Raw genomic sequence first — 52,262 nt, forward strand, 5'->3', positions numbered from 1 at the left:
TGTTTTCTGCAGATGCTCCATACTTAGATAAATCATTAGGCTGAATATGCCTCAAAGAAAACAAATAAACCACCATATTCTGTTTTTAGTTTCATGCATTTTCCCCCCATTTTTTCAACATTTCCATTCATCTTACCTCTACCTCGTAGTGTGCTTCCCCCACTGAGAGCTACCTTTATTAGCATGGAGTGTCTCGAGGTGACTCCACAGTTGGAAGTATCTGATTGATTATTAATTACATACAGGCGAAGCTTTCTGATGTGTTTGATACTCATGGGATTTGTTTTGATGAAGCACTGTAGTCTGTTTGACATGACTTCTGACACATAATTCATTCATTATCATGTGAAACAATGACTTCTCATACAGGCTCAGTGGGATTGTCCTCTGGGTAAAGAGTTTATTCTTTTTTTCTCATATCTTCTTCACTGCTGTTGCTCTCCTGTCAGTGAAGGCGCCTGCAGGCCTGAGTCCTTTGACGTTTCTAACAGAAAGCAGCAGATTGGCTCCTGCTGTGATGTTGGTTTGTACACACATCATCAAACGCACCAACTTCCTCTGCCTTTCCACCGGCGCTCCCAGCCGGTTGTGCCTGACTCCACCTGCAGGAGGCTCACTGACTTCCTGTCTGACAGGAGGCAGCACACGAGGCCGGGGGGACATCTCCGACTCCATCAGCACCACTTCCTGCTGCGTCCGTTCCCTTCTGCTCTACTCCCTGAACTCCAACAGCCCACCTCCAGTCCGTCAAGCTTCTGAAGTTTGTGGATGACACCACCCTCAGTGGGCTCATCTCTGATGGGGACGAGTCCACCTTCAGGTGGGAGACGGACCCTCTGGTGACCTGGTATTGAGCTCAGTGCTCTGAAGACAGTGGAGATGGGGGTGGACTTCAATCAAGATCTCAAAATCAGTCACAATGGCGTCATTGTTAAACCTGGTTACTAGATTTTTGGCCACTTGGGGGCAGCAGAAACAAGCTGTGAACGGAAGAGCAACATATCATCAACTCTTATCTCTACATTCAGCCGTCACAGAGCAACACCGTCATTCATTCAGTCGTGTTTGTCAGCATCTGATGTGTGCAGATAAACTATATCTAAACTTTATAATCCTTAAACATCCTCAAACGGCCTTTTTTTCGTCAAAATTATTCACCTTATTGTCATTTAAGAAGAAAAACAGCACACTGCCCATTTAAGAAGCTGAAACTACGAATGATGAATTATCAGAACACATTTTAAGTGTTTTTCATAATTGACAAATCAACTGAATGATTAATTGACTGATGACAAATTAATGTGATGAGAGAGGCCAGAAGATGTGAATGAATGAAGACACCACAACAGTCCGGCTTTAAGCAATTCATTATTTATATATAATATATACTTCAAGGTTTCTGAAGGAATTAGTAATGAACAATGATATGCTGGTTACATTATGATTGAAGCCCTTTTTAGAAGCTTTTAAAAAGTAAAATGATCAAAAAAACTAAGAAAAAAAAACACCAAAAATTAAACCATCAAACAGCAACAGAGAGAGAATATTAAAATCCATGAGACAGGAAGTGAGCGGCTCGCACAACAAAACCAAAACACGCCCATTTCTCCTTCAGCCGTCCAAACGTGTCCCCTCATTATCCGTCTCCTCGCCAAATCTCAGGATCTGCAGCTTTTCTTCTCTAAGTGTAGTCGAGTCCCACCGGTCTGTGGTCGAGGTCCACTCACAAGCTTTTTCTGGAGCTTTCAACAGGCAGGACTTCACCTGAGACACAGCTCTACAAAAGGCTCGTGACCGGACTTTGAATGAAACCATTTCCCACATCTGTCGTCTCAGGGTGATCCTCATCAGCCCACTGAGCCACAACTCAGCACCAGCAGAAGGTCGAAGCCACAGCGTGGATCTGGGTGTTATTACAGTTTTTAGCTGCTGTGAGGCTGCAGTCACACAGGTGAGCACAGCGGCTCAAGGCGGCACCTGGAGAAGAGACCAGCCTGAAAGAATAACTGGAAAGAGAAGAGCTGCACTGGGCTCAATGGGCTGATGGCGACACACTCTGGAGTTACTCTGTAAATCTTACTGGGAAACATGGACGAGCTCCAGTTTGCGACCTGTGAGTTCAGCACATGACGGGTGGAACTGGGTATTGCTCAACAGCAGTAGCAGTGGAAACAGCAGTAGTGGTTTAAGTAGCTATACTTCAGTGTAGAAGTACTTAGCATTAAAAGTACTCGCTGATGCATTCATGTGTTCATCACTGTGATGTCACAGCTGGTGAAGATGGAGCTAATTCTGTGTCGCCTGAGAATTTACCCCCCAGGGATCAACAAGTCTTATTTTAACTGATGACAATAAATCATCATCATTGATTATTGATGAAATCTGCAAAGTAACAAGTAATTAAAGTGATCTGCTAATTATAAGAGGAATTAAATGTAGTGCAGCAATACTTGCCTCTGAGATGTAGTGAAGTCCAAAGTGACATAAAATGGAAATACTGAAGAACCTAAAAGTGTACTGAAGCACTCGAGTAAATGGACTTAATCACTTTCCACCACAGATGCTCAGTGTATTTCTGGAACTTCCATTTATCTCATAATGTCACACAGAGAAAGAGCTGAGCAGCATGACGAGGCTGCTGACACCAAACCGTCTGCTTTGAATGAATTCATGAACCTGCAGCATCTTTTCACCCGTTCATGTTGGAAGCACCTGGGTGCAAACACCTGCAAACACCTCGTGGTCAGGTGACTATTTTAAAGAGCTGATGGGGATCGACTGAATGCAGCAGAGGATTCAGAAGTTCAGGGGAGGAAAACGTGTTCAAAAAGACGTCTGAGGAGAGATTAGAGTGCGTACCTGTTTGTTTGTGACAGGACTGAGCTCCAAATGTCTGGATTCAACAAAGAGTCAAATGTTCAGCTGCAGAAACACCTGATTCCGACCTCGCAATGCTCTCCCTGTCTGAAGTCTTTGTCCTGCACATGCGTGTGTGTAAAAAGCTGATTGGAAACTCAGTTAACTGAATATGTCCTCAGGACTCAGGCTTCTGCTTTAACACGTTATTTAACTGGAGAAAGTTGACTAATCTGTTACTGAGCACATGCAGACCCACTGAATCTGTCAACAGGAGGAGGTCAACGCTGCTAATCTGCTGAAGAGTCTTTAACTGCGACAAAATACAGAAAATCCAGATGTGGTCGGCTGGTGGACATCGTCAGAGTCTGCTGCATTCAGGAATCAACACGTGGCTGTGACTGCTGCGTGGAGACAGACTTCCACCTTTAATGGTGGTGAGAGTGGAAAAGCTGCAGATGCTGCTGAGATGTGACTGACAGGAGGAGGAGGAGGCGGAGGAGGAGCACAGGGGGACCTGAAACAGCGTCATTTCAGAACTGATCAGAACTGTACAACTAGAACAAATAAACCCAAAACACATCTGTACAAATGTACAAAAATCAACAGGATTAAAACATGAAGATTCATTTTAAAACTAACAGTATGAAGCAAAAAGTCAACCTGGATCAAAGTCAATGTGCCAACTTTGTTAAGTGCAATCCACAGCAAACCTGAGGCCGGACTCTGTGCTTCAGGGTGAGACGGCGGACTCGTCTCCTCCATCGGCAGCTCGGCCGCAGCGAGTATAAAGGACAGCTGGTTAGTGATCATCAAGGTGTTCGTTTCTCCAATCACTGCGTTGCTCTTATTGAAGCAACATAAACATTAACAGCAACGTAAATCTTTAAAATCCAAAAGACATAAAAAGAAAATGATCCCTTTTGTCTCCCCGCTCTGCTGCTTCGAGCTGCAGTTCAGACGAGGAGTTCTTACTGCGTCAGAAATACACAGACCGTGTACAAAGACAACGCTCTGACCGTTCAGTCAACGTGTAGACGAACGTCTGGAGACGCTGTCCCAGTGGACAGACGTCACTCACGGACGTCCAGCTGTTCATCTTCTGCAGCAACGACAGACTGTTTTCCCTGTTTGACCTCAGCTGAAGTTCTCCTCATCACTGTCTGTACTACAGCGCTGAGTTTCATCCCAACATCTGCTCATCAAGCAAACTGAAGACAAGTGAAAGACGAGCTAAGCGGGTCCCTCATGAAACCCACCCAGACTTGGTCCAACAAATCCAACGCCAGCAGCTTCACAGCAGCCATGTTCGCAGTTCACCCTCCATCTGCCTCAAACGAGACAGCGTCCTCCTGTCCATGAGGACACGCCGCATGATCGCAGCTGAGCGGCTGCTGGGTCCAGGCGGTCTGCGGAGGCGGCGTTTCACTTGTGCTTTTCACTTTCAGATATTTACATCACTGCAGCCGTCAACGCCACCTCAACACAGAACATTACTGTATTATAACAGAAGCTCAACGGTTTTCTGTTGTGAGCAGCAAACTGAGATTTTAATGCAACGTTGCATTGTGGGATTTTTAGCAGATAGTACTTTTTGGGGACCGCGTACACATCAGGAATCCACACGTGATGCATAATGCTTGTATGTGGTGAACAGAGTGATTTCAGAGGTGCATCACATCTTCATCTGACACCTGATGAGTGCATCACACCTGTGCTGCTCAGAGAGCAAATATGACAAAGAGCTGCTTCTGTGAGACGCGTCGGTCCTCAGCGAATCACAATGATGCACGTTGGGACTCTGCTGGTGTGAACTGCCCGTTACAAACTGACCCCAAACATGCAGCAGAACAGCAGGACCCCTTCTGACCCGATCAGACAGAACATGATTTGGACCAGGACTGACAATCCAGATCCGAGCCCTGGGCCTGGTCTAAGAGGATAAGAATAACACACAAATACAAAGACTAAATTAATCATTTGCTAATTGATTAAAAGGTTCTGGCTCCCTAAGCGGACCATGCCAACCTAAACGAGTGCTGACGGACACCTTTGTGACACCTGAAGAGAACAGTCAGGTGTTCTTCCTGTCTGAGAGCGAGCTGAGTCGCTGCCGTCTGCATGAAACTCTTCACGGCACAAACTGATGACATGAACGTCTGTGCGAGTCACTGAACCTGAACGCTGCGTCTCAGCGACAGCCACTTCACCCTATTTCCCCCAAGCAGCCTTTCACTTCCTGGTTCAGAGCCTGATCAGGGTTTAGGTCACTGACACGTCACATGATCAGAAAACTGTGCTTTTCATTGGAAAGTTCTGGTTCTGAAAAAGGAAGGAAGGTGGGAAGGACGGCCGTGTTAGCTTGTGTTGGCAGAGACTGGGAGAGAAAGTTTACGCAACTCCACCAGGCGGGAGGAGCAGAGTTCAGAAAGGGTGCGTTTGTTTAGTGACACGACGTGGCCCTCGGGCCTCAGAGCAGCACAGGGAGGGGTCAGGAAGACAACACGCTGGTTTCCTGATTATTTCTGTTCAGAAACCATAAACCACCTGAACCACCGGGCAAGTTACGACTCTGAATCCAGACAAGATCATGTGACTACAGACGAAAACACAGGCTAACCTCACACTTCCTGATCATTGCGTTTCATCTCATTCACTGCAGCGTTAGAGAACCTGTAGCCAGACAGACCATCTGAGCATTACATGACTTCTACGTCATCTTCCTGATCACAGTCATTAAATCACATCTCTCCGGTCAGACAAACCCACAGTTTTGTGGAAAAGCTTCCACCTTCTTCCTTCAGGCCTCTTCCACTGCAGGAACTCAACGACTGTTCTAACGAGCAGCTGTTTGTTTTCCACTTTTATAGCTGAATCGAGCTCACCTGACGTGCAGGTCTGCGCGGCGCACGGTTGACATGCATGCATCGGCTGTGACGTAGGTTTACATATGTATCCGTGGAGGAGCGTAACTCCATCTTAGTCTGTCCTCCCTCCTCCTTCCTTCCATCACCTCCTCCAGAAACAAGCAGCTCTGACAGTACGAAGCAGAGCAGGAGCAGCTGGATCTGGTCCATTCTGTCCTCCTCCTGCAGCAGGTGGGGCCCTTTATTAATCTAACGATACTGACGTACATTTAGATGTGAAACATCTATGTTAGGCCATTTTTCTTCAATTGTCCCTTGTCCCAACTGCACCCGCTCACCAAACGCTGCATTGAAACGATGACACTTGTCGTCTTTTTAAAGACGTCCATCCAGAACGTTCGGGTATGTAAAACACAGGATCCAGGCTCAGGTTACAGGAAGCTCCTGGTTACGGGTCGTTCAGTTCAAGCAGTGGAATAAAGGCCTCTCAGCTCAATCTGCAGACCGATGCCTGGCTTTTTAACAACTCAAACATATCCTGACCCAGAGTCAGCGTCTGATGGCCGGTTCAGGTGTCTTTCAGGTGGTAGAGAACAGACTTCTCAGAAAAAGTCCAAATTGAACTCTTCCTGTCTGTCGGCAGGTTGGTAATCTCCCTGCTCTTCTGTTTACAGCACAGACGCACTAAACCACACAACAACTCCATCCTACGTAATGTGTTTCAGAGTCAACCGACCATGGAGTCCCTGTTTTTTGGCAGCCGGGGTTCATTAACAAATAACCTCTTTCATACTGACGGCTGAACTCAGCTTTCTGCAAGGCACTACGTGACGGTAAAGGCAAAAGGTAGAGTTAATTTTGAAGCCGCTCAGAAAGTGGACTCACAAAAGTGTGTTAGCAGAGACAAACACTCACTGTGAGACAAGCTTCAGCTGATTTGTCAAAAGCAACTATATTAGGTCAACTAGAAAAGCTCTGGGTTTAGCGAAAAATCTACATTTTGTTATTTATAAAAGGGATCTTTGCTTCAACTCGACATTTCACTGAAAAAATTTACAAATCAGGGCAGAAAAATACCAAACTGCTATTACAAAAAAGCCCTTTTTGGTGTGATACCTGTAGGACAGAAGAGATAAAGGTTAGAGCCCAAACATTTGCTTTTCCCTGCAGACATTACAAGCAATCGCCTTGTGTAGTTCACGGACAAACGATTAAAAGAAGTGACACAAAGACGGCAGAAAAAGAAGCGTCTTAGCTGAAATTAACCGGGGAGGAGGGCAGAGTCGAGAGGGTGTTTCTCATTAGCACCATTGTGTTCTGTAGTGACTAACTGCAGCCTAATTAAGAGTTAAGAGAGAAGAGGCGGACTGAGAGGACGCCATGAAGAGTCTTTTTCCCAGAGTTCTTCCAGTCGCCCAGTTAATTCCACATGTTGAATCACTGTGTTCGGGAAAAGGTTAATCCCTGCTGGAATCGGAGGAAGAATGAAATATTTTGGTTTGAGACTGGAACTCCAAAGTGAATTAATCCTCAGAGGTGGAATTGGTCTCACGGTGGAGCGCGATTCGATCATCTGGGAAGAAAAGAAGCGCTTCCTCCTCGACGTGGGGACGAGACGCCGTCGGGAGGACGGTTCGTTCCTCAGTCACTGCTGTCGTCTTCATCGTCATCATCCGACAGGTTGTTGCTGTTGAACTTTGACCCCGGCCGGCTGATGGAGTCTGAGCGCGGCGCGAGGCTTCCTGACGTCAGCTGCACGAAGCAGTACTCGCACACGCGAACGGGTTTGGACGACTGGCTGGGCAGGAGGTACTTCTTCTCTGAGCACGGCCCGCAAACCACAAAGCCGCACTTCCTGCAGTGGTGGCGGCGGCTGACCGGCGTGAACTTCACCTTCTGGCAGCGCATGCACACCGTCGCCTCTGAGTCGGGCACCCAGACGGCGGCGTGCTCGCCCGTCGGGGCCTTGCCGCTCTTCTGCAGCAAGTCCTCCACGCACTTCCCTATGTGGCTCATCCACTCGGACTTCTCGTTGGCGGTGGCGGCGTAGACCGCGAAGGACTTGGTGGGCGTCTTGATGAGCCAGCCGTTGCGCAGGTCGCCTTCGTCTGGCACCGTGTCGATGGTGACGCTCTCCAGCGGGATGATGTGCTGCTTGTTGTACTTCTTCTTCTGGATGACGATGTTGCCGTAGACCAGGATGTCGTTGAAGAGGAAGAACTGGCGCGCCTTGGGCTTCTTGCGGCAGAGTTTGGTGAGGACGCCCTCGCCGATCAGCACGCGGCCGGGGATGGCCAGCGGCTGGCCCGCAGCGCCAAAGCAGCCCTCCACCACCGCGATCCTCTTGGAGTTGGCCTCGCTGTTCGCTAGCCGGTCCACCATCTTCACCTCACCTGGAGAGACACGAAGAGAGGAAAGTTTGAGCGTTTTGAGGTTCAACATCTCTTTATAGGTTCAAACTGTTAAACCACTTTTTCTCTTTGGAAACTGGAACTTTATTGTGGACCATTAACAATACTGTGGAAACTAGCAACAAAAACAACCCAATATTTACTTAAATAACAAAGAACATGAACTGAGTCCTTCCATTTTGACAGATTCACGGTGAGTCAGTGCCACGAAAAACTCTGATGTCCAGTCAGATGCAGACGACACTGTTCTGTTATGTCCACAGTAACATGAACTGTTGCCTGCTGAGTATCGCCTGTTTTTCTTTTCTTTCATATTAAACATCTGTTCTCTTTACATGGTGTGTTTTTATCCAAGTAAATCTTGCTAACCTTAAATTCACTCCATGTACGCCATGTGTACTGCCCTGCCTCGACTCTGCGCCCGCCCAGTTTGAGACCCGCTGTCTCAAACTATAATTCATACGTTTCATGTTTTCACTGTTTTTTCCCCCTTTTTCAACCTTGGGTTCAAATGGTGAAGGCAACGAGGTGGGTAGACAGCTTTAGAGGCGTATTAGGGTCTGCAAAAGCCTTAAATAAGAAAATATTTATGCACCAGTGATGCATTTTGCATGGTTTCAATTCTCCAGAAATCATTAAGAAGGCCATTAATTAACCAGGATGCTGAGCAAGCAGTCAGAAATATGAAATGACTCCCGGGGTCACAGTGTTTCCAATTACAGCTCAAAACCTTTCCATGTCCCTACCAATGTGCCCTTCATCATAACATACTGTGCTCCTTAATAATAAATCCAAACACAAAGTGCAGTTTTTCAAAAATGAACCACATCCCTGCTCATTGTGCTGCACCTACAATGGGAATACAAAAAATCAACCAGTAAAAAACATTATCTTGGTCAGACAGTCTGTATTTGTTCCTCTACCGGAGTCACTCATGAAGCCACTATTCCTCTTTCTCAGTTAGAGCTGCGGCATCCTCTTTAAAGTCCAGCCATGACAGTCGCATCAATCTTCTCATCCAACAATATTCTCTAACTGATTGACTCTTTGCTCTATAAAGTGTTGGGAAATGCTCTCCTTCAGCAGCTGCTCTGACAGCTTGGACTTACTCTACAACACTAATGTTGATTCAGCATAATACTGTATTTCAGTGACAGTAGGGGGTTTTCTCAGAGTCCGGCGCAGAGCTCACGCCACATGAAACACACGAGGGTGACGTTACATCACTGCGCGTGTTTTCGTCGTAAATCAAGGTTTCAGTTTCAATGACTCCACTTCTGACGGCTGGTGGAGAGAATTTAACGATGAGACCGAAGAGCAAACAGCAGCAGGTTTCTCTGCTCTGCTGTGACCCTGAAGGCAGCACAGCAGAGCCCGCCTTCAGCTTTTCTTACAATCAAACCGAGGAGGTCGAAGGTCACTGATGACAGAGATAGAAGGGTGCTGGAGCTCTCCGGCGAGCCCAGAGGGTTGAGTGCAGAGTTATGACCTCAGAAAGATGCTCACATGCAGGATGGCGTACAGGATGGTAGAACATACACATAATCCCATAAGAGCAAACACAAGCAGCATCAATACACACAGCCCATCAAGCGACGGTTCATCCGTTCATCCATCCATTCTCATTGTCAGTCATCTGATATGAACAATAAATTAAGTTAAATTAAATTAATCAAGACACTTCAACAAAAACTCCTTTTTAAAAGCTGCTGTGGGTTAATTTTCTGCCAAGCAGCTAATCAATTTCCTAATCATGTCACTGACACAATAAACTACAAAAACAGGCTCATGCAGGTCCATCAAACCTCAGTAAGTGTACACAGATCAGATTTGCTGTTTCTTCTAACGTTCATGACAGGATGTGACTTGTTTACCAGTTTTATTTGTGGGTGGACCACACTTGAACAGAACTAAACTAAGTGTAACGCACAGACAACAACGCGTAGGTCTGATTGCTCCGTTGGTTTCTTAAGCTAGAAACAATGCTAATGAGACAGCACAAGCCCCTGCAGCCTGGGCCGGGCTCCCCAGTGATCTGCACACTAATAACCCAGCGAGCTGCTGCTGAAAGCCCTGGAGACGACGGAGGGGCTGCTGACATGTCAGCCCTGTTAGCGAGGGCTCGTTGCCCACCGCTGAAGCTACTGGCCAACCGGCTCCCACTGGCAGAGAGAGACGGACGCAAGGAGCAAAGGCTCTGCAGAGAGAGCGGCATAAATACAGGCTGGAGGCTCCAAACCCAGTAATCAAAATGAGACAGAGTGGGAAGAAACAGAAAATATAAGAGGCAAAAGGACGAGCTTTCTATGTTCTGCTGTGGCAAATGTTCCAGCAAAGACGGAAAGAGAAGAACTGAGAGCTGAGGGCAAAAGCAGTCATCACAGTACATACATTTAATGTATAAGACCAAAAAAATCATAAAATTCATCATTCTGCCAACCAACAGTCCAAAACCAGAAGATATAAAACTTAAAATAAGAGGAGATAAAGGCAGCTTGGCTATCTATAACAAAATCAGCACTGCGCTCTTGCAGTGATATTGCAGATTTTCCTTAAGTTCTCCTAAAAATGTCAGCTGCATTCTTACTTTCTTGGGTGGTGCCACGGTGTCTTTTTAAAGCTCACACTGGTTTATGGTCCTCTGAGCCACCATTCGTTGCATGTGGACTATGAGCAAGCGCTTGAAGCTACACATTATCATTTCCCTTCTGCAGATCGCCACGCTTTACTGAAACAGAGGAATGACGGCATGCCAGAGGGACGAGCAGAGGAAGGCCGTGCGATTTACCCGCCTCGCTAACAGTAAATCAAGGGTTTACACAAATACAGGACGGTCATAACGAGTCTACTTCAAAGTTCACAATACTTCAAGCTAAAATCTGTAATGTGTCCAATCAATCTGTAAGACAAAGTGTGATGAAAGATTAAAAACGTCTCATTTATGGTGGCTGGAAATGGTGCAGATATTTTTCTATCGAGGAAAGTTTTACCAGCCACGCCTGAATGTGCCAATAGGGGCAGTATCTTTAATCATTTTAAGATACTTCCCATTACTAATCTTGATGATAAGCTCACAGATAAATGAGGTGTTACCTGTCAAAGCGGCCGGTAGCAGAGACAAACTTCACAGCCAGAAGTAATTATTCATTAGTATTGTGTTGGCAGTTGGTGTCAATGTCCCACCTTGGGGACTGGCTGGGTTGTGGGGCAGATGGAGAGTGCCGGACGGGGCTCTTTATGCTGGCATCGCCCTCTGTGGAGACAACCTTTACCAGCTGCTGCGTCATCTGAGACAACAGGCGCATCAATCATCCAGCTGTGGCCTCGCGGACCGACAGATGCAGCCTAAACTGAGCCAGGTCACAGCAAAATGTTTCACGCATCACCCAACAAACTGGTCTTGCAAAGACTGTCAGGGTTAGCGGGTGACTCTGCATGAACAGAAAGCGTACTTTACGGATGTGTTATTCCTAATAATTCAGGGAAAGTTTCCAGGAAAGAACTATGTAATTTAGTACTGTTATGGAGCAAATAGAAAAACATTGCACCAGTCGAACATTTCTATTTTACCTGCTTTTAATCTCGAATGTTTGCAGGGAATTATGAAGAAATTATTAGGAATTTTCACAGCTGTAAAAAAAACTATTACTATTACTATTAACTATTACTTTCTTTATCAATTATTCTGTCTGTTATGTTTTTGGATTAATCAAGTATTGGTTTAGCCAATAAAATGGAATAAATACCCAAAGATATTCATTTCACAACGAAAATGAAAAGCAAGTCCTCCAATAAAAAAAGCTGTAATCAAAGAATATTATCACTTCTGCTCGATTTGGACGATTCATCAAGTCTAAAAATTACTGTTGAGTCATTTTCTACCAATTAACTGCCCGATTAAACGGCTGATCATAAAAACGGAAGCGTGTGTTCTCTAAGACGTTTCTGCTGGGCTGAAATGTCCCTCCTGTAACTGCTCTCAGTGTGTGCACTGATTTGAAAGCACCGTCTCATGGATGAGCACTTTCATGCTGCAGGTATTCATCTGCTTTTATCCACCAAAATGTGCCACAACACCACCCTGCCTCCTTCACACACAGATAATAAGAAGGTGCAGCAAGCAAATCAGAGAGAAGGGCAGAAACTGAGGGGCTGTTTCTGTACGGGGGTAGTTTCGGTGATGCTCGGCCGAGCTTGTTGTGCTGAATGCCAATGCGCTCTGGCCGACTGGCTGTGCTACCTTGGGTTACAGGGACAGCGGTGGCTTTGGATAAGCCCAATGATTAATTCATTAGGAGCACTGCCCTCTCTCTCAGCTTACAAGGTCCGGTCATTTACTGCCAGGACTGAATGAGATTAAACCCTCTCCAAAAAACAGGAAAAAACGGTGGAAGTACAGCACTCTGCTCCCCATCTCCAACAGATGGGACAAAGACTTCACACAACAGAGGGTGTAAAGCACAAGACAGGTCACAGCCATCGTCCTTCTGAGGAAGGTCAGACCTAACTGAGATCAGTCTCCATGGTCGAGAGGAGGTCACATGGCTCAGCTTCTACCAATTGCCACCGCGTCCTTCCTCAGCATCACAAGAGTACAAACCTTTCCCCACACTGGAAAGGGTTTATGGTTGTGCATGAAGTGGTTACGCTTTGGAGGCTATGAACCAACAGTGGCTGCCATAGCTGAAAAATGAAAGTACACTTAAGGACTGTAGAGGCGACAGAGATACGCCACCGTGAGACCACAAGAACTGATCACTCAACTACAAGTCCATGATGACTGAGAGTGAAGACAACATGGAGGTTGAGAAAAGACTATCGTAACCTTCACTCTCTTTAACAGTGACAGAACATCAAAGTGGTAATTGCACAGCAGTAATCTCCTTTCAGTAATGAGACGAGGAGCGATAGAAGTTACCTGGATGGACCTCCAGGTGTGCAATCATGCCTTTATATCACAAATCAAATCAAAGGATGTAAACACAATTATTGTGCAGAATATAATTAAAGCATAATACAGGCTGATGATGAACAATACACAGTTACTGTTCATTACCAACGAGGAGTTAACTGGTGATAAAAAAGTATTTAAGTATAAACCCATCTTAACTTCCTTCTCATGATTTTTTTTTCAGTTGCCATGAAAAGGTTTTGCATGACGAATCTTGCAGACACCCTGAAATTACGCAGCGAACCAGCACTCTCATCTTGGCATCAAAAAGCAGAAGCGCTACAGACCTATTTAACCCAGAGAAAAACCTGTCAAGTTAAGAACAAGGAGGACAGTTCAAGCCACCAAATCCGAGTTTACAAAAGATGACTGAGAGATCTGTGAAAGGACGTTCGTGAAACAGCTACTGGCCCATAAACATAAAGAGGACGCTGGTTTTCAGCTTTTCACCGAGATCTACACTCAAACCTCCAGCGGTACCACAATGGGAAGCCTTGGAGGGAGGGGAAGCGATGAGTCAGACGCTAAAGGGAGAGAGTGATGATGACAAAGAGGAGTGTAGAGAGAAAGAAAGAGTTTCTGTAGGCTGTAAACAGCGGCCGCAAAAAACAAGGCCACCCATTTATCCTGAGGGGGTAATGTGAGGGCAGATGCTGGATGAGGCGGTGTCATTGTCATGCCTCTTCTGTTGGTATGTTTCTGAGTTTAAGCGGCAGGATGCAGGCTACGGAGCCTTTGAAAAGCAATGAAAGCTGTTCTCAAACTGATCCATACAAAACAAATGACCACAGAAGGATTTCCTCTCAGGTTAAGACCTATTAGAGGGCCCCCTTTGTAACTCTGGCTCTAAGCCTGGTCTGCACCAACTGCACATGCAGTATTTTGTTCTGTTCTGTCACTGCGGCCCCTTGAAAAACTGAAAGCCTACCTAAACCACACATGCATAAATTAAGAAGCACAGCACGGACGCGATTCGAGCAGACCCTGGGATAATTTGACCCCATGCAAACTGTGGTCAACCCGAACGGACCCTGAGAGCACACAAACATCTGCAGCAGCAGGTCAATTAAAAAACACTGCTGCTGTCATAACAAGCAGCAATATTAATGATGATGTCCAGAGAACAAAAGGACACAGAAACTAATCCATGAATAATTTATTTATGTGCTTCAAAGACTCATTTACAGACATAATTTAAAGTCTTATTTTCACCTCCTGCACCAACAGTAAAACACTCTGTGGCCGCTGGATGACAGAGAGACAGAAGACTATAATTATCTGTGAAACCCAGAGGGTTTGAGGACAATTCAGAACCAGAATCTGAATAGTTTATTGATCCCTGTGAGGACACTGGTAACAGTATTCAATAGCTGAATTCATGGCAGAGAGTGCGTCAGTAACTCTGCTGTCACTGCAGTAACTCACGCCAAAACAGAGGATGCCATCGGGTCTGAAGCAGCCTTCAGACCAGGTTCAGATACCAGATGTTCACTTTTGCACACCAAGACACAGGCCCCATTCACACCTGGTGCTAAACTGCACTCTCAGTATCTCCACTGTGCCTGCATTGTTGGATCTTAATATGCAAATTAGCTGGTCAGGTGACTGATTTCTCAACACGGCATGGTGACATCATGTGTGGAGCTATTTCTGAATTAGCAGGAACTCTCTGTGACCTCAGCACATTTTAATTTCTTCAGAATGAGCCAGCCAGCGGTTATGCAGACATGCAGTCATAAATCAAAGTATCTGACACCCATCGATGGTGTTAGATGACGCTTCAGGAGATCAAAGTTAGTACTATTCATTCTGTGGGCAGCACGGATGTCTGTACCAAATTTGTTCCAAACCCTCCAGGAAGGTTTTTCCATGGGTCCAGGTTAGCCCGCTTCAGCTGTGCCAAGCCAGTGTAAGCCATGATGGCGTGTTTCCACTACAGCCTCACAGCAGGGCATCGCCACCCAGTGCTGCTGTGGTCCGGCCTGGCAGCAGGGCTGACCAGACCAGACCCCTGCCAGTCTCCTCCCCAGTCTGCTGCTTCACAATCGAAGGATTCCCCCGATGGACCAACAGGATGCTTTTATTATGAAGAAGTTACAGGAAATGCAATGTGTTTGTTGCCAAGTTAGCGGAGCTTCATCAGTGGTGCTACTCTTCAGGTTTAATCAACCAAGAGGTGGACTGACAGACCGGCAACTCTGAAGCAAAACTCGTAGCGTGGCTCAAACAGGTTTTCCCAGAGTTGCTGTTTGGGTGTAAAAGAGGAAGCAATATTCCACTGTGAGGGCAAAAACTTTCTGTTTTGTGATTCACGATGAAGCACCAGCACCTGATCAAGTATCTCTGGATATTCACACCCAACCTGACTGACATGAAACAGGACAGTCCTCGACAACACAGTGAACCTCCTCTGAGAAGTCCTTATTGGCTTGTGGTTGACCTGAATATGCCGCCTTGCTGCAATGTGTCAACAACATCCTGTCAGTACACGAGGATTACACAGCCACCGTGCGAGTATGAACACAGATAACAGGACTGGAGGTTAATCTGTTGTGAGAGGTGACGGTATGAAAGCTGAACCACTGGTGCCACCTATTAACTGACCTGTAACAGTGTTTTGAAAAGCAGATTTTGTGTTAAACTGAAAAGAAGACGTTTTCTGCATTGATGTGCTACTGATAGGATTACCAGCACTACATTTAGTGTTGATCACAATATGTGCAGCCAAGCACTGAGTGTGTCAGTAACAACAGTTCTTATCGTCACATTGACTTACACTGCTTTCATTGCATTGGCTAACCATTCTTCCTATAGCCCAGAATACTGAATTTCATTTCCCAGTATCTGGCTGGTGGCTGGTGGTAATTTCCCACTCTTCATGGGAAAATGACGCATAGCCTTACCACTAAAATCTTTAATTAAACAACATGTAATATGACTACTTTGTGTGTCACAACTATAACCTGAGGGAAAGGTTCAATTAGAGGATCTTAAGCTTCAAGTAGGTCTGGGAACTTCTGAGTAACTCGAGACAAGAACTCCCTGCTGAGGTCAGGCAGACATGAGCCATGACATGACAACAACGTACTGTACATGTAGTTGTACCAACCAGCGATGCTTCAGGGGACAACTGAACTGCTTGAAGCCAAAACTTCCACTTTCTGTAGCTGCTAATCCTTTTTCAAGCTTTTCCCAGCCTGCACTGGATTCTAGCTGGATTGGACTTTGGACAGACTGCCAGTCTTTCAACAATGAGCATTTTCCATTTAAATATTACATATGCTTTCCAGAGCCCATGTGGGGTAAACAGTGCGTCCAGTCGTTGTTCTAAAGGTTTTCTTTTATGAAGTTACTGCAGGCATCACTTGTTCGTGCTCCCTCCTTATATTTGGTATCAAAAAGTAAAAAAAAAAAAGGATCAAAAAGTCAAAGGTTTGCTGTACATTCTGTAGACACTGACTCCCAGATGAAGTCTACTTTCAGTCCTAGAATACACTGCAACTGACTGAATCAAGTGGGACAAAGCTGCTGAAAATGTGACAAAACTACAAACAATTTACTGCCAACTTATAAGTCAACGGGGGAGGGTGTTTGAGACTAATAAGAGTTTGGATATTAGCATTACATGAATTTTAACTAGAGCTATAGGTCGCACATCATGGACGTTCCCTGCAAAATAAGTATAACTTTGCTGTTATTGACCTCCTTAAAGTTCATCTCTGGTGTAAATAAGATGCTTCCCACCTGCAGCGAGGACAGATCCTGTTATATCTGAGAACGACAAAACTTTCCGGACACATGAACTTATTGTGACGAAGGTCACAGCTCCACACTTTCTCAGGCTGTCCTCACACGCACAGGAACAGTGAAAACAGTTTCCTCAGCTCGTTACAACCACCTCCAATCATATTAACACTCGGCTCTGGAGAGCTCACAGGGCGGAAAGAAAATCAAAGGTGCTTAAATAGATTAAAAACCACAGTGATCTGGGGCCAGGGTTATAATCAGAGTAATAACAGACCAAACCCGGTGATAAATGACACTTCAGCTATACTCAGACATTAATTTCTGCCAAACAGTCCACGCTCTCTCTTATTCTGAAATGTCAGGCCTGTAAGTTAATATGAGCTGTAAAAAGGGGATAATTACCTGAGTTATGCTACCTTAACAGCCTCACAAAGACTACATTATTTCTCCCAAATGAAAACTGCTCAAATTAAAACAAATGTTCCATCAGACATATTTGCAAAGATCAACACACAATAAAAATTCTTGGAGAGCAAGAGCACAGAGTCATTAATTATACGACCTGACAAAGCCTCGAAAAGAGAACTGACCTAAACACTCATCTCCAGCGTCTGCTCCCTCCTGACCTCAGCTGTCTTCAAACACACCTCCGACCAACACTCCCTCCCTTCTATGTTATCCAGCAGCAGTCTCAGGGTTCTGTTTTGTTGAGATGATAGTTTAGAGCTTGTGCAGGAACTCATTCAGTCCCAATTTCACTTCTGTCCTCGCTGTCAGCAGCCGGGATGCTTTAATCATCACTTAAACAAGTTTGAACAGATGAAGTGTAAGAGCCAAGCAATCAAGCTTACTGATCAGTCAAGTACAGGTTCAAACAGGCAGAGGATTCCCGAGAAGATGATCGGGTGTAATCAATTAAATGCCAAAACAGCAACAGTAACCAAGGAGCATCACAGAGATAAGTCTTTCTAAATTTACCGTCACTTTGAAGTTTCATCCAGTGCTTCCTGTACATAGATTACTCTAAGGAAGCCGGGCCAAGCGTATTAACTACAGGTGTTAAGATTAACTGATACAACACCTGATGCAAGTGTCAGAGATCAATATATATATAAATTCTGTGTGAAATTCGAGGGGGTCGTCGATGGACACGCTGAAAATGTTTAACACACTGTCGCAGTAACATGACGGTGCAGCACCTGCCTCTCAGGTTAGGACAGAGTAAGTCTCTTTTCTTCTGGAGGGTTTTCATGGCCGTCACCCCAGAAATGAAGGTGTACACGAGGCTACTGATGATGACACGTTTGCTTTAGATAATGAGAATAGCAAAGCTAGCTCCGATGACATGAGCTCTGAATCGGGCAGCGATGACAGAGTGAGATTTCCACAGTACTCAAAAAACATGATGGTTTCAAGCAATAAGTGTTTGCACAATTATTATTATTATCACTTAGAATGACGTTTAAAGGAATGAAAACAGATGGTTAATGTCGCTAAATATTACATCCTGACAGACATGAAACTTGATATAAATGTGAAATTCTTTTTAAAAACACTAATATGGTAGAATTCAATACCATAGATAAGCAAATGCTATGACCATCAATTTTCATACTACAGTATACTGTGAAACCAGACCAGCAGTATACTGGTTTCACATATCTCTACTTAGGACTGATGAGGGAGCCGCATGTTGTTACCTCAACTGCCTCCACCTCACTGCTATGAATGTACATGTAGATTTCCTCACCAAATTTCCAACCAGAGAAGCCAGAAGATCTCACGGACGGCACACTTCCCTGGAAAACCTCTGCCTTCAGCTGTTGTGGCTGTGGAAAAGCAAAGAGGTGCCACAACTTCCAAAAACCGTCAGAGCACCTTTAAGATATCAGCACATAAAGCCTTTAAGAGGTTACACAGCACCTCACAGCATCTACCCGTGCAGCTGACATACACCTCATCAACATTCAGCTACCCGTCAGCGGTGATGGTCATACCGCCAACATGACAAGAACTGTGCTTTATCAGTTTGTGAGGTGGAGACTGATGAGTGACAATAACATGACGCATGTTGAAAATAGCCTCACTAGTCATCTCCTTTTCAGTAACACTCATCCAGCGAAGCCATCTCCACTGAAAACACCTGCTCTCCATCTCCATCCTCCAACTCGGATAAATGATTTTATGTAACCCTGAGTGTCCTTTCCATTTCAATACGTGGGTGGATCGCACCGCCTTAACAACCACTAAACCTAAAGCATCAATGCGTTGTTTTAATTCACACGATCCAAACTGCATGTTTTCTCCAACCTGCCGAGGATCCTTGTCACAAATATGTTGAAATATGTCGATTTCAGTCAACAAGTCTACCCACATTAGCCATTAACCAAGACTCTCACACTTAAAGCAGAGCGCCAAACATCATGTAGCGTCCTCTGAATAATGAAACCTAGCAGCCAGCGTAACCTCGAGTGCAGAAGGTTCCTGTTCTGTGGTTTAAACACACCGTCGACCTGAAGCGGTACAGCTTCCAGCTCAGTGTGTGCTGGTGGTGCGCAGTCAAAGGGGGTCTGACAGGATGGAGTTTCTGAGGAATGTGCTCTGAACAGGCCTCCATCTGTTTCCCTCGTTCTGCTGAACTCATGCACGCAGCAGATCAACCTTTGAGCCTTTCCAATGCAAATAAAGCCAGCAGGTAGCAGAGAGCTCCGACCTGAGTTTTTCCATCGCTTCACGCTCACTTCAGGGTGTTTCTGCATGCATCATAAAAACAAATATTTGTAAATCACTTCAGCTAAATCCCTCAAGCCCACCCACTCATATTCAGTCCAAAGAGCAGAGAAAACAAGTGGAGGCTACAAATTCAGTCCTACAGGTGATCCATAGCTGTGAGGAAGCTGTGGCCAGAACGTTTATGTCAGAACATGAACATTTAAAGATGTTCAGTGTTTTATATGAACGACAGCAACTGTTAGCCATTTCCACAATCTATTCACCGTCTGTTCAGAACAAATGACAAACGCCCGAGTTAAGAGCTTTAATTTGACATGCAGTCCATTAAGTACTGTCCTGCCCTGCAGCTTGTGTGAATGTTCAATCCAGGTGTTATCTTCAGCTCAATACAGGAAAGGAAGTTAAGATTCATTCATATGGCACTTTTAAAAGTGCTTCAAAATAAAAGCACTCCAACATTTGAGGGTGTTTAGAGTAAAACACTGACAGATGTGGAGTCACTTTTTCTTTACTTCCAACTTAAATGGAAATAACTGGAGCAGGTGAGAATAAACAGCGTGATCAGGTGTATTTAAACCTGCACCAAGATCAGCTGTTGACTTTAACGCAAGACAGGAACTACTGTCACATGTCCAACCTGTCTGTCCTGATTGACCCTTCATCCGCCTGTGTGTCTATGGTGGGTCAGTTGCTGCTCTGTGCTCATGATACCATGGAAATACTCAGTGTGCACAAAATAATCTCAAGATTTACAGGAGAAAATCTGCCAGCCAGATTACAAACCAGAGTCAATTCTGCATGAGCACACCTGGGGATGTACAGATTACAGGTAGCCTCACTCTCACGACAGGAAACAGTGGATACTTTGGTGTCCCAGAGGCAAACATCGTTAGTAACGTCAAAAAATAACAGACAACGAGCAGCCCAAAATTAACATTTCACGAAAGCAAACTGCAAGCACTGATTACACTTTCACAGATGATCACAACTTATCTGCACGGGGGGCCACTTAGAAAAAGTGTTGTAAAAACTGAAATGGCCCCTGACAGGACAAAGCCGGTTTGATTTATTGACTAAATCTTTATTTTCAACAATGCCCTGATTGGAGAAACAGCTCCTTTCTAGCTCCTGCTGCGTTATCCAACAATTAAAAATACTGAAATATTGAACACCTGGAATGCCGTCAGGGTGCTTCACACTTTGAACCACTCTGACTCTGGATCATCCTCTTCTATACAAAATAAGCCACTCGTGCTCCTTAGAAAGGTTCAGATTAATTCTTAGATGCAATATAGTCATGTTTGTTTGGGATCTTTCAACCTGAAAAGCTGAGATCTGATTGGCTAACCATTCATTTCCGAGCTTAGAGAGTCATCGTGTGTGAGTTCAGCGCTGCATTAAAGTCACAGTTTTAGTGACTCAAACTCATTTTTCAGACAGCTGTACTCATGCGTGAGGTGCATTTCCTGTCACTACGTTTCTGGATCTGCAGACGTTTCTATAGGCTGACATGACACCTTCTTATCTCATTTCCTGCCTTGATTCTTTGATTTTGACTTTTATCTTATTTGTGCCTTCCTGTGGCTCTGAACCACCTGCAGCTGCATGGGGAAACAAACAGGTAGTTATTCTGAGGTAACAGCAGTACAGTGTGGTGTGCCTCAAGGAAGTTGTTTAGGACCTCTTTTGTTTTCAATCTCTTCACATGATTTTTAATTTATTCAATTTTAAGTTAACTAACTTATCAGGGGAGGAAGGAGGGCATTTAAAAACCAATACTAGGTGTTGTGATGTGTTTTGGTTCATATTTCGTCCATTTTTTTTCACATCTGCTAGTTTTTGCTAGCTGGCTGTCATCATGTCAGATATAGGCTGATTGAGCACGCCAACTGTGAAGTATTCTTTTTTATCTATTTGCATTCATTCTTGTTCAGTGAGTGATTTAATTAAAGTTCAGGTAAACTGTTGATTTTTTTAATTCCTATGAGAACAACTTTCACCTGTGTCAGCTTCAGATCTGGTAAAAGGTTTGTTTCTGTCTGCATGTGACATGGTAAACACAGCAGATGGCCCCCATAGTCCCATTTATTCGTATGATTTCCTGTAAATTCCCATTTTCACTTTGCTTCATGTTGAAGTGCTGCTCGTCTGCGTGGGAGGCCCACATGGTAAACCTGTTTTCATGCTCTTTGTAATACTTGCTGGCTGTAATGACTAAATTTCCCCGTAGTGGGATCAATAAAGTCTTATCTTATGTTACTCTGGATACTATGACCTCAAAGTGGACATGCCTAGTTTACCAAAGCTAAGACTGTTAAGTAGCTTATGTCCATTCAATGCACTGGTAAGAGTCGTCCCTCTGCTGATAACGATCAAGTTTATAGTTCACGCTAAGAGAAACTAACCAGCTTATACCAACAGAACAGAGACAGCAGCAGATCAGCAGTTATCGTCAAACTATAACCAACAACCTTACCATGCTCATAATTTACAAATAAAGCTGTTATATAAAGTGAACTTACATTTACATAAAAATGATCACAGGTACAGTGATGTGTGTCCCTGTGACAGTAAAAAATGCATACAAATGTTCGTAACATTGCATACATGTACACAGAGGAAAATCCAAGCACTGCTTCGTCTTCAGGCACGTCACCAGACCCTGGATTTAATTTGAGCTGGTGCATCCACAACTCCATTAGTAATTCAGTCTGTATGAACATGCTCATGGGTTTGTGTCTGGAAGGTTGCCGGTTTGCTTCCACAATACCTGGATGGCGTGTGGCCGGTGGAGTAAACTGCGGCAGCTTCCAGGTGTGAATTCGTGTAACGGCGTCAAAGTGCTCCAACCAAACAGTTTGTGGACTGTTTGGACATCAGTGTTTGAAACCTCCCACCGAGCAGAGAGGAGACAAACTACAGTTACAGAAGTGTGACATGCGGCCATGTGAGAAACAGGGAAGTGAGCTGTGAGTGAGTTGAGTAACAGCTGAATGTGACCAGATATGAAAATGAGAAGTGTGCACATTGAAAGTAGATACTGACTGCACACACTGCCGTCTTTACTGGGTCTGGAACGGCTACTTCATTGCCCAATCGGTCTGGTTGATATCCTCAGGTAGATATCTTTGGATTAGTACTGATTCCTGATTGGTCAGAACCGTATTATATTGATTGATTCATTAATTTAATATACAGCATTTTCAGTTTGCCTACTATTAAATCAACTTCTTAGCCAACGTGCAGCTGACTTCACCTACAGATTCAAGCTCAACTGGCGTGAAACATGCATCAGATTCAAATAAGCAGAAACTTACAAAACCAATGGAGCTGATGAGCTGAAACATTAAATATATTGACTTTGTGCTGATTTCAGGTTGGTATAAGTCAAAAAGGATTGGCGAGTTATCACGTTCTGTTTTATTTATGTTATAATTAGCTCCAGTGTGACAAATCAAGCGCTCCCGACTACCACGTAATCTGTTTGTTTACCTGTGAACTACCTGATGTGACACACAGGAAGTAACCTGCTCTTCTCATGCTTCTAATCTGCATCCATTTATAAACAGAGACATATTGGATTATGTGCTGGGTGTTGGATTACCCAGAACCCAGGGAGGTGGGGGTTATAACCTGTCAGGTAGTGAAATTCCCTCCAACTCGCCCTCTTTGGCTCCGGCAGAACTAGTTTTACCACGCTGACACACAAAGAGGAAGAAGAAGACACCTCTGCTGTCAGACTTGGCAGGAGGAAAGTCACTGCCTCGATCAACAACTTTAACAGCTGATTAATGACTCGATGGATTCACCAGCTGCTCTGGTCAGGGGCTGGAAATGGAAAGTGACAGCTTCATTTCCTGGGAGTCAATAACCGGAGGTTCCCTGTTAGTTTGTCATTTCCATCTGAGTAAGATGATGGTAATTTCCCACCCAGAAACAAACAACTATGTGCCAGCCTCCGACTTTCAGTTCTGTTATAAATACAGAGTTTGAAAACCCAAAAGACCAGCTGCTGTGCACATGACCCTCCAGAAACCATCAGGTTCAGGGTTCAGGCCACAGTCTTCTGGGGGTTGTATTGTTCATCTGACAAAAAAGCAAATCTGAAGATGTCACCAAACGATCTTGCAGTCCTAGTGGTATTAATACAAGTGGGCTGGATTTCAGAGAGTATCAAGGTTTCAGCCTCATTAACAGTCTCATTAGCTGAAAGGTCACAGGTCTGACACTATAAACCAGACACCCAAAGCTTAAACACTAAATACCTGAAACACTGACTTTAACTCAAACCACCACCATAACCAGGTGTAGTTCTATCACTGTAAATCTGTCTGAGTGCAGCAATTTCACTACAAGACCTGTCATGTTGGACACGGCCTGATTACCACCCCAAACACTTCCAACAGCTGATGACGTGTCTGATGAAGACACATTTTCTACCAAGATCTCAGCTTCAGCCTTGTCTCTCCTTCAGAGATGCTCGATCTGACCGAAGCAACCAAACCGTGACACGACTGAACCTTAAATAAAAAATGTAACCTTGTGTTTAATTCCAGGGCTGTCATCCACCATAAACGGCTGTTGTTTGTACATACGTCTTCATCAGTGAAGTCTGTATTTACGGTATGTCTGTACTTCAGCTGAAGCTTGTGAATATCTTTGCATACTGGACTGTCAGTCAACCATAACGTGAGATCTGAAGACATTTTGGCTGATGTTTCATCAACTAGAGCCTTACATAAATTCAGTTCATTTACCATTTAAACAATTTCATCAGTTCAAATAATTATTAGGAGACACTGAATGTAACACCGACTACCTGCTGTTCTGAAAATGGGTACAAATGGCAGTTTCAAGCAGATGTATGCAAACGGTTCGCCATTCCTTTCTAAAACTAAGAGGCAAGTTACTGGATGCAAACGGATAATAAGCTTACAACCACCAGGGCAGAATACATGTGATTGAACCTTGACCTAAAAGGCACAAATACCAGTCATGGGAGCACTCAGACCAGTGTAAGTCCAGCAGAGACAAGACAAGGCAAACTTCCCCTTTAGAGGAGGAAAGTTTCAGCAGCAGGCAGGGTCACACCTTCACCTCCACAAGGCTGCTGTGAAAGAGGCAGGACCTCTGACGAACGATGTTACCTGTGCAGGGAGGTACAGGTGGGTGTGGTAAGCCCAGACAGATACTAAACTTTGAACCACTTTGAGGAGTACTTCATGTTAATCATACATGAAGCTACTGTTGTACTATATGAGGAAAGCTTGATAAATGGTGCGTTTTAGTCCGTTCTGACCTTCCATAAATAAATCCACCACAATAATTTTATCCCACGGGCTTCAACACAAGGGGTTCAGCAAGTCAACATGAGTTTATGTCCCCCTTTATATTCACACTGCTCGCCCACAAAACAACTTAAAGTCTCCTCAGTGAGTTTTCCAGTTATCGCCCAAGTTTGGCGAAGTGGTGTCAACTGGCAGCGTTAGCCAGTTAGCACAGAAGTTAGCATGAGGAACACCGCTCATTTGGTGCTACTTGGACCGAAGCTAACTCAACTCTGCGTGTTGGTTTTGACACCACACACACATCATCTGTCTTATCTCCAAGTTTATAACTTAAGAAAGTCGAAAGAGAGGTTTCACTGCGCTAAGTTAACCGGCTAGCGCCTGTTAGCATGAATGGGAAAAAGTAACGTTAGCACCAGCGCACGACATGAGCTTTAGCTAGTTTTAGCAAAGTGTGACAGAACATCAACAGAAGCAACTTTTAAATCAGAAAAACTACATACCCGACGACAACTCTGGTTGTCCGGCAACTGCTGCAGTGACCTGAAGCTCAGTTGTACTCCAGAAAATGTCAGTGAGGCAGTAACTCCCCCTCACAGACCGCTGAATCCGCAGACAGCTGGAAACTCCGCCGCTGCCCCGAAAATAAAACAACAATATGGCAGCGGAGCGCCGCGCTGCCTTCAGGACACGGTGGACAGTCTGTAAATATGATCATTAAAAAATTCTTTGTTTAAGGACATTAAGTTTACAAATAAATAGATAAATAAATAAACCGCCTACCGCTTTTTTTTAATAACAACTTAAACAGCAAATATCACATCCTACATTCAAACAGAATAAACAAATAGACACTCAATTATTACAAATAATAATGACAAAAATGGCTGAAATTTTCATTTTATCTAGTAATTATTCCTGAATTATCCTGAATTATGACTTTCTCTAGTTTGATGCTTGATTTAGTATGTTACAGATGCTTTACATAAAAATCTAAAAACATAGAGATGTACAATAGAATATAATAAATAGAAAAAAAAAACGCACATAAAACCATATAAATCACAAACACAGTAAAATATATACACTAATGAACTAATCATAATCGTAAGACCAGAGTAGCTAAATACACCATCACCAGATGTGGATGTAGGTGTACAGTGAGTAAACAGCCTGATGACCTGCAGAAATATGCTGAGAGACAAACAATGAAGCACAAAACTCGACTTCTGGTCTAATTTTAAGGCTAATTGCGTTTTAAACACATGAGCTTCTGCAGGACAGCCTCCATGTGGCTTCAGAATTATGACATTGTAAGTCAAAATGATGAGTTACTACATCGAATTTATGACTTAAAATCTTATTTTCTAAATTAACTCTTTGAATCGCATCATTTTGATATGATTTAATCAGTCAGCTTCTGTCACCTGATTCCTACTATCGTATCACTTTTCAGGGGGGTAAAAAGTACTTAGTAAGAAAAAGAAATCGTAGTGTCAAATGTAGGAAACAACATTGTGAAATGCACCAGATAAAAGCATCTTTTTATTATATAACTCACTGTGCTAGAACACAGCTCGTCACTGTCTGACCAAACTCACAGGAATGCATGTGTGCAAAGAGATTAAAGTCTTCAATCCTTCCATCCTGATGCAGTCAAACGAGTTTCAACAAGTGACATGAACCAACCACTCTTCTGTCTGTTTGTTCTTCTAAAGGGCAATCTGGTTGTTCCCATGTGCAGTGAAGGCAGCATGAGCAGGCCAGGGGCTGTGCTGTTGGGAGGGGACCCGCTTCTGTTTCACAGCAGTAAACAGGACGGGACATGCTGAGGATCACCAGGCAGAAATGCACCGTCACCCAACACGGGAGAAAGACTCCTCCTCTTCACTGAAACACTTTGTCTGTCCTCAAACTGATCCAACTCAAAGGCCACTTACTCGACTTTTCCCGAGCTTCTGATTCTGTCATGCATGCATCAAACGCAGATGAGAAGAAGAAGACTGCATGACAGCTCAGTAAACCTCAGGTGAGGACAGTGTGATGAGCTGAAAGCTCCAGAAGAAGCTGCCAAGAGTTGAGTCGACATTCGTTTGTCTACTTTCAAGGTCAAGAGTTAACTTTCAGACGTGATGCTGAAGTCTTTTTCCAGCAAAGTGTAAAAGCAGAGCAGAAACACGGCGACTCACTGGAGGTTGAAGTTCATGTTTGTTTGTATTGACTTTCTCACAGTTCAGGGAGCAGCAGGACGGAACAAACAGCAAACACAGCTCCTCACTTTGCTTCTGAAAACCTCCGCACCTCTCTCACCTCCTGTTTGTTTGTTTGTTTGTTTGTGTCCCACAAAAGAATCCAAGCTCTGTGTGTGTGTGTGTGTGTGTGTGTGTGTGTGTGTGTGTGTGTGAATGTGTCTTTGAGTCTTGCCTCTTGTGTGTTTGTGCAGTCTGTCCTCCTCCAGGTCTCCATGGTGGACAGGAGGTCATGTGACTCACCTCCACATTCACTCTTAGAATTTGGCAAACTGATACTTTTACTTTGTCGATCTGTTCTGACACCACATGCACTTCCTGTCTGTCCGTCCGGTGGAGGGATCCCTCCTCTGTCGCTGCTCCTGACGCTTCCTCCACCTTTCTTCCTGTTGGACTTTTTCCTTCTCTGAGTCGAGGGTCTGAGGAAAGAGGATGTTTTATTCTGCACAGATTTTATAACTAACATAAGTAAAACTTGCTTGACTCGACTTCTCTTTATACAGTTTGTTGTTTTTCTGGTTTGTGAAATTCTGAATATTTCAGAGGCTTGTAAAAGTAGGAAAGTTGGTGTTGCCCAGCAGCATATTTGCAAATTCTGAGACCCAGGCAGAATATTTCTCTGTTAACAGACATTATGGACAGAAGTTAGGATGTCAAGAGCCTCAGCGTTGAATAATAATCAAAGCACATCTATTCTTTAACCTCCTCCTTCACGTCTCAGGGTTTATGACCTGCAGGCTTTAAGTGTCCACATCACTTCTGTGACTTTCATGTTTACAGCGATTGGCTTGAGATGAAGTCCGTTGGGCCCAAAGCGAAGCTGGTCCTCACCACCTGAGAGGATCACACTTTGCTTCCTGGATCCATCAGCTGATCTCTAACTGAAGAAGGATCCACGCTAAGGTGATTACTGACCTGAGGCCTCATCACAGGACGGAGTGCAGCGCTGAGACGGTGGACGAGAGCAGGTCAGGACACAAAGGTTATAGAAACACTGATCCTGTCTCTGAGGGAAACACGGTGACCTAACGGCTGGTTTCAGCTCCGATGAGGCGTTTTCCATTAACAGTGAGGACATACTGTACTGTCAGACCTCAGAACCTTTGCACCAACGTTTTCATCACAACTGATCAATTGATTATTTGCAAAGTAGCTTCTGTGTTTTTCCTGAATATTAAAGCTCTGAAATCTACCTCCTTCACCACAGAATAAGTTTGTGTTTAATCACATTGCCATAAAACTAACTGGGGCTCTTTTGCAGCTCATATCTCTCTGGAGTGCCCGGAGAGAACCCACGCATGCACAGGAAGAACATGCAAACTTCACACAGCAAACTAGTGCCTCCCAAAACATTGGACTAAAGAGAACTGGGTGTTGACTCCTCTGCAGATGTAGATTTTACATTTCCTTCAGCTAAAATGCTCATAACCGACAGATCCCAGAGAAATCTCCAGACAATAGGTGAAAGTGTGGATCCAGAGAGACAAAATAATTCGATTGATAATTGTCTTCCTGTTTAAATGTGCGCTCAGCGAGCTCCTTTCACACCGAGCAAGCAGCGGCCTGAATATGAGCTGAGAGGAGCGCTGCTTTCGTCATTCCTGATGGCATTGAGCCATTCATTCTCACACAGCCTTGACAAACTACATGTTGCTTAAAGGCCAAAGCCTCAAGTTAAGATCCCAAAATCACTGCAGCAACAGTTTGTAACAGGAGTTCAACAGAAGAAAAAATGAAGAAAACAAAGCGAGAAAATCTCATGTTTTTATGTTTGTTTGGTTCAGTTTCATTTCAAATCAAATCAGAAACGTTCAAGACGAGGAAAAAGTGATTATCATCTCCAGCTTCTCTCCACCTTTTCAAAGACCAACTGTGGAAAAAAGACGTCTATAAACCAACATGTTGGTCACAGATTAGTTCCTGGATGAGGTTTTCATTTCGTCCTGTCGTCGGATGATTGACTGGAACACCCTCAGCAGTTTCTTCACCGTGAAAGGACAAACGAACGCTTTCCCAGACACATGAGCAGAAACATGTATGCGTCTGTCGAGGCAGATTTTTATTGACTGAGCCAGACACCGACTGCAAACCTGCCCGCGTTGGTACGAGTGTCAGACCGTCTGAAGGCAGATTAAGTGACTTTGGTTTAAATTAACGGGTTATCCTGGTGGCCCCGTGCGGGTGCTGAGAGAAAAGTTGTGATTTTTTAAAGCTCATTCAACACACTGTGTCTCACACAGCTGCCTGGTCAGTAGAGCCTGAATGATGCACCATTAACGTGGTTCATGACTTCAAAGGTGGAAACTTTCTGAGTTTCTGAGAATTTTACATTTCATCTCTCGTTTCTTGTGCTGAAATACACAAAAAAACACATTCATCACCTCTGAGGAGGAATTCATCAACCAAAACAACCTCCGGGCTCCAAAATACAAACACTCGGTTTGCATTTGAAGGCAGCGCATGCGACTCATTTCCAAGTCCTCTTTAGACAAGTTTCAAGTCAGTCAGGAGTCAGGTCCATGTCTAAAGTCTCCTGGTCTCTAGATGCTTTAACACAAATCAAAAAAAAGGTGCTGTGCAAACTCACCTCAAATCACTGATGAAAGGATGGAAGGCTTCAGATCAGCTGCTCCTGAGGTGAAATCATGTTGTTACACCTGGTCAGTTCAGTGCAGGAGCCATAATGAAATGCTGAAGGTGTGCGGCCATCCAAAACCTGTCTGTCTACCTGTCTAACCTGTTCTACTTTTTAGGAATGACCTTTTTTTGACTTAAGTCTGAATCAATTTTCAAGCCTCCAGCTCTGCAGAATACAACAGAATCAGTCAGGATCATTTCAAATCCTTAACATTCAGAACATTAAAGTAGAATATTTATGTGCTTTAAACGGTATGACCCATAAACAGACACCTGACTATGAAAAGCCACTTAACACTTATTACAGACAGGCCAAACAAAATGAATGCAGATGCGTCCATACAGGACACGAGGACTCACTGAAGGCCCGTCTGAACACAGGAGGGAGATTTTAGAGCGAAACACCAAATGAGGGAACATCATCTGGAAGATGTTTGTTCATCCCTCCAGTAAAGGTGCAAACACACAGAGACTCTTTGACAGGCAGCACTGAAGCTGTTCTGGAGGCTCATCATGGAACAACAAGTTACTAACATAACTAACACGAACATAAATACCAGTAAATTCGGGCATGTAAACACAGATTTAACAACAAGCTGTGTTGGAAGAAGTACTCAGATACAAGTCAAGTAAAGGTACAAATACCACAGTGTAAAAATACTTTATTATAAGTAGAAGTCCTGCTTGTGAAAGTACTATGTCCCCTGAGAGCAAAATATATCTTTATATACTTTATGATTCGATTGTTAATTCACATTAGAGCAGTATGGTTTATGTGGTTAGTTAGTCCAGTGGTTCCAAATCTAGGGGTCAGGCCCCTCCAAAGGGTCACCAGGTAAATCTGAGGGGTCATCAGATGACAAATGGGAGAGAAAATAAGAAAAAAAAATGAAAGTGTTCAAGTTTAGAAGGGAATTTTCAGTCTGATGAAACTGCCAACAATTTCTAGACACAGACCGGCAGCTGTGGCTCAGGAGGTGCAGCCGCCATTATCCGCTAATCAGAAGGTCGGCGTGTGAATGGGCGACTGCTTGGATGAATGGGTGTCATAAAGAGCCTTCAGCGCTCTGTAGGGCTGGAGAAGATGATGTATGAATAGAACCTTTTAACCTGAAACATGAAATGAGCCACTTGTAAAGGTTTCTAAGCTGAAAAGCTGCTTCAGTTTGAGCATATCTTATATTATATCTCATAAGCTTATCACACTTCCAGTGTGACTTGAACCTCAAGATGTCAGATTAAGAGTGTAAAGTAAGTATTTAAATAAGGATCTAGAGGTATAAAGTTGCACAGAATGAAAAATACTTGCTCCCACGTCATCATTAACATCTGCACTTTGGTGTCTGATCAGTGTTTTATTTCTATGAGTCGAATCATTGGCTGAAATGAAATGAACTTAAACAAACACGATTGATCTCAGGTGTTCACTGTTTGACCGTCTGTCACCTGTAAGCCTGCCAGGATCCTGTGATTGTTTCGAGGCTCCTCATAGAAAATGAATGTGAGGCAGCTCTGCAGGAAACACGCTAACAAACCTCTGAACGTGACTGCAAACAGATAATCGCTGCTGCGTCTTTGTGAAGGTGACAAAAGAGTAGAACAAAGAGCTGCAGTTAGTGATAATTCAAGCAGCCGTTTTCACATTACAGCGAATCTGTAGCAGTCAGTGGAGCTTTGAAGCTTTCTGTAAAAAAAAATAGAGGATGAAATTGTTCTTATTTCAGTACTTTCTCCGTGTTATTTAAAATTAGTTACAGATTAGACGATCTTTCATCGTTCCGTTGAGGTTTAACTCAGCTGGGCGGATCAATTCTGCTCGGCGATGAGCTCTGTAAGCCCTCCGTGTTTTGGAGGTTTGCGGGTGGTTTTGGAGTCACAGACAGGCCTGTAGTTCCAGAAATGATCAGATGGCCCCTGCTGGACTCCTGCTGAGGAGCAGGAGCAGCAGCTAATAGGTGGTGATTCATCTCCTGGCAGGAGGCGTCGGCCTGGTTCCTCTGCCGCTGCTGAAGCAAACACTGTGTGATTACAGTGATTGTCAGCGTGCCTCCATCGACTGCTGGAGATGATGTGCTCCATCACACGCAGACACCTTCAGCAGAAAATGTGTCATAAGGATAAAATTATTGTACTTGTATATTTTTGTTTATGTCATCAAATTCAGAACCAAACCAACATGTCAGACTCCCAGTGAATCTTTAATCCTTAAGGACACGTCAGCACAGCGGTCACTGTAGTTTTTATCAAATGTTCCTCAAGGGGAAGAAGTGGTGCATTTGTTGGGGACTATTTTCAATGGCGGATGACTCCACATTTGGTGCTGTAGCGAGTGTTTGTGGCAGCGGGACGGTGTGTGTGTGACTAAAGAGTGTGTGTTCACTGATGTATTTTTACTAGTTTTTGGACAATAATGGAGCTCTATGGCCCAGAGGAAGAAGGTCCTTCAGGCTTTCCCACAAACTCGTTAGTGGACTCTTTTGGTCACATCACCAGACTTTTACGTTTATATCTGACATCTTTTCAGGATGTCCACCGTCAGCCTTGAGATGAATGAATAAGGAGGCAGCGCCACAGTCCACGTCTCAGCTAGCTTACGTTCCACTAATCTGGTTCTACAGAGTGAATCAAACAGCCACGAGGAATCTGAAAGAGGTCACTCATAGTGATGATTCAGCTCAGCTTGTTAGCCTGGGTTAGCTCCTTGTTCTGTTGGCTGGCTCTGGTAAACTCACTGTTCACCACCAGTTCAGCAGCAGATGACACAGTTAGAGACGAGCTGGTGGACGCAGTGGAGCTGAAGAGCCAGATGTTCCCTTCAGGAGCTGACTTACACTCACCAGGTGGACGCAGACACGTCTCCTATGGGATGGCTGCCTTCCTGTCTCTGTTCCTGCTGGATGCGAAAACAGACGACGGTTTGCTAAGACGTCGGCCAATCGGTGCAAACTTCATCTGGAGATAATTTGTGGGAGGTTTTTTCGTGTCAGCTGGTTGTGGAGTCCCGCCGTCCCCTCGCACATTAATAATGCAGCTTTAAGACAGCAAAGAAATCAAGCAAATGTCAGTGACTTTCTTTTTGACTTTCTGAACGGTGGATGTTTCATTTGAGAGCAGCAGAGATCTTCCTCAAAAACAGCTGCTGTTTGACCCCGGCCTGGTATTCAAAGAAGCTCTGTGACCTTTGACCTCTCTGAATGTGGACCGTGGGCGTACAGGCCAGCGGCCGTTCGTCTTCTCTCTGCTCCACTTCTGTCTCTGACATCCGTCCAGGTTGTCATGCCAGAGCCGGTAGCTGACTCTGCAGACCCATGATGCATCAGTGCAGCTGTCGTTGTGTGCCGCTGGCAGAGGCGTCCTCTGCTGCTCATTTCTGTGGCAGCTGAATTAGACACACTGAGCTTCCTCAGAGACACTTCAGCATCCCGTGTGTCATTATTAGAACTCATTTATCTGAATAAAACCTCACCTGTAGCAGACACTAGAAAAGAACGTCCGAACTGAAGATGAAGGAACACTCAGCTGCCACTTTATTAGGTACACTTCTCTAAAAGTAACCACAGTCAATCAGAATACTTTATTGATCTCAAAGGCAAAGTGGGTCAGTTGAAGTTGCTCCCAGTGTACAACGGCAATAAAATAGAGAAAGCAAACATTTTAGAGAATATGTAAAAATATGCATAAATACGTACACTATGCAACCATAAACAATATGAAATATGTAAATGCATATATATCGACTATCTGTGTTATGCCAGAATTATATATACATATATATATGTGTGTATATATATATATATATATATATATAGAGAGAGAGAGAGAGAGAGAGAGAGAGAGAGAGAGAGAGAGTACTGCAGTAATGAAACAGTCCTGCAATAAATCCAGCCAACATGAAGTTTATAATGTTAGTACATAAACGTGCTGCACCACAGACTCCGTGTCAGTTTCAGCTCGGCGCTTCTTTAAGGGTGCGGTGACCATTTCCAAACACTGCGGCCTGACCAAGATCAAATATTTGCACATTAGTTTGGAGTCATTGTGCAGAGTTGGATCCTTTCACGATCACCTCCGTCTGACTCAGGATGTTCCTCCTCTCAGAGGCATAGAGAGTGAACATGATGCTGTTCAGTGCTGCAACTAATTATTATTTTCTTATCAATTAATGCATTCGTTATTCATTCTTATTGGATCGTGCAGTCAACAAAGGTTTTTTTAATTATGAAAAATGCAATTTCAAGTCCTGAGAGCCCACTGTGACACTATAAAACATTACATTTATTCAGCTGATGCTTTTATCCATAGGAATTAACTATGTGGATACGAACCAAATTGGCAAAAATCATGAAAGAACATCATTGATGTTGAGCTATTTCAGGTACATTGTTGTGTTTTATCCATCAAATGTCTTATTTTATACAACCAACAGTCCAAAACCTCAAGACATTCAACCTAAAAATATGATGAATAGAACTCTGGAAGCAGTAAATGTTCATATTTGAGAAGCTAAATCACAATTTATTTGTTATTTTTGATGATTAAACTAATGTGACCGCTCATTGATCATCAAAATTAGTTATTTTTTGGTTTGTCTAACTGATTATTCACCTCCTTTCACTCTGGGCTGCACGTTAATGTCCATGCACATGCTTAACTATGATGTAATGTTAATGTGTCCACATACTTTTGGCCACGTTGTGTATTTCATCATTGACTTTAGCTCACTATCATCACGTCCGGCCAATAAAACCTGGACTTCCTGATAAAACTCTGTTACATAAATTCGGAGCGCAGCGTGCAGACAGCTGTTGAGGCCGGTTGTGTCTCTTGTAATGATCTTATAGCAGCAGCTGAGGCGACCTCTCCCACAAACCGCCCCCCACCTCCCCCCCGCCGCTCGCTCCGACACGCAAGTCCAAACAAAGATGACATCACCACTCTCCCAAACGTGACTCAGAGCGGCCGGCCGAGCCGGCGGACCGTGAAGCTCAGCTGCCTGCACGCTCTCCCATCTGTCGCCTGAAATCCACGGTCCCCGGCCGAGCTCCATCAGCCCTCCAGAGGCTCACCCAGCAGGGGTGAGGAGTAATGGGGAGGTGGGAGGAAGTGATGAGGAGGGGGAGTCAGGGTGTACCGTGGAGGAGGAGGAGCGGGCAACACTGCTCGTCTTTCCCCTCAGATGAACGAGCACATCACGGTCAGAGTGAATTAATCCCACGCTCGGTGGTGGCGTGCCGGCCGTCGTCCTCGCTTGCTTGGCGAGCTGCTGTGTCACCCTCTTCCCCGCCTCCCCTCCCCCCTCTCCACGGAAACGAGCTCCATCTCTCGCTGTAACATGTATATTTCCCCTCTGGCCTGTGTTGCTCTGCTGCTCTGTTTGTCTGCTTTGTCAGTGCAGTGATTTGAAGGCGTTTGGTGACACAGAGCGACGCAGCTCATGAGTCTGCAGACCATCGACCTCACGCCTCTTTGGAACGGATTGGTTCTGCTCGCAGCCGCTTCACAATTTGGATAAAAAGCTTACGAACATGGTGAAAGTGAGTGTAAGTGGGCTGATGGACAACTAACATTGGTGTTTTCCACATAACCACAATATTTCCCTAAATTAAATGACACTGGACGGCAGTTAACAGGCAAAACATTGTCACTCAACGTCCTCTGAGCTTTTTCAAAGTCGTCCTTCATGATGTTCGTGCTTGCTGAAGTTGTGGGAGCTCATTACATTCCAGATATACAGTGTGAGACCACAGGAAGCGAGCCAGGGACAAACCTGAGGATGAGCTGAAACCTACAAAGACAGGACAAACCACACACGACTGTTAGGATTAGGGTTAGACTGCGGACCGTCAACACCAGCCAACCCAGACCTGAACAAACCTGGTCCAGCTCGGTCCCATCAGTCGTCAGGGCCAGATCAGGTTCAGGATCAGCGCAGCAGCCTTAATGTGAGTCCACACCTTTAGGCTGCTGCTGTTTCTTCCTCCATGTTTCTGATGCTGGCAAAGATTAACGACAACAAGTTGAAGAGAGGCCATTGCCCCAACTTCCAGTCTCCATATTTTTATGTATTTCACCAAAAAGTGAGAAACTCATTTATACCTTCAGCTGAAGTGAAAAAGTGGGAATATCAAAACTGAGAAGAAGCAGTTGTTGTGGCAGAAGCAGCTCGGGTACAATGATTTGTTTTTAGGTTAAAGGGATTTAATTCCCATTAAGCCTTCTGGGCTGAACCACTGCTGTCCTAACAGTTCGCAGCCTGAACCGAATGTCGCTAATGTGTAGAAAGGATGCAGACTTTAGGTGAAGCTGCATCAGAGCAGACCCATCTGCCGCCTCTGAAACATATTTCTATAAAGTAGATGTAAACACGCAGAATCACGTTTTATCTGCTGAACTACTCAGAACATCAAGCTTGAACCGTCAGTTTCTCTGCAGGCGCGACGATGGCAGGACTTCGGATTACATCATGAACAAACGCACCGTATGGACTGGTGGTGTGTGACACATCCATCTGGTGTCGCAGTGGCACTGAAATCCCACACCGGACAATTAAATCCTACACCAGAGGAATCTCCGACAAGACCCTCATCACACCTGACGAAGGGGCACAAATCCGGCTTAATGGTCCTTTAAGTGAGAGCATTACAGCGTCAGTATCACCCGTGGTGTGTTTGGCCTTGAGAGGCTCAGTTTGCCTAATTTATTATTAGCATACAGGTATAAATAATTCATAAACAGCCCTAAATGTCAATTAAAGGCAGCAAAAATGTCTTTATTTACCAGACAGTAATTCCACAGGAGATGAGCTCCTGGGAGTTACAGTTTTACTGTAAGATGCACAGAGCAGATATAACTGACCTGCTCCTCAAAGCAGGCTGGACACGTCACATATATGTAACATGTAAAACCATGTGACATTGTTGTCTGCTGCAGGTGATTGTGTACAGGTGTGTTTATGTCTGTGTTTCCATCCAAATGTAGAGCAAAGTGAGGCTGTACTTGGGCATAGCAGTGTTTTGAGCTAAATGCTAACATTAGCATGCTAAGATGCACACAGTGCAGTCCTAGCATGCTGATGTTTAGAAGGTTGTACAATGTTGACCATCTTATTTTGTCATGTTAGCATGCTAACATTTGCTAGTTATGGTTAAACACAAAGTACAGCTGAGGCTGAAAAACACAATTTGGACAAATTGAAATGGTGGAACTGGAGAAAAAGTCATAGCATCACTTATTATTCCAGTTTATCCTGAGGGGAACATGAATGCACCATGGCCTCGAAACGTGGATGGACGGTGGACACAGACTGGGAGGGGACATGTGTTCGCTGCCAGCACAAAACAGCAACACAACATTAAAAACATGTTTTTTTTCTGTTGATTTTCTATTGATTTCTGCAGTCCACAACGGGACGGCTTCATTTCAACCACAGTGAAAGAACCCTGATAATCCCCACGTCTTCTACGTCCCCGCTTCACAGTTTGAGCTCTAAGAAGTGAGCGAGCGCTCCTTTAGCATGTTACTACACCTGACCTGTGTCTCAGAACAGGAACCGAACCAGCCGGAAAGCAGCTCTGACTTATGAGACGTCACACAACGAGTCCCACATCTTTAAAGACGAGAAGACACGACGAGACCAGGAACAGGAAGTGGTCTGCCCTTAAAATCCAAAACATACATTTAGTGCCATTTTCTTTTTCAGCCGTCACACTTGAAGCATAAAACTTGTGGTGTGTGAGTAAAGTGTTCCTGTCAGTGTGTTTCTCTCTGCTCTGTGGATTCATAATCCTGCTGCATTCATGTGTTCATTCATGTTCCTGCTGCATTCATGTGTTCATTCATGTTCCTGCTGCATTCATGTGTTCATTCATTTTACTGCTGTAGATGTTTCAGCTTGAGCTCATTGAACTCCTTCATATCCTGAAGTCTGCTCCTTCTTTACAGTCGAAAGCAGACGCACAAGAAATGAAAAGAGGCTTTCTATGAATTATTGGCCTTTCTGCAGAGCCGCAGTGTAATTATTGTGCCCCCTCGCTTCACAGCTGGAGCTCAGCGCGTTCGAACGATGAGAGTCGAGTTTTCCTTCTGTTCGAGGACGACATGCTGAGCCTCACCCAGGTGATGAGTGTGTGCAGATGCTGGAGTAACTCGGCTCCTTCTGGGTGTGACTGTAAATAAAGAGTGGTCTTCGTCATCCAGCCTGGTTAGATAAGCTTTATATAAGACGTCTATCTTTGGTCCATCAGCCCGGTGTCCTCCTGCCCTCCTGTCAGCCGTAACTCGCTGGTGAAAGCTGCTGATTTGTCAGCAACTACCAACCACTTCAGCAGTTCATCACTCATCATTTCATTTCTTTCTGCTCGTCGGATGTGAAAATATTGACGGCTGTAATCGCTTGTTTTCATGTCAAAGCAGAAAAGCGTCCTCTTGTCTCCCGCTGGCTGTGAGTCGTTTATCCAAGAAGCAGTTGGATGACAGATCTTTCATTTTGGCGCTCCTCCTCTACCTCAGATTGGATTTTTATCTTCATTCCCTTTTGTGACTGTGAGGGACTTCACACTCTGTTAAAGAGCAGATATGCATATTCAGCTCGTGTTTTTGCTTCCTTATTTGGAAATGTTAATAGTTTGCATTTATCTTTGCTGTCTTTGTGAATCAGAGTAGATAAAACAGTCTTCAAACAGCGCTCAGGACGCGGTGCTGAAATCAGCTTTAACAGGCGAACCCCTGCAGACATCTTGAACCACGCTGGGGGTTGTGCGGCCTTCTTGTTAAATAAGTAATGAGACACACTTGAAGATTAGTCATCATCTGCATGTCCCCTGGAGTTTCTGTGGCGGATTAAAAAAACATCACAGCATCCTTTCCGTGCACACTTTTGTCATGCAAACTGAGGCTGAACGCCGCACTCCAACGCCCTGAAAGTCTACTTCCTCTGTCACCTCATTACTGTGAGCGATGGGTTGATGCGTGAACACAAATTTAGGTGTGAAAAAGTGGGTTTGAGTTTATATTCTCGAGAATATGACATGCACGGCGGAGTTCAAGTGGACTTCTTAGTGATTAAACACTTTATTAAATGATTAAAAGTAGTGACAATCTCGCGATGGGATCAGACGTGACGCCGATCAGCGTGTTGAGGTTCAGACCCGTGAGTACTCAGAGGTGTTACTGCATTACTACACGAGTACTTTGATGACAGTTGTGACACCGTTAGCGACACTGTTGGTGTTCTCACTGATCGCATCTGCGACAACAGAGTGTGAAATCCTCACAAATGGTAACACCAGCTCCTCCAGCCACGATCTCCCTGCAGTGATGGTTCCTCAGAACACCGTCCAGCTGACAACTGATCCTTTATCTCAGCCATGATTCTACATTCATGACTAACCGTCTTTAATATGCATCCTAATGAGGGAGTGACCATGGTCAGGCGTGTGGAATAAGTCTGACACGGTTCAGCTGGTGAGATCCTAGTCTAGTTTCAAACGTCTCAGGATGGACGGGAATGATTGAATCTGGCTTTCAGAGACTTTTGAGGTACATTTTGCTGAACCAGTTGAAGAAGCTTCAGCAGCAGGTGTCAGGAAATGTGTTTTATGAATTCCCCCCTAAAATCAGTCATTTCTTCCCTCAAACTGCTAAATTATGTACTTCTACTCCTCAGTTTACTACATAATTACTTAATTTCTTCCCCCAAATTAAAGAAGAATGCTCTAATTTGAGACATAAGTGTGTATTTCCTGGTAACGGAGCAGCACTCAGCCTGTGAAACAGCTGTTTATTTGTCAGCGTTGACAAATTTAGAACAAGCATGAGGACGGCGTTCAGACGACCTCGCAGGATGAGTGGATATCACTGCAGAGCTGTTTATTTATATGACTCACCTTTTTTTTCTTGAATTATTTTTTTACCCTTCGGCTGCAACCCTCCTTGTTTTATTTACTTATTTACCCTTACCAAAAAGAACACATGCAAAAGATCTTATTTCACATTTGGAAAGATGAATGACATGTGTTCAAAACAGTACCGTATGTGATTAATCACCTGCATATCAGCGTGTGAAATTTGTTACGTGTGTGAAACATCACATGTGCAAAAACCAAATGAGCTTCAATGGTAATTTTCTAATGGTTTTGCACATAAAAACACACAAAATGTGCAGTTTTAAAGGTCTGCTGTTTCCAGCATTTCCAGGATTTCCAGGCATCTTCCGACAAAAATTAAATGTAATGTTTTCATCAGTGTAAAATCACCTAAAATATGTCTCTTTCTCTACTAAATACTAATAAAACATCAATTATACACATTTTAAGTAATCACTGAAGTTATTAAAATTGATCCCTCTGGGGATCTACGTGCATGAACCAAGTTTCAACCCATTCAACAGTTACTGAGATGTTTCTGCACCACAGTGGTGGACTCATCATCCCGATAGCCACGCTGCTAACGGCGCCTCCACAAAGAGAATTTCCAAAAGAAACCTGAAGCGGTGAAACTGAGGACATGTTCCACTGCAGGCAGCGGTGCAGGCATCTGTAGTCAACACACATGTCTGAGTCCAGTTTGTTTGCACAGCCAAACACAGTTTTTACTCTGAATATCAACGCGTCAGATACTCAGCATGAGTCAATATTTGACCTGAGACTGCTGATACCAAACAGTTTCTAAAATCCTTGACAAACAGCCTGCTGGCGGTGGAACACTGAAGCGCTCCATTAAAACCTAATCAGCTTGTCATTTGCAAGTCACAGTAATGAAATTCACACTGACATTTAAGCCCGACATCCGTGCAAATAAGGCTGTTGTTATTTCCATGTGTCTAATTTAAAGGTGTGATAACCTGATGGAGCAGCATTTCTTGCTCTGTGTTTCATGAGGGGAGGGAAAGCGACATTTGCATTCAACAGAAGGCTTCGAAGAGCATTTCCATGAAGAAACCATCACAGGCTGCATCAGTGAGAGGAAAACAAACCTGGGTACTCTCCTGACGGCGTGTGTCTCTCATCCTTCAAGGGGAATGAAAACCATCCAGGTCTCCATGTAATTTCAGTTCAGCAGGTTTGAGTGAGCTCGTACGTTTATTCTGTGATTCCACCGAGACATAAAATGATTCCACAGACAATGAATCTGCTGCTGAGGATGTGGATCCACGAGATGAAGCATTAAAGTTAAAAGTCAAAGCCGTCACGCTGCAGTAAAGTGTTCCTGTCAGTGTTTCTATCTGCTCTTTGTGGATTCATTTTATTTCAGCTTGGTGACGATGCATTTTCAGCTGATCCAAGAGGCTTTTTTAACAGTTTATTGAGCTGAAGAAGACATGAAGGAACTCTTCATCCTTCAGTTCATCACAAACATTCAACACATCTGGAGATATGTGGATTTCACTGCAGGGGAAGGGGGTGAAAACTGTAATCTGACTAAAGCTGTCAGACAAATGTAGTGGAGTAAAAAGTACAATCTTGATGTGTGAGATGTGGTGGAGTAGAAGTATAAAGTTGCATGAAATGGAAACACTCGACTAAAGTACAAGTATCTGACATTTCTGCTGAAGTACTTGAGTACATGTACTTTAAAACATACAGATGGGCTCAAAGTGCTTTAAAGCAGGATGGATGTTCACAGAAACTCTTTAACAAGCACTCAGCCGAGCAAAAACCACACATGTGAAGTTTTAAAATAGCTTTAATCTCTGTGATACGGAGGAGGTGGATGTGAGAGGGAATCATGAGAAGAAGCAGCTGACGGGTTTCGTGTTGACTGATTTAAGCTCCAGAAACAAACGCCCCACGCTGTGATCTGAAGCATCGGACCGGAGCTGTGACCTCTGGATTAAGGATTACCCACCACACACAGAGAAGCACGGGATTATGCTTTTGTTTTGTCGTGTCCACTGCTGCCAGTGCAGGACTGGAGCCAAACCCACAGATAAACGACAGCACTGCACTCTGACTGCTGGACTCAGAGGTTTGTGAAGCTTCTGATAAGATGAAGATGATGAGGAGTCAAAGGAGAGAGGAGGCGTCGAACTGCACAGGTCACGATGCTTCAGCAGTCAGAGAGCTGCCTGCTGTGTTAATGGGTTCAACTGTACGAGCAACACCTCAGCGTTACAGAGTCACCAGAGTTCAGTGGTCTCTGTCTCTGCTTCTTGTTCATCCATAGGATGAGTGGATGGATCAGCTGATCCCTGCAGAGACCACACCTCTACAGGTCTGCTGTGACTCCATTAAAACTCATTAAATTAGAAATCTGTAACAAATAAGCACAAGACTGAAATAATGATGGTTTGACACATGGACACATCCTGGTGACGCACATCACCACCAGCACCACCATCACCACCATCACCACCACCATCACCACCAGCACTACCAGCACCATCACCACCAGCACCACCAGCACCATCACCACCAGCACCACCAGCACCACCATCACCACCATCACATCTGGATCTTTCAGGGACTTTGGCCCACTTCGTAGGTGAAGTGTCAAAACATGTCATGAAGTGGTTTAGCAGAACAGAGTCTGAGCTCAGAGTTGATCAGGTGGAACCTCTTCTCTTGCTGACAGCTGTGACAGTCATGGACTCCAGCCTGAGAATCAGCGAAACAAAAAAAAAAAAAAAAAAAAAAAAAAAAAATGGAAAGGCTTTCAGAGGAGGAGCGGACCCGGAGGAGATTCTGCCAAGGATTCAGTCAGATAAATGAGCCAGTCGGACACAGTGACGGGACATACAACCATCCTCATCCTCCGGCATGCACGTCCTGGACTGCAGCAGCCTTCGTGTTATAGGCGGGGGACTCCTCTGTCATCAGCATCCTCAGCCAATGGAGGAACCAGCGGAGGAGACACTTTAACCGTCTCTCCGGAGCGGAGAGCATCAGAACGCAGCGCCCGGTGGCGCGGATCCATCCTCCCGTTCAGGTACCAGCATCTGGTTCTGGTTCTGCTATTGGACTCTTTACCCTCTTTATTTCCTCTTGAAGACTGTGGGATGGTTTGAGCTGCAGTGGCAGCCCGCTGTGTGGATGTCCAGAGGGGAAATGCAGCTTCACGGAAGGCTGGATTCTGCGTCTTGAAGGGAATTTAAGGGTAAAAGTGAGTACAGTTGCGTGTTAATGTCTGATATGACCTGACAATGAAGATGTGATTCAGTGGATGAGTTGACCTTCCACAAAAATATCAGGGAACTGTTTCAAAGAGAATCCCTGCAGGGAATCTGGAAGTGCGCTAAAACCCAGAAGATCCGCGTGTCTTTTTGCACACTAACAGCCAAAATTATTCCTTAAACAAAATGTCAGACAGAGTGACTGTGGCAGTAATCTTGTGCTTAAAACACTTTAAAGCGCGTGTCCAGTAAGACGCGCAGAGTCTTGCTGGACAGTGCGCGCTGGAAAGTGATGGATTCTCTTTGCGTCCCGGGGATCATTGGCCGGATGTGCGGGAGGTTTCCGCATGACTGCGCGCTGTAGATGGATATACAGTGGAAAAAAAAGCTTGAGGATATGACATCTGAAACTGAAAAGCAAAATAAGCAGTGACAGGATAGCCTGCAGCTGCGTCTCTGTCATATTTCGCAACACGGATGTCCTAAAAACTGGATGCATCTTTTGTCTTATTTAACATTTACTTAAGTCGGGAATGTGTGGAGATGATCACTGAAGGAGCACCGAGGAGCATTTTAAGACACTCTGAGCTGGAGGCTCTGGTCGTGACTGAGGATGTCTCAGTGTTTCAGCTTGGCCGCTTCTGCAAAATAACTTGAGGACATTTTTAAGAGAAAATTAACTACAGGATGGTCTTTAGTATATTAACCCCTCACAGACAGTTAAACATGTTGTACATTAGGCTGAACTGAATAAGACTGACGTCCTTTTTTCACTGTAACTGAAGGAGGATGTCCAGGAACCGCCTCGCTCTGCAGCGCGTGTACGTTTGTGCCTCTGCGGATTAAAGAGTCCACGAGCGCCAGCTGGGTTCTGTTTACTATTACAGCTGCTGTTATCCGACCAGATTATGACGTCAGCTCTCCCCCCGCAGGAGTAAGTAGTGTCCATCCATCCATCCACCCGTCCATCATCATCCATCCATCATCCCTCCATCCATCCATTCATCCATCCATCCATCCATCATCCTCCATCATCCACCCATCCATCATCCACCCACCATCCATCCATCATCATCATCCATCCATCCATGCATTCATCCATCCATCATCCACCCATCCATCATCCACCCACCATCCATCCATCATCATCATCCATCCATCCATGCATTCATCCATCCATCCATCCATCATCCATCCATCATCCCTCCATCCATCCATCTATCATCCATCCATCCATCCTCCATCCTCCACCCATCCATGCATTCATCCATCCATCCATCATCCTTCCATCCATCATCCACCCACCATCCATCCATCATCATCATCCATCCATCCATACATTCATCCATCATCCATCATCCATCCATCATCCCTCCATCCATCATCCACCCACCATCCATCCATCATCATCATCATCCATCCATCCATCCATCCATCATTATCCTTCCATCCATGCATTCATCCTTCCATCACCTTCCCTCCATCCATCCATCATCCATCCATCCATTATCCATCATCCATCCATCCCTCTGTCATCCATCCATCAATCATCCATCATCCACCCACCATCCATCATCCCTCCATCCATCATCCATCCATCATCCACCCAGTCTGGTCCATCCTCACATGTCAGCTGACATCAGATCAGCTGTTGTTGCTGCATCATGACATCAGTGCAGGAAGTTGAGGGAGGACAACAAAGGGAAACATTGTTAACACAAAATGAAATCTTTGACACAGAATTTTGCCACAACATGCAGTGAATGATTTGTCAGAGATTGTTCCACCGCAGCTTCACATGCTGTTTATTCATATGTGTAATTTATATCAGGTCCCACCTTCAGTCACAGTGTGATCTGGTGGTGGACCTTCATGTGCGAAGGCAGCACAATGTAAGCGCACACATCAGCTGAGCTGCAGGGTTGCATCTTCTGACGCCTGTAGGGTCCAGTGGCAGTGATGTGTTGATCCAGTGAGTGAGCGCTGATGTAGATTAATACCAGGAAACAGGACAGTGGTTTATCCTGATGGGCTGACGCATCAACTCGCGACAAAACCACTGGTGTGAGTTCCTCTTCAGGGTGTGGAGGTCGGGGCGTTGGATGGGCGTGAGGTGGATCCAGTCTTCATGCAGGAGAGCAGGGATTACAAACCCATTACAGACACGTTACAGAACTAATGTTAGTTTTTGTTTTTAAATATAACCAACATCCCCAAACTTTAACGATCCCACAGTTGTCGTGTGCAGACACACAAACGCAGCACATTTCACATGAGCAGTTTTTGTAACTCTTGGCTTCTTTCTCTTTGTGATTTTAGGTCATGAAGTGAATGCTGCAGCACCTCTGGTTCCAATGATTGAGACCAGCACTCCCACCATGCTGCACAGAACTGAGCCAGCACACTGCACCGTGTGCTGCTGTACGCTGGCCAACAAAATCCTCATGGTGCTCTTCATGGTGCTGCTCATCTTCGCCATCTTGTTTGGGAACTTGGTGACTCTGGCTGTGATTTTAGGGACTAAACACTTCCACACGCCGCAGGGCTACCTGAAGGCGTCCCTCGCTGTGGCAGATCTGGCCGTGGGGATATTCGTGGTGCCGCTGTCTGTCTACGCCGAGGTCTACCTCATGGTGACCGACTCGGCACCAGAGTGGACTTCATACAACTCGCAGTTGGTGAGTTTCCACCCGTGCAACGTTATCGGCCCCATCTTTGCCGGCTGCACTTTGGTCTCCATCACCACCATTTTCCTGATGACCATCGAGAGGAGCATCGCTGTGCTGAGGCCACTGCACAAAGACTCTGTGATCACACGGAAAAGGACCACCATCCTCATCGTCCTCTCCTGGGTGGGAAGTTTCTTCTTGGCGGTCTCTCCGATGGTTTTCAGCAGCGAGATCGCTCTGGAGTACAACTCCTGCAGCCGGATGTGTAATTACGCTCTGGGGACCATCGGCGAGTTTCCCAGCCAGGCCTGGAACATCCTCCTTCTGTTCCCCACGTTTGACTTCACTCTCCTGGGTGGAACTGTGGTCATCAACGTCATCTCTCTGTCCAGCATCCGGCAGCATTCGAAGCGCAGGAAACACCTGGCCGAGGCCGAGTGCCAAAGCACCACCAAACCCACGTTCTCTGACATCAAAGCAGCCAGAACGATAGGGACGCTGACTGTGGCGTTTACCGCATCATTCACCCCCATCGCTGTATTCGTGGTCGGGAACGTTTTGGGGAATACATGGTGCAACTTTTCCTTTTTCGCCTTCTGGATTTTGGCCACCAACAGTTGCTGGAATGTCATAATTTACAGCGTGAGGGATCAGAAGTTCAGACTTCGCGCACACAAGCTGCTCATGCCTTTCCAGAGAAAAAACACAACCAAAAATCTAAAGAACTCAGCGACCAAAGACTAGAGCTGGACCTCATCAGGACCGCGTCACTTAGATGTTTGTTTGTCACACAAACCCGCCGTTCAACACGTTGTGGCTCTCGTTAAGAGACGCCTCTGCATGTTTTGTGGATTGCTGTTGTGAAGTTTTTACATTAGCATGGAAAGTTCTCAGATCACAGCTGTTGGATATTAAATGTCCCTCGTTGTGGACATTTGTGTGGTTCTGTGTAACATGAAGCGTGTTTCAGTCTGTGGAATGCTTGTTTTCCTGAGTGTGAGCAATTAAAACATGAGTCAAACTCAACCTGATTCCACAGTGTGTGAAGATGTATCTAAGACATATTTCAGACACATATTCTCAACTGACACACGACAAGATTATTCAGTCAGTTCTGCCGTGTTCATGGTCAGACTGTACACTGAGAGCAATACAAGGTAAAATAATACTGTACTGATCAGCAGGAGGGAAATTATTTGATGGTAAAATTATGTTTATACAAATTTCCTCAAGCTATTTTTTTCATATTTATAACGACACAGTCTAAAAATAGCAGGGCATCATTGGGATCAAAGTCGGACAGTTTAATGTGGAAGTCTATGGGGATTGGCTCATTTTTGGAGGCAGAGGATCAGAAGATGCAGCATCAAGGACAGATGAGTAAAGTACAAAAGGCAGAATACTACAATTCTCATCCAACCTATAGGTGAGCACACCCAGGCTACCACCTGATACACACCTGACACACACCTGATACACACCTGTCAGATGAAAATGGTCCCAACCGGCTGCCACCAGGGAACAATACAGACACAGACAGCAGGAATCTATGCAACATTAGCAAATACTACTGAAACCTACAGAGAAAATTAACATCAGCGTGAAAGAATTTCAGTGTTCTGACTTCACAGATTTCCCAATAAAAAGTGGAAATTGAACAGCTCTCAGTTTGTCATCTGCCGTCACTCAACAGAAAATACTTTTCCAGCCTCAGAACTTTCATCTACTCTCTTCACTTTAAGCAATTTCACACCTCGTGGATTATCATTTTCTGAGCTTCCCTAAAAGTCCCGGCAGTCACGGCCAATTTAATGACTTTTTGCAGAATGACATAAACTCTCCAGACTCCACCGGCCGGCTGCCCGTATGCTGACACAAACACTTTGACTGAACAGCAGGAACAATCAACACCAACAGCAAACAAATGATTACATAGTTGAGTCAAAGGTCCAGATGATCCAAATCCAGGAACACATTTGGTCCAGAACAATAGAAAGATGTTTTATCATTTGAAATTAGCGTGCAGAGGTGCTAATCTTCTGTACTTTCTCTGGTAGAAGTCCAGTAAGCACATATGGATAGCTGTGTGGGTTTCAAAATGGCCGCCGCACTTTCACCTTTCAGCTGACACCTCGCTTGACCGACTTCCATGTCCACAGCACAGCAGCCAACGAGAGTCCACATTTAAGGGGATTGCCTACTTCTCTTCAGTCGTGTGCAGATCAGGGGCAGATGATTGGCACCTCAGACAGCCAATGAAATCGAGTCGGGATATGCTGCTTCAGTGGATAATTTACAGCCAAATTCAGTGCAAAGAAGGATATTACACAGGGTTTGAAATGATAAACACAGTAAATGGCCTAAACATAAATATATATAGCCAAAAATAAGTATAGATAGCCAAAAATATACATACTCATCTACATAGAACAAAAACACCCAGAACAGGCTGAAAACCCTTCATTCTGGGCGTCATCAGGATTCATCCTCTGGGAAGTGGACAGAACACAGAAAGATATCTGTTGACAGACTGATATCAGCATCTAAACCAGACAAAATACCCTAAAAATACATGAGTGACATAATAAATATGTTTGCTCATGTGTTTTTGATGATGACAGATTTTGTTCTCGGTGAAAATAAAGGGAAGTTTCTGATGTCTAACGAGGGCTGACCCACACGAGAGGAATGAAAAATGAAATCCAGGCTGTTGAGTTCTTTGAAAACATCATATTTCTTCACCAGGGTGTTGTCGTCCCTGAGCTCATTGCACAGAACCTGCAGAAAGAAAGATAAAGAAGCCCTTTCTGTCAAATACATCACTTCCTGCCATGAACGCTCACAGCGATGAGTCACAGCTGGAGGAATGAAAGGAAGCGAACAGAACCAATGAGAAAAAGATGAAAGGAGAGAAAGACGTCGCTGTCCTTGACTCTCATATCAATAAAGCTCACAGTGGACTGACTGGAGGAAGATGATGAAGATGCTCCAGAAAAAGACCACCGCCGGCCTTTTCTCAAAGACAGAGCAGCAGATTTGATGATCGTGGAAGCACCGCCGCCTGTAAATGCTCAGCGATGCTGCGTGCTGCACTGAAAACTGAACTAAAACCAAATGACTTTCATGAAGTTTCACACAGACAGACACGTTCCTCAGCAGATGATTGCTCATAACTTTAGGAACCCACCAACCTTTAATGCAGCGCCACCAACAGGTCAGAGTTTAGGGTGCCTTTCAGCCTCAGCTGTTCCTTGAGATTAACGTTAACTTGACAGCAGAGCCTTCTGAAAGCACAGCTGAGCCGAGCACGACGTGTTGTTAGCAGAGCAGCAGCAGCTTCAGTCCATCTGTGTCTCTGCAGGGTGCGTTCAGGGACAGCCTTCTGTGTGGATCGTACACGTTTTGATCCCAACACACAATCGCTGCAGAGGCAGAAGAGGGCCTGTTCTGTCAGACGTGTGGGAGATGGACAGGCGTGAAGAAGAACACGGCTGAAACGCCTCCTGTGTGACGAGCTGAAACACTCCCAACGGAAAACCTGCCTGAAACCGTGGATTCATTCCCCAAAACTGAGACCTGATCTGACAACGGTGTCGACACTAAATCTAAAGACAAGGCCGATTCTGAAGGCCACTGTGATGATGATTTCACCTGTGATGATGAAGAGCAACTTTCTTAAGATGTTTTGCTCTTTGGCTTTAATCAGGGCGATGAAGGCGTTAAAATAAACCTGCAGTAGGATTCAGTTCACTGACATGTTGGCTCACAGACCTGAGATCTGTGGGTAAATTAAGAATCAGTCCCACAGTTTGTAAGAAGAGCAAAGTTGTCTTGAGCTTTTTTATTTTTGGTGTGTGATGAACTTTACGTCTTATTTCAGTCACAGCAGCAGCTTCTCTGTCGTCTTCTGCTTCAAGGTCGTCTGTCTGGTCAGAAAAGTGTCTTTTATTTGTTTCCAATCAGCAAAATCTCTGTTTTATTGTGTCCTGTTCAGACCATCAGTGTCTTTTCCATTCAGAAACATTAGAAAGTGGAGCATCTGTTCTTAATTATCTCTGCTTTTTCCATCTGGGCCTCTTGTGTTCGTCTGGTGGCAGAAACATGATGAGACGTCAGACATGTCCTGCCTCTCGTCCGACAGTCTTTGTCCTCCTTTGACTGAAATCAAAATTGCTTTGAGAAAGTGCAGCATTTTTGTGGCACTTGTTGAAAGTTATTCACAAAATTTATCAAGAAAAACTGGAAACCAACATGATTTCTGAGAGGATTTCTCCCAAAGGGACTCAAGTCTTAAAGGTTTTTCAACCAAATAAAATAAAATGATCTTTTAGAAATCCAACACTGTCAGTAAGTGTTCTTTAAACTACAAGGTCATTAATGTCCCCTACAGGACTTAATAAAGGCTTATCTAATCTTATCTTATCTTAAAATTGGAGCTTAATCAGAGCTTCCAGAAAGCAAAATGTTGTCGTATGTCAGCAGTAACTGAACGGGTCGTTTATGTCGCACGTTCATCGTTTAGAAAGACGATGTTTTAAAGAACCTGCAGATCATTTATTTGACTTTAGTTTATTCACGTCGTGCAGCTTCAGCTTCGCAGATAAAACAGCTGAGTTTCATTTTTTCAGAGCAGAGGAACTCGTCGTCGGGGCTCATCATCTGCGTTTCCGCCCGCAGTACCTGGAACCTTCAGTCAGAGGAACCACTTTAAGGAACTCAAAGGTTCCTTCAGCCTGTTGCTGTCAGCGTTTCCCCCACAGACCCCAGCAGGCTGCTGTGACTGTGCTGCGCTCTCTGACTCCATGTCAATGTGTCGAAGCACCGCCAACTAAAACCAAACTTTCAAAGATGGCGGCTGAAATAAAATGCTGCGAGTACTCGACCAATCAGGGATGTTGAGCGCTGAGATGAGTCAGCGGACTCATTTAATGAACGAACTTAATTAATTGAGCTCTTGGTGTGCTAATTAGAAACACGTGAACCAGGATTCAGTCACCCTACGTCCTCTGAACTTTCAGCTGCACATCACAGCGACTGCGAGGCGTTTACTGTCCACGCTTTAATCTGTATTACCTCCATTCAGCAACTTGAACTGGGAACGGTCCGACTTTAAGTTTTCAGGGACTGTTTGAGCTCCTCCTTCAGAGAAAAGTCCTCTCAGAGACAGTTTAAAGCACGGAGGTGAGAGGTGTCAGGAGCATGGTGCGTTCAGCGTGTCGTTCGGGAAGCTTTCACTCCAAGATCTCTGCCTCTAGAAGGACTGAACACATGCGGCTTTGTGCCGAGCGCCTTGTTTTATCCTCGTGTTGCATCTGTATTCCTTCACTGAATCCTGGGATTGAATTTGAACTAGTTTTAACGATTCTCAGTGTGTCTGTGTGAGACAGGCCTTTATTGAGGTTTCAATTACACAGGCCTCCAAACTGTGCTTAAAGCAAATTTATTAAGATGTTTCATCAGCGTGCTTTGATTTTAACTCCCCTCAGAGGCGGAGGAGGACGAGCAGGCGGGCGGGGTGACGGCTCGGGTTTCTGTGCACGTGCTTTTTATCCTGAAGAAGCTCGAGGACAGAAGCAGCACGTTTTCCTGCAACATCAGTACCTGAAGTTAAAAAAAATCCGACATTTCATTATTACAGACAGCAAGAACAAAACAGGAGACGCAGAAAAAGAAGAAAATGAGCATAAAAACAATGTCGCCTTGAGAAGGATTTATTATGTATTTGTTTATTCAGTCTTATATTTGGTTTTTAATTGTTTATATCTTTTACAAAAATCTCCATGAACACAATCATAGAACACACACAATATAAAAAGAGAATATAAATACTGCACGCTGTACATCCTCTGTGTACACATAAAGACACACATACTGAACATCATCATCCAGCCATCATTCACTGTTTATACAGTCTGTGTTGTTTTCAACTTGACCTGTATATAGATGTTTTATTTAGGTTGTTATTTACACACATCTCCATGCATTCATACACCTACTTCTCCACACACCTGTGCTCACAATAGTCCTCTCTGTTCTTTACCTTTATTTCTTCAGCTCTGTTGTCCTTGTTCTCCACTTTATTCCTGTTAGCGCAATGAGAGCAATGAGTAGCCACAGTCATATCCTTTGTGTTTGTACTCATATTTGGACAATAAAGCCGATTCTTTCACTCAATCCACAGAGTATTTCTTGTTTGGAGACGCACGCTTTGGCCTTCTGGTGGCTCAGCAGTGGAGGGTTCTGTGTCCTCAGTTAAGTTTATATTGATGCGCATCACAAACTTGGTTGTTCTGACGTGAAACGGTAGATAAGTTTGACAAGTCGTGACGTTAATGTGAGCTGGCCTCCTCGCTGCGGATGAAGTGGTGCATCAGAGATGAAACACAGAGTGACTGATAAACTCTGCTGCAGTTCGCTCTCTGCCTTTCTGGGCGAAATTCTTCCTCTGGAGGGAGCAAATCTGCCTGTTTAATAATCTAATCAGACAACCAACCAACCCAATCAGTCACTCTGATTTAGAGCAAAGTGCCTCTCACACCAACAGCAGCTGTGACTTTTCAATCAGGCCGAGTCAGTGCGGCAGTCTGAGAGTTTTTACATGAAAACAACTTCTTATGGAAATGAATGAGAGATAAAAACAACAAAAGGTCTTCAGCGTTGATTCCAAAGAGCATCTTTAATGAAGAGAGCGAACGTCTCATGCTGGAGTTTACTTGGATGCTCCACTGATGCTTTTAGCAGGCAGG

At 44.5% G+C, this 52,262-nt stretch overlaps 2 protein-coding genes across 8 annotated transcripts; one reads left to right on the forward strand and one right to left on the reverse strand.

The window, feature by feature from the left end:
* Positions 1-1,333: 1,333 nt before the first annotated feature.
* On the reverse strand, positions 1,334-25,481 carry plekhf2 (pleckstrin homology domain containing, family F (with FYVE domain) member 2). Of its 6 annotated transcripts, XR_013077474.1 has the most exons (3): positions 25,357-25,481; positions 6,006-8,116; positions 1,334-5,972 (listed from the first exon to the last, which is right to left on the reverse strand). XR_013077474.1 is itself a non-coding variant. In XM_076737257.1 (2 exons), the coding sequence occupies exon 2, from the start codon at positions 8,103-8,105 to the stop codon at positions 7,365-7,367; it is 741 nt and encodes a 246-aa protein (XP_076593372.1). In that variant the 5' UTR covers positions 8,106-8,116; positions 25,357-25,481; the 3' UTR covers positions 1,334-7,364. The 6 variants fall into 6 exon arrangements, 5 of the variants coding, with proteins under 5 accessions (XP_076593372.1, XP_076593375.1, XP_076593373.1 ...); XM_076737257.1 differs by having other exon boundaries at positions 1,334-8,116; XM_076737260.1 differs by lacking the exon at positions 25,357-25,481 and adding an exon at positions 18,583-18,631 and having other exon boundaries at positions 1,334-8,116.
* Positions 25,482-42,589: 17,108 nt separating this feature from the next.
* On the forward strand, positions 42,590-46,541 carry LOC143324801 (5-hydroxytryptamine receptor 1B). Of its 2 annotated transcripts, XM_076737543.1 has the most exons (3): positions 42,622-42,837; positions 43,633-43,781; positions 45,167-46,540. In XM_076737543.1, exon 3 carries the CDS (start codon positions 45,202-45,204, stop codon positions 46,258-46,260), a length of 1,059 nt encoding a protein of 352 aa, XP_076593658.1. In that variant the 5' UTR covers positions 42,622-42,837; positions 43,633-43,781; positions 45,167-45,201; the 3' UTR covers positions 46,261-46,540. The 2 variants fall into 2 exon arrangements, with proteins under 2 accessions (XP_076593659.1, XP_076593658.1); XM_076737544.1 differs by lacking the exon at positions 43,633-43,781 and having other exon boundaries at positions 42,590-42,837; positions 45,167-46,541.
* Positions 46,542-52,262: the final 5,721 nt, after the last annotated feature.

The sequence above is a fragment of the Chaetodon auriga genome, chromosome 8 (genome assembly GCF_051107435.1).
Source record: "Chaetodon auriga isolate fChaAug3 chromosome 8, fChaAug3.hap1, whole genome shotgun sequence".
NCBI lineage: Eukaryota > Metazoa > Chordata > Actinopteri > Chaetodontiformes > Chaetodontidae > Chaetodon > Chaetodon auriga.

Coding starts and splice junctions, on each gene's coding strand:
- plekhf2 (XM_076737257.1), bottom strand. CDS start 8,105: ATGGTGGACCGGCTAGCGAACAGCGAGGCCAACTCCAAGAGGATCGCG.
- LOC143324801 (XM_076737544.1), top strand. CDS start 45,202: ATGATTGAGACCAGCACTCCCACCATGCTGCACAGAACTGAGCCAGCA.